The following is a 72,089-nucleotide window of genomic DNA, read 5'->3' on the forward strand; positions in this document are numbered from 1 at the left end:
ATTGATCTTTCCGTGTAAATTAATATTACACTAATTACATCTTGTAAGATGTTTTAAGCCCTCATTTATTATACTGCATGAAGGCAAAGTTCTTACAAAGAGGATTTGTCCCCACACCTTCAGGCCCCACAGAGCAACATTGGCTGCCATAATTTAAAAATGCACAAACAATTACTTGTGCAACCCTGCCCATTGCTCTTGTACAAACCATTGCATGAGAGCAGGGCTTGTTAGTCATCCTGGATGAATAACTTTGGGTTGTATGACATCCATAATTTCTAAGCTTGCAGACATATTAAGAAGATGAGGGGCCTATCAGCCTCTGTAGCTGAAACGCGTTAGTTCAATTCGCTTTTTTAGCTGACCCTCCAGCTATTATATGACCTTTTAACTCTATATCATAATAAAGAATAGTTTATTACTTTTATTTTCTGGATGGACCTTTTTTCTTCTATGTTAAGAAGCAGAATATGTTTTAAGTATTTCTAAATGGATATTTATATATATATATATATATATATATATATATATATATAAAACATGGAAGGGAACTGCACTCCAAGAACGGACCAGGTACACACCCTGTGACTCAGCAACATCCAGCCCTGGGTGCTAAATAGCACTCCAAAAAAGCAGTGATGTCACCAGAGCCACAGGCAGTTAACCCTAGTCCGGAATGGGTGCAAGAAACAAGGGGGATTACAAACAAAAAGTAATACAACACATAGAAACACCCAGCACTCACCAGCTAGCTCACAGCTAAGATAAAATCACAACTGGAAAGGTTAGTTACCGCATCTGGCCAAATGGGAAAGCTCAGGCACCACATCAAGGTCCTTTCCACTGCCTGAGTCCCTAACACAGCCACACCATCATGCAAGCTCACAAAGCCAAACAGACTGAGAACAAAAAAGGGGTGCACAAGTGGATGTAATCACCCAGAGAAAATACAAAACATGGAAGGGAACTGCACTCCAAGACCGGACTAGGTACACACCCTGTGACTCAGCAACATCCAGCCCTGGGTGCTAAATAGCACTCCAAAAAAGCTGTGTTGTCACCAGAGCCACAGGCAGTTAACCCTAGTCCGGAATGGGTGCAAGAAACAAGGGGGATTACAAACAAAAAGTAATACAACACATAGAAACACCCAGCACTCACCAGCTAGCTCACAGCTAAGATAAAATCACAACTGGAAAGGTTAGTTACCGCATCTGGCCAACTAGGGACTCAGGCAGTGGAAAGGACCTTGACGTGGTGCCTGGGCTTTCCCATTTGGCCAGATGCTGTAACTAACCTTTCAAGTTGTGATTTTATCTTAGCTGTGAGCTAGCTGGTGAGTGCTGGGTGTTTCTATGTGTTGTATTACTTTTTGTTTGTAATCCCCCTTGTTTCTTGCACCCATTCCAGACTAGGGTTAACTGCCTGTGGCTCTGGTGACATCACAGCTTTTTTGGAGTGCTATTTAGCACCCAGGGCTGGATGTTGTTGAGTTAGCTGGTGAGTGCTGGGTGTTTCTATGTGTTGTGTGTATATATATATATATATACATATATATATATATATATATATATATATATATATATATATATATATATATATATATATATATAAAGCAAAGTCCTGTGTAGGAATGCACACCATATATTTAGTAGCAGCTGCCAGGGTGCAATGTCAAAACAGTATGTACTATGCAAAAAAGGCAGCACTTACTGGTCATTTGTAAGTAAAATTTAGCTTTTAATGATACAAAAAGTTAAAATCTTGGGAAAACATGATGTTTCGATGCCTAACTGGCATCTTTTTCAAATGTCCCAAAAGGTAAATCCAAAGTGGTCACACCAGCTATGTGGTGTTCCCCATGAGAGCATGAAACTACTGGCTAAATGTGCTATATTTATACAAGTCATAGCTGACATCGAGGCTGTGTTCAGCTGTGGATAATCACTTGCAAATCTGACCAGCTGGTTCCGTTCCCACGCACAAGCTTTATACTTCATTGTGCTGTTAGTTGAGCAACTGCATGGCTAATTTGCATATGTGGGAGTGATCTGCACCGGAGTAGTGTCCAATGATCTTGCGATGTTTTCAGGTGTCATCATACACGCCCACTTGTCTCTGCTGTGAGCGAAACTTCCCCAAACAAAGGGATATTAGCCTGCGACTTATGAACTGCTTCTGGCACAACGATGCCGTATGTTTCACACAGGTTGGTGAGGGGTCACCTTTGTCAATCAACGTAGAAGCTGCATGTTCACCTTGGCGCATGATGTACTAAACATTGTACTGGGATGTAATATACATTCAAAAGTTGTAGTGAGGAGATCAAATGTCCCACCTATAGCGGGTACACCCTCACATTTATTCATAAAGCAACAGCTAATGCAGGAATATCAGGAAATATCGATGGGGTGTAATACACATTTGATCCATTCAAATCAGACAACACAAATGCCCCACTTGTAGCGGGTACATCCCCATTGGTTAATATGAAGCTCCCATGTAAGATTAGCAGAAAATGCTTGATAGAGCACACAATCCAGCAACATGTGGGGGGTGGTGATGTTAAATAAATCACATCTAATAACACATTAGCCAAGTAGCAAAGGAAGAGAAAAAATGTAGAGAAGAAAAAAACAAAAAAAAAACAAAAAAAACCCCATAAAAACATAGTAGAAGCTGGAACAATGAGCAAATTCAAAAAGTGTCCATTTTGTAATCCAATGATAGAAACATTTAATTCATTTGTATTCATACATTAGTGGATATTTTTTATCCAATGAACGGCCCAAAGTCCAATTTAATGTTTAATCCTTTAGGAGAGACGGTGTCCAACATGTAGATCCATCTGGACTCTAGTCTAAGTAACATATTGTTGCGGTCTCCCCCCCCCCTTTTTGGAATAGGTAGATGATCAATAATCATGCAGCGTAGACTGGAGATGCTATGTTTCTGTGTAGCAAAGTGTCGGGCAACTGGGAGATCAGATGTTCCATTCTTCAGTGCCTCCCTAATTGAGCATCTGTGATTCGCCATTCTATCTTTGAAAGGGGTGATCGTTTTCCCCACATAGACCAGAGAACAGGGGCAAATTTGGATATATATGACATATGAGCTGTTACAATTCAGACGGTAACGTATGGTATATCTTTTATTCTTGTGTGGATGTTGAAAAGAATCTCCAACTTGCATGGAATTGCAGTTAACACAATCACCGCATTTGTAGCACCCACTTTTTCGAAATTTTAACCACGTATCACCTTGATGGGTACTTTTGGGATCATTTTTTACCAATAGGTCCCTGATACTCCTCGCCCGTCTGTAAACCAGTCTTGGAGTGTTAGTTTTCCAGGATGCCAGGCTCTTGTCGGTCTCAAGTAAGTCCCATCTATTGTAAATGGAATCCCTTATGGCCTTATGTGATGGAGAGAATGTGGTGATGAAGTTTAACTTCTCGTCAGTCGTGTTTTTTCTTTCTTTATGTTTTAGAAGCGAATCTTGGTTACACCTGTGGAGTTTCTGTCTCGCCATATTAATATCCTTAATGTCATATAGCCTTTCCTACAATTTCTTACACATAGCATCCAATTGTTCACTGCAGATTTCTGGTTCGGAATTATTCCTGATTACTCGCGTGAGTTGGGAGGAGATAATGCCTAACTTTTGGTGTCGTGGGTGATAGCTAGATGCCAGCAGCAGCGACTTTCTGTCAGTGCTCTTAGTGTATAAAGATGTACCAAATCTAATGTGTTGTTCATTTCTGACTTTAAAAATATTTAAATCCCAAAAGTGTATTTGTTCATGATCACATTCCATTTTGAACCTAATAGGGCCTTTGATCTGATTCAGGTGTTCTACCCATAGTATCAAATCCTGTTCACTGCCACGCCAAATAAAAAACAAGTCATCTATGTATCTAGTGTACATCACTCCTCCCAACTCACGCGAAACTTTCATGTTTCAAATAGGGCATGTCATTTTAAAAAACTTTCCAATTTACTTTTATCACCAATATTGCTGTGTTCTCTTGGTATTCTTAGTTGAAAGCTAAACCTAGGAGGTTCATATGCTAATTTCTCAGACTTTGAAGGCCGCCTCTAATCTAAATGCATTTTGATCATTTTTCACCACTAGAGGACATTAGTTCATGTGTTTCATATAGATAACATTGCGCTTATGCACGTGAATTTACCATGGAGACAGCTCTGATTGGCTAAAATGCAAGTCTGTCAAAAGAACTGAAATAAGGGGGCAGTCTGCTGAGACTTAGAAAAAAGGTAATTACAGAGGTTAAACGTGTATAATTATAACTGTGTTGGTTATGCAAAACTGGGGAATTTGTAATTAAGGAATTATCTATCTTTTAAAATAACAAAAATTCTGGTGTTGACTGTCCCTTTAAATTAAATTAAAACTTACCTGTCAAATTAAAAAATCTAATTTTAAACTAACAATTAAACTATTATAATTATTAAACTAAAATTACAAACTACCAATTAATTAAAACTAAACTACACATTAAAAAATCCAAACACTACTCTAAAAATTACAAAAAGTATCTAATTACAAAAAACAACTAAATTACAAAATAAACAAACACTAAATAAAAAAAAATAACAAACAAATTATCAAAAAGAAAAAAGAATTACACGTTATCTAACAGCCCTATCAAAATAAAAAGCCCCCCCCCCCCAAAAAAAAAAAACCTAGCCTACAAAAAACTACCAATGGCTCTTAAAAGGGCCTTTTGTGGGACATTGCCCCAAAGATATCAGCTCTTTTACCTGTAAAAAAATACAAACACCCCCCCCCCAACAGTAAAAACCACCACCCAAACAACCCCCCTAAATAAAAAAACTATCTAAAATAACCTAAGCTACCCATTGCACTGAAAAGATTTCAATCAGCCAATAGGAATTAGAGCTGCTAAAATCCCATTGGCTGTTCCAATCAGCCAATAGGACTGAGCTCTCATTCTATTGGCTGATTGGAACAGCCAATAAAATGAGAACTCAATCCTATTGGTTGATTGGAACAGCCAATAGGATGAGAGCTCAATTTTTTGGGCTGATTGGAACAGCCAATAGGATTTTAGCAGCTCTAATTCCTATTGGCTGGTTGAAATCTTTCAGCTAATAAGAATGCAAGGGATGCCACCTTGGATTGTGTCACTTGCATTGAAGAATCAGTATACAGCGGCGACCGTATGAAGAGGATGCTTCGCGCTGGATGTCCTCAAGATGGACCCGCTCTGCACCAGCTGGATAAAGATCGAAGAGGCCGCCTGGATGAAGACTTCTTCCGCATGGATGATGACTTTGCCGGCTGGATGGATCAACAACTGTAAGTGGATTTTTTATTTTGTGTAATGTATATTTTTAGGGGGGGGGTTATTTTTTTGTAGCAAAAGAGCTGTTTAACTTAGGGCAATACCCTACAAAAGGCCCTTTTAAGGGCACTTGGTAGTTTGGGGGTTGGGGCTTGTATAGTGTTAGGGGGTGTTTGTATTTTTTTGGAGCAAAAGAACTGTTTATCTCAGGGCGATGCCCTACAAAAGGCCCTTTTAAGGGTCCTTGGTAGTTTGGGGGGTGGGGGTTTGCATAGTGTTAGGGGGTGTGGTTATGTTAGGGTTAGAGTTACATTACGTATAGGGATTAATAGTTTAATTTAGGTTGTTGCGATATGGGGGTGGCTGATGGTTTAGGGTTTAATAGGTTTATTTAGTGGTAGTGATGTGGGAGGCCAGAGGTTTAGGGGTTGATAGCTTAATTTAGGTGGTGACGATATCGTGAGCAGCACAATAGAGGTTAATAACTTTAATATCGTTACAGGGGTGTTGGGGTGCTGCGGAATAGAGATTCATAAATTTAGTATAGTGGCGGTGATATAGGGAGCGACAGATTAAGGGTTAATAATTTTAGTTAGGTGTTGGCGATATCGGGAGCGGCAGATTAGGGGTTAATAACTGTAAGTAGGTGTTGGGGATGTTGGGAACAGCAGATTAGGGGTATTTAGATGTAGGGTTTATGTTAGGGTTTAAACTGTAGTTTCTTTTTCTCCATAGATATCAATGGGGCTGCGTTACGGAGCTTTTGTTTCCGCGATTGCAGGTGTTAGAGTTTTTTTTTGCCGGCTCTCCCCATTGATGTCTATGGAGCACGTCAAACACAGCGCTTGTTTTGGGAGAGGTATGGAACTTAAAATCTCCATATCACCCGCACAAGCAGTGTTTTTTTAAACTTGTAATAGCAGCGCTATAGGGAATTAAATAACGCCACTTTTGTGGCGTTCCTTACTTTCCCTATAGCGCTCAAAACTCATAATCTAGGTGAATATTAGCAATGTCTACACTGTATTTCTGATCAATTTGAAGTTTTTTTAAGGGTGAAAAATGTGCTTTTCTTTTGAAAACAAGGAAATGTCTAAGTGACCCCAAACTATTGAACACCGGTGTAGATTCAAGCTACATCAAATGTAACTGAAGGCATTAATTCACTTTATTTACACTTTATTTACACACCTGAAACAAGAGCAAAAGTGCAACTCCGATTCAAGTGAAATGTATTCATAAAATAAGTGTAACAACATAAGATACACTTAAATTAAACATAAAAAATCAGAATGTATGTTTCTCGGTCATCATCTCCATTTCCTGATTTTCATTTGAAGAGTCCTGATTATGCCCAGTCTGTTGCTTCTGAGCTACTCCTCTTGGCAAACACCCAACACTAATGCCGATTTCAATAGACTTAAAAGTACACTGAACCCAAAATTTTTCTTTCGTGATTCAGATAGAGTATGAAATTTTAAGCAACTTTCTAATTTACTCCTATTATCAAATTTTCTTCATTCTCTTGTTATCTTTATTAGAAATGCAAGAATGTAAGTTTAGATGCCGGCCCATTTTTGGTGAACAACCTGGGTTATTCTTGTTGATTGGTGGATGAATTCATCCACCAATAAAAAAGTTCTGTCCAGAGTTCTGAACTAATAAAAAAGCTTAGATGCCTTCTTTTTCAAATAAAGATAACAAGAGAACGAAGAATAATTGATAAGATGAGTAAATTAGAAAGTTGCTTAAAATTGCTTTATCTCAATCATGAAAGAAAACCTTTGGGTTTCATCAGGGGCCATTCGGCCCTTGATAAATCGACCCCTTAGCCTCCTAATTAATTATCCCTCCTTGAATTTTGGTGAGGGAGGGGGGAGCTGCAGAGAGGAACTAAAAAGAGATAAGTGTCAGGTATAGGGGCTAAGAGTAGAAGGAGAAATTTCAGTCTTTCCTGAGAGGAGCAAAGTAGATTACAAATGTATTAAACTTTATTAATAATATATTTCTGATTATAATGATTCTAATGGATATTAAATGTACGATTCTTCAAAAAAAAGATTTAGAAATTAAACTGCTTGATTTTTATCAAATTAAATGAAAGTGCTTCATTTTAATCACGTACTGCATTCATGTAAGACTTCTGAATGGACAATAATATTATAAGTAATCATTTTTAATATACATATATTTTTCTAAATCATATTTTAAAATGTGAGATTTGTATTATATCTAAGACTAAAACAAAAAAAAACTTCTACAAAAATATAATTTTAAAAAATAAACATATAATGTAAATAAAGCATTTAAAAAAAATAAAAATATGAGCATTAATTACTTTGTCCAGCCTCTGTCAGTTGCGACCCCAGTTCACCCCCCAGCAAAGCAATAGCTTCATTTCTGGAGCTTGTGGGTGCCCCTTCTCTGTTTTGTGACCCAGAATATACAGGAGGCAGTTCTGTAGGAGGTGACCTTGTTGCAGGTGAAGAAGGGATAGTCAGACCCAGCAACCTGCATAAAGTCATCTCACAAGGTTTGAGGTGTGGTGGGTCATGATGCCTGAGCTTGCCCTCTTCTTCACCCACGAGCCCTCCCACTGTCACCAGACCACTCACCCATGAGAGTAACTTTATGCTGGATCCTTAACTTATCTTACAGTCTCTTATTGAACTGCAAGAAGGTCCTTGGGTTACCTGTCACCACATTAACAGCTGCAGTGACAAACTCCCAGATGTTTTCCCCTCACCAAACAGACAGGAGTAATTGGGCTCCAGTGTTGACAACAGTGCCTCATTTTCTTTGGTGGTGAATCTGGGCCCAACCATCTTCTTCAGTAGAATTTTTAGAACACTGACAAAGATGATACATGATAAGGTTTTTGTTTATTTGCAACACTTCTTCATTGTACAGAAAATAGTTTAAAATGGGCAATTGGCTGACATATTGCTATGTATATTTTTTGTAGCAATTTTCTTTTTAAAAAAACTAGATTTTGTTGTACAAGTTTAACTGAGAGATTCTTTGGAGGCATGACTTAAGATTGCATACACCTTTAAGGTTGCTAACAGGATGTAGTGATGTTTGTATAACATTACATGTTGACAGTCATTACACTATGGGGGATATTTATCAAAGCGTCAACCGAAAATACGCTTGAATTCCACGTTGTAATTGTTGCGAGATGGATCCAACCTAGTTATCAAAGCCTCAAGATCGAAAAAAGTTGAATTTTGTGACGTAACATATGATCCCACTGTCTCAATCCGATGCATATCGATGCAAGTTGAAACCCCGTTGAATTCTAGCAGAATTATGTTCATTCGCCCTCCTATTCGACACTATTCGAAGCTTTTAAAAAGTTTTAAAAAATTCAACATTTACACTCGCGTCTTTTCCTACGCAGCGTACCTAGTTTTCAATCCGTCACGCTTGAGGTTGCGGATGCCATAGAACTCAATGGGAGTTGGAAAACAGAAATCCTATATTTGATGCTGCAAGAGAATGAAGCATATCACCTAATAAAAGTCATTTACAAACTATTAAATTCAAAAATTGAACAATATTATTGCTGCAACATTTTTGTGCACTATATAGAGGTACATTTTTACATTTAAAAATAGAGATGCTTATTTTTACATTCTATTTGCACCATGTTTAGTGTTGTATATATGCTTATACAAATGTTACAAATACAAAGTTATTAAATAGCATTCCCTTCTGTCATGTTTTTCAATTGTCATACTCTACATTATTCTTTAATTCCCTCTTCCAATAAATTTTTGACTAAAGGATAGCAAGAGAATGAAAAGATTAAAAAAACACACAAAAAATAGCAAGAGATTGAAAACACTGCCCCAAAAAAATACAATATTTGAAAATAATAATTCAATTCCCACAAAGGATAGCAAGAGAAGGAAGCATATCACCTAATAAAAGTCAATTACAAACTATTAAATATGTATACACTTCCAAAATCTAACTATATTTAACATTTGGTGCACTATATAGAGATAATTTTTAAAATTGTAATATTTTTTGTTTTATTTTTTAAATCTATTTGCACCATGTTTAATGTTGCATATACTCTTATACAAATATTACAAACACAAAGTTATTAAATAGCATTCCCTTTCTGTCATGTTTTTCAGTGGTCATACTCTACATTATTATTTAATTCACTCTTAATAAAAAAAATTGAACAAAGGATATCAAAAGAATGAAAACTGGAAGAAAAAAAATGTCACACAAAGGATAGCAAAAGAATGAAAACAGTGCCCCAAAAAAATTCAATATTTGAAAATGATAATCGAATTCACACAAAAGTATAGCAAGAGAAGGAAAACAGTACCATTAAAAAATACATTGACATGATTTTAAAATGGCATTCTATGTTTTACATTTGCAACAGCTGTAATAAATGCAGGTGTAATAAATGCAGGTGTATTCTTTGTGCAATTCAATCAATTACTTATGCACAACACATTAGTATTTATTTAGGGATGAAATCTGTCCTCTGATTTTCTGTGTTTGCAGGGCAGCGTCGGGGAGGCTTAAAAGATCAGCCATTATATTTTAACTTCAAAACACATAATAGCACTGTTTTCATTCTGTTGCTATCCTTTGTTGGAAGTAGAATGCCATTTTAAAGTAATTTCTATGTATTTTGCATGTCATTGTTTTCCTTTGTGCTTGAAAAATACATTGAAATGAATGTAAAATGGCATATCATAATGTTAGACATTGTATTCTCTTTCTAACTTAGGTTTGGCAATGTTAATACACCACATTGTTCTTAAAATGTTATTTCAAAAACACAGTAATCACTGACCTTTTAAGTCTCCACAATGCTGCCATCCAAACATAGAAAATCTGAAATATGATTGCAACCATAGTTAAATACTCATGTGTTTTGCATAAGTTATTTAGTTTATTGCACAAACAATACACCTGCATTTATTACAGCTGCTGAACTCACCTTGATGATCTAATTCTAGACATTCATTTTGACACAACATTGTGCTCATCAAATGACGCAATAATACAGAAATTTGGTTAATCAGAATAAATTATTCAATCAATTTGCTCATAAAATGATGCAAGAATCATGAAATTCTGCAAGTCATTGGTTAGGTAATGTGTGGCTCATCTCTTATTCAATTGTTGAAATAATTCACAGCTGTAGAACTTTGCAGTATAAAAGGGTCTTTCAATCACTTCAATTCATTATTTTTTTGAGCATGGACATTCTAAATGCTTTACACTTTGTCCTGTTCTTAAGGAGATGCAGGGAAAGACGGGTGTTGATGGCTGCGGTTGTGCGACAAAGAAGACGCCTGCAGGTGCAAAGGGTGTTCCTGCCTAGGGTTGGTCTCCATGCCCTCAGTGACTGAGAGGTGATCCGTAGCTTTCAACTAAATAGGGCCTCTATTGAGAGGCTCTATGTCGAAATCAAGAACTCTCTCGAGTCACTCACTGCAAGGACTAGGGCAATCCCTGGGATGGTGAAATTACTATTGGTCTTCCTATTTCTTGGCAACTGGATCATTCCAGGCTGTGGCAGGTCTAGGCATAGGTATGAGCCAGGCAACCTTCTCACATCATCTGAAGGTTTTCCTGAATGCCTTGCACAAATGCCTACTCCATCATGTACACTTCCCAAATACCCCTGAGGAGTGGCATGCTGTCAAGCTCCAGTTCTATCATATGGCTGGATTGCCAAGAGTATTGGGGGCCATAGATTGCATGCATGTATTGGTGCAGCCTCCCATGGGTAGAGAGGAGCCATACCGGGGCAGGAAGCACAACCACTCACTGAATATCCAGGCCATCTGCGATGCCAGGTTGAGGATAATGAGAGTACGCTCTGGACTCCCTGGCTACAACCACGATTCCTTTGACCTCCGGAATTCAACCATCTACCATCACTTCCAGGAGGGACAAATGCCAGAGGGAATCCTGATAGGTAAATATCTCATATATACTCCAACATATGTATATGATATATTTTATTCATTCTGATTGCTAATGTCAATTATCTATTTTATTACGCAAGTGATTTTTTATATTTGTGTCTTCCGTGGCTGTTCACACCCGTCCACAACCCCAATGGAGTGGAAGAGGTGCGCTACAACACTGCACACATCGCCACCAGATCAGTGACTGAGGGCACCTTTGGCGTATTGAAGAGCCGTTTCCGTTGCTTGGACATCTCTGGTGGGGTTCTTCAATAGCCCTCTCCAAAGTCTCCTTAATTTTTTTTATTTGCTGTATGTTGCACAACATTGCCCTAACAATCCCTGATTGATCTGGAGAGCTTGGATAACCATGAGTATGGGGAACATCTAGCTCCATTAGAGGAGAATGATGCTAGGGGATTCCAAGCTCAAGCAGACTATATTCAGGCGGCTTTTGGGCAATAATGTTGACAGTGCAACATACAGTATTTATTTTATTCATATTTACTTTACAGTATATATTTTAATCCAAAAGATTATATATTTTGGATTATGTTTTTGCAAAATTTGTCATTTAAATATCGACAAAATTATATTCTATATCATTGTCTTTCCATTGATTAAAAGTAGTTAATTTTGTCAATCTTTGCAATTGCTCAATGTAAAGTTTATGAAAAACAGATGTTTAATAAAATATATTCAAATAAATATTTTTTGGCTGTACACTTGACTCTGTTTTTATTTTTAAAGTTATAGCAATAACAATTTTTAATATGTGTTTACCTTCTATCAATGTTTTTTCAAACTGCCCCCTTATTTCATTTCTTTAGCCACTCACTGTTAACTTCAGGGTAACTTACGGCTAGATTTAGGCCTAGATTTGGAGTTCGGCGGTAGAAGGGCTGTTAACGCTCCGCGGGCTTTTTTCTGGCCGCACCATAAATTTAACTCTGGTATCGAGAGTTCAAACAAATGCTGCGTTAGGCTCCAAAAAAGGAGCGTAGAGCATTTTTACCGCAAATGCAACTCTCGATACCAGAGTTGCTTACGGACGCGGCCAGCCTCAAAAACGTGCTCGTGCACGATTCTCCCATAGGAAACAATGGGACTGTTTGAGCTGAAAAAAACCTAACACCTGCAAAAAAGCAGCGTTCAGCTCCTAACGCAGCCCCATTGTTTCCTATGGGGAAACACTTCCTACGTCTGCACCTAACACTCTAACATGTACCCCGAGTCTAAACACCCCTACCCTTACACTTATTAACCCCTAATCTGCCGCTCCCGCTATCGCTGACCCCTGCATATTTTTTTTAACCCCTAATCTGCCGCTCCGTAAACCGCCGCAACCTACGTTATCCCTATGTACCCCTAATCTGCTGCCCTAACATCGCCGACCCCTATATTATATTTATTAACCCCTAATCTGCCCCCCTCAACGTCGCCGACACCTGCCTACACTTATTAACCCCTAATCTGCCGAGCGGACCTGAGCGCTACTATAATAAAGTTATTAACCCCTAATCCGCCTCACTAACCCTATCATAAATAGTATTAACCCCTAATCTGCCCTCCCTAACATCGCCGACACCTACCTTCAATTATTAACCCCTAATCTGCCGAGCGGACCTCACCGCTATTCTAATAAATGTATTAACCCCTAAAGCTAAGTCTAACCCTAACACTAACACCCCCCTAACTTAAATATAATTTACATCTAACGAAATAAATTAACTCTTATTAAATAACTTATTCCTATTTAAAGCTAAATACTTACCTGTAAAATAAATCCTAATATAGCTACAATATAAATTATAATTATATTATAGCTATTTTAGGATTAATATTTATTTTACAGGCAACTTTGTAATTATTTTAACCAGGTACAATAGCTATTAAATAGTTAAGAACTATTTAATAGTTACCTAGTTAAAATAATAACAAATTTACCTGTAAAATAAATCCTAACCTAAGATATAATTAAACCTAACACTACCCTATCAATAAATTAATTAAATAAACTACCTACAATTACCTACAATTAACCTAACACTACACTATCAATAAATTAATTAAACACAATTCCTACAAATAAATACAATTAAATAAACTAGCTAAAGTACAAAAAATAAAAAAGAACTAAGTTACAAAAAATAAAAAAATATTTACAAACATAAGAAAAATATTACAACAATTTTAAACTAATTACACCTACTCTAAGCCCCCTAATAAAATAACAAAGCCCCCCAAAATAAAAAATTCCCTACCCTATTCTAAATTTAAAAAGTTACAAGCTCTTTTACCTTACCCGCCCTGAACCGGGCCCTTTGCGGGGCATGCCCCAAGAATTTCAGCTCTTTTGCCTGTAAAAAAAAACATACAATACCCCCCCCCAACATTACAACCCACCACCCACATATCCCTAATCTAACCCAAACCCCCCTTAAAGAAACCTAACACTAAGCCCCTGAAGATCTTCCTACCTTGTCTTCACCATCCAGGTATCACCGATCCGTCCTGGCTCCAACATCTTCATCCAACCCAAGCGGGGGTTGGCGATCCATCATCCGGTGGCTGAAGAGGTCCAGAAGAGGCTCCAAAGTCTTCCTCCTATCCGGCAAGAAGAGGACATCCGGACCGGCAAACATCTTCTCCAAGCGGCATCTTCGATCTTCTTCCATCCAGTGCGGAGCGGGTCCATCTTGAAGCCGGCGACGCGGATCCATCCTCTTCTTCCGTTGTCTCCCGACTAATGACGGTTCCTTTAAGGGACGTCATCCAAGATGGCGTCCCTCAAATTCCGATTGGCTGATAGGATTCTATCAGCCAATCGGAATTAAGGTAGGAATTTTCTGATTGGCTGATGGAATCAGCCAATCAGAATCAAGTTCAATCCGATTGGCTGATCCAATCAGCCAATCAGATTGAGCTCGCATTCTATTGGCTGTTCCGATCAGCCAATAGAATGCAAGCTCAATCTGATTGGCTGATTGGATCAGCCAATCGGATTGAACTTGATTCTGATTGGCTGATTCCATCAGCCAATCAGAAAATTCCTACCTTAATTCCGATTGGCTGATAGAATCCTATCAGCCAATCGGAATTCGAGGGACGCCATCTTGGATGACGTCCCTTAAAGGAACCGTCATTAGTCGGGAGACAACGGAAGAAGAGGATGGATCCGCGTCGCCTGCTTCAAGATGGACCCGCTCCGCACCGGATGGAAGAAGATCGAAGATGCCGCTTGGAGAAGATGTTTGCCGGTCCGGATGTCCTCTTCTTGCCGGATAGGAGGAAGACTTTGGAGCCTCTTCTGGACCTCTTCAGCCACCGGATGATGGATCGCCAACCCCCGCTTGGGTTGGATGAAGATGTTGGAGCCAGGACGGATCGGTGATACCTGGATGGTGAAGACAAGGTAGGAAGATCTTCAGGGGCTTAGTGTTAGGTTTCTTTAAGGGGGGTTTGGGTTAGATTAGGGGTATGTGGGTGGTGGGTTGTAATGTTGGGGGGGGGGGTATTGTATGTTTTTTTACAGGCAAAAGAGCTGAAATTCTTGGGGCATGCCCCGCAAAGGGCCCTGTTCAGGGCTGGTAAGGTAAAAGAGCTTGTAACTTTTTTAATTTAGAATAGGGTAGGGAATTTTTTATTTTGGGGGGCTTTGTTATTTTATTAGGGGGCTTAGAGTAGGTGTAATTAGTTTAAAATTGTTGTAATATTTTTCTTATGTTTGTAAATATTTTTTTATTTTTTGTAACTTAGTTCTTTTTTATTTTTTGTACTTTAGCTAGTTTATTTAATTGTATTTATTTGTAGGAATTGTGTTTAATTAATTTATTGATAGTGTAGTGTTAGGTTAATTGTAGGTAATTGTAGGTAGTTTATTTAATTAATTTATTGATAGGGTAGTGTTAGGTTTAATTATATCTTAGGTTATGATTTATTTTACAGGTAAATTTGTTATTATTTTAACTAGGTAACTATTAAATAGTTCTTAACTATTTAATAGCTATTGTACCTGGTTAAAATAATTACAAAGTTGCCTGTAAAATAAATATTAATCCTAAAATAGCTATAATATAATTATAATTTATATTGTAGCTATATTAGGATTTATTTTACAGGTAAGTATTTAGCTTTAAATAGGAATAATTTATTTAATAAGAGTTAATTTATTTCGCTAGATGTAAATTATATTTAAGTTAGGGGGGTGTTAGTGTTAGGGTTAGACTTAGCTTTAGGGGTTAATCCATTTATTATAGTAGCGATGAGCTCCGGTCGTCAGATTAGGGGTTAATAATTGAAGGTAGGTGTCGGCGATGTTAGGGAGGGCAGATTAGGGGTTAATACTATTTATGATAGGGTTAGTGAGGCGGGTTAGGGGTTAATAACTTTATTATAGTAGCGGTGCGGTCCGCTCGGCAGATTAGGGGTTAATAAGTGTAGGCAGGGGGAGGCGACGTTGAGGGGGGCAGATTAGGGGTTAATAAATATAATATAGGGGTCGGCGGTGTTAGGGGCAGCAGATTAGGGGTACATAGGGATAACGTAGGTGGCGGCGCTTTGCGGTCGGCAGATTAGGGGTTAATTATTTTAAGTAGCTGGCGGCGACGTTGTGGGGGGCAGGTTAGGGGTTAATAAATGTAATACAGGGGTCGGCGGGGTTAGGGGCAGCAGATTAGGGGTACATAAGTATAACGTAGGTGGCGGTCGGCAGATTAGGGGTTAAAATATTTTAATCGAGTGGCGGCGATGTGGGGGGAGCTCGGTTTAGGGGTACATAGGTAGTTTATGGGTGTTAGTGTACTTTAGGGTACAGTAGTTAAGAGCTTTATGAACCGGCGTTAGCCAGAAAGCTCTTAACTCCTGCTATTTTCAGGCGGCTGGAGTTTTGTCGTTAGAGCTCTAACGCTCACTTCAGAAACGACTCTAAATACCGGCGTTAGGAAGATCCCATTGAAAAGATAGGATACGCAAATGGCGTAGGGGGATCTGCGGTATGGAAAAGTCGCGGCTGAAAAGTGAGCGTTAGACCCTTTAATCACTGACTCCAAATACCAGCGGGCGGCCAAAACCAGCGTTAGGAGCCTCTAACGCTGGTTTTGACGGCTACCGCCGAACTCCAAATCTAGGCCTTAGAGTTTTGTCGGTAACGACCAGAAAAGCTAACGCTGGCTTTTTTCTGGCCGCACCATAAAAATAACTCTGGTATTGAGAGTTCACAGAATGGCTGCGTTAGGCTCCAAAAAAGGAGCGTAGAGCATATTTAACGCAACTTCAACTCTCGATACCAGAGTTGCTTACGCAAGCGGCCAGCCTCAAAAACGTGCTCGTGCACGATTCCCCCATAGGAAACAATGGGGCTGTTTGAGCTGAAAAAAACCTAACACCTGCAAAAAAGCCGCGTTCAGCTCCTAACGCAGCCCCATTGTTTGCTATGCGGAAACACTTCCTACGTCTGCACCTAACACTCTAACATGTACCCCGAGTCTAAACACCCCTAACCTTACACTTATTAACCCCTAATCTGCCGCCCCCGCTATCGCTGACCCCTGTATATTATTTTTAACCCCTAATCTGCCGCTCCGTAAACCGCCGCTACTTACATTATCCCTATGTACCCCTAATCTGCTGCCCCTAACACCGCCGACCCCTATATTATATTTATTAACCCCTAATCTGCCCCCCACAACGTCGCCTCCACCTGCCTACACTTATTAACCCCTAATCTGCTGAGCGGACCGCACCGCTATCATAATAAGGTTATTAACCCCTAACCCGCCTCACTAACCCTATAATAAATAGTATTAACCCCTAATCTGCCCTCCCTAACATCGCCGACACCTAACTTCAATTATTAACCCCTAATCTGCCGACTGGAGCTCACCGCTATTCTAATAAATGTATTAACCCCTAAAGATAAGTCTAACCCTAACACTAACACCCCCCTAAATTAAATATAATTTTAATCTAACGAAATTAATTAACTCTTATTAAATAAATTATTCCTATTTAAATATAAATACTTACCTGCAAAATAAATCCTAATATAGCTACAATATAAATTATAATTATATTATAGCTATTTTAGGATTAATATTTATTTTACAGGTAACTTTGTATTTATTTTAACCAGGTACAATAGCTATTAAATAGTTAAGAACTATTTAATAGCTAAAATAGTTAAAATAATTACAAAATTACTTGTAAAATAAATCCTAACCTAAGTTACAATTAAACCTAACACTACACAATCAATAAATTAATTAAATAAAATACCTATAATTATCTACAATTAAACCTAACACTACACTATCAATAAATATATTAAATACAATACCTACAAATAACTACAATGAAATAAACTATCTAAAGTACAAAAAATAAAAAAGAACTAAGTTACAAAAAATAAAAAAGTATTTACAAACATAAGAAAAATATTACAACAATTTTAAACTAATTACACCTACTCTAAGCCCCCTAATAAAATAACAAAGCCCCCCAAAATAAAAAAATGCCCTACCCTATTCTAAATTACTAAAGTTCAAAGCTCTTTTACCTTACCAGCCCTGAACAGGGCCCTTTGCGGGGCATGCCCCAAGAAGTTCAGCTCTTTTGCCTGTAAAAAAAAACATACAATACCCCCCCCAACATTACAACCCACCACCCACATACCCCTAATCTAACCCAAACCCCCCTTAAATAAACCTAACACTAAGCCCCTGAAGATCTTCCTACCTTATCTTCACCATACCAGGTTCACCGATCGATCCAGAAGAGCTCCTCCGATGTCCTGATCCAAGCCCAAGCGGGGGGCTGAAGAGGTCCATGATCCGGCTGAAGTCATCATCCAAGCGGGGCAGAAGAGGTCTTCCATCCGATTGAAGTCTTCATCCAAGCGGGATCTTCTATCGTCATCCATCCGGAGCGGAGCGGCAGGATCCTGAAGACCTCCGACATGGAACATCCATCCTGGCCGACGACTTAACGACGAATGACGGTTCCTTTAAATGACGTCATCCAAGATGGCGTCCCTCGAATTCCGATTGGCTGATAGGATTCTATCAGCCAATCGGAATTAAGGTAGGAATATTCTGATTGGCTGATGGAATCAGCCAATCAGAATCAAGTTCAATCCGATTGGCTGATCCGATCCGGTGTTAGGGGCAGCAGATTAGGGGTACATAGCTATAATGTAGGTGGCGGCTCTTTGCGGTCGGCAGATTAGGGGTTAATAAGTGTAGGTAGCTGGCTGCGACGTTGTGGGGGACAGGTTAGGGGTTAATAAATATAATATAGGGGTCGGCGGTGTTAGGGGCAGCAGATTAGGGGTACATAAGTATAACGTAGGTGGCGGTCGGCAGATTAGGGGTTAAAAAAATTTAATTGAGTTGCGGCGATGTGGGGGGACCTCGGTTTAGGGGTACATAGGTAGTTTATGGGTGTTAGTGTACTTTAGAGCACAGTAGTTAAGAGCTTTATGAACCGGCGTTAGCCCAGAAAGCTCTTAACTACTGACTTTTTTCTGCTGCTGGAGTTTTGTCGTTAGAATTCTAACGCTCACTTCAGACACGACTCTAAATACCGGAGTTAGAAAAATCCCATTGAAAAGATAGGATACGCAATTTACGTAAGGGGATCTGCGGTATGGAAAAGTCGTGGCTGAAAAGTGAGCGTTAGACCCTTTTTTTAATGACTCCAAATACCGGAGGTAGCCTAAAACCAGCGTTAGGAGCCTCTAACGCTGGTTTTCACGGCTACCGCCAAACTCCAAATCTAGGCCTTAATGTGCATGAGCTCAATGTTATCTATATGAAACACATTAACTGATGACCGCTAAATTATTTCTAAATAGAGGAAGTCTTCAATGTCTAATAAATTTGCATATAAACTTCCTAGGCTTAGCTTTCAACTAAGAATACAAAAAGAACAAATTGAATTTTAAAATTAATATTTATTTTATAAAATTAATTTTATAAAATAAATGCACTGCAATGCACTACAGATTTCAAAATGAATACATCTGTATCTCTCTCTCTCTCTTGTAATCGCTCACTCTTTTGCACTCTCTCTCTCTTTTGAAATATTTAATTTTTTATAAATTTCTAAGAATAGAAGGTTTATTTAGCTGTGCAGCCTTCACTTCTTCACAGTTTGTTGGATTAAAAGCTTAAATTGTTTGGCAGTTTTAGGGGGGGACAGGTTTTTGAAGGAACGTTGACGAGGTACCCGTGCTTGTCCCATTTTTCAAAATGTGTTAACTAACCCTTTAATTATTGATTTTCATCTTAGTTGAGAGATTGTGATTGAGTTATGTACTTGCTCTGTGTATTACTTTAAAAATGTCTTGATGAATTTTCAATATTGTATTTGTGCACAGTACTGTCCGTGCTTAAAGGGACATTCAACACCCAATTTTGTTTCAATAAAAGATGTGTAATTCTTTTTATTACACATTCCCCAGTTTAGCATTACCAACAATGTTATATTGATATCTTGTTTACCTCTGTGATTAACTGTTTACCTCTGTGATTAACTGATTAATTAAAATAAAAAAACGTATTTTATTTTTTTAAATATACATTATTTGTAAATATTTTACATTATTACTATTAAATGTTGGAGTTTTACATTTATTTGTTGGTGTTCAGTGTCCCTTTATTTAAAAAGGTCATATATAAATGAAATATGATAATGAATACATTTACCCGATTTTAATACATTTTAAATGACTTGACTATCACATGGTAATTGTGACTCATTAAAGGGACAGTCTACACCAGATTTTTTATTGTTTTAAAAGATAGATAATCCCTTTATTACCCATTTCCCAGTTTTGCATAACTAACACAGTTATAATAATATACTTTTAACCTCTGTGATTATCTTGTATCTAAGCCTCTGCAAACTGCCCCTTTTTTTCAGTTCTTTTGACAGACTTGCAGTCTAGCCAATCAGTGCCTGCTCCCAGATAACTTCTTGTGCACGAGCACAGTGTTATCTATATGAAATACACGAACTAACACCCTCTAGTGGTGAAAAACTGTTAAAATACAATCTAAAAGAGGTGGGCTTCCAGGTCTAAGAAATTAGCATATGAACCTCCTAGGTTAAGCTTTCAACTAAGAATACCAAGAGAACAAAGCAAAATTGGTGATAAAGTAAATTGGAAAATTGTTTAAAATGACATGCTCTATCTGAATCATGAAAGTTTATTTTGGCCTAGACTGTCCCTTTAAATTAAAATTATGTACGCATTTAAACTTTTAATAGAAGTGATTTGTTTAGACCAAAGTCAAGACTACATAGTTTTTATTTAAAAAAATTAATTCAAAACATATACGTTGTATATTCAACCTTTAAGAAGCGGATAAAAGTATATCTTACACATGCATTGAATTTGATCATCAATCATTTGGAACATTTGTATTATGTGAATAAAGTAATATCAAACAAACACATATATTAATCTTCAAATTATTTTTATTCATAATTTGAAATTAACTCAAAATTCCAAATATTAGAAAAGAAAAATACATACATAATCACACAAAAAATAAAAAAAACAGAAATAATATAAATGAGCACAATAAAAACCGTATTTTTTCACTCTTTTTGGTGATGGAGACAGGGGGGAAATTTCTCCCTTGTTCCCCTTCTCCCAAACATTAAAAACAATTCTCTATTAAAAATACAGTTGTCTTTGTCTGCCCTCTCCCGACACTGGAGTTCTTCCTGCTCTACAGCTGCCCTGGCCCTATCTACCTCTAATCTCTCCCTCTCAAAATGTATTCTATCACTATCCCTCTGCCTTTCGTAAAAAAATCTATCCCTCTCTAATTCTAATCTTGCACTATCCTTCATCCATTCATATTTAAATCTTTCCTTCTCTAAATCTATTCTACCTTATTCTATTCTCAACCTTTCCCTCTCTAAATCTAATCTTTCCCCATCTACTATGATGCCCCTCTCTAATATCTGCCCCTGTTGCTTAACAGATAATCTTAATGCCCCATGCAACTCATGGTGATCATCCTGGTACTGCCTGGCCATATTTAACATTTGACAAATAGCCTCATCATCATTGATGGGAGGCAGTTCGTGGCCAGGATCAGCACGGCCATGAGCTGCTGGGGCATGAGCAACAGGTGCAGGAGGGGCACCAGGGTCCAGAGCAGCTGGGTCTTCTGGGTAAGGAGGGGTAGCACAGATGAGAGCCTCTATATCCGATGTCCCCTGGGAGATTTCCTGCTCCTGTTATTCTGTTAATTGGGTCTCTCCCAGGAACTCCTCCTCCTCCACAATGGCTCTCATCTGACAAACACAACCGTCGATCTCCTACAAAACATTATGTGCATGTTCCATATCTAAAGAAATTGGAATAAAAGAAAATATTAGAATCCCATGTAATGTAAACTGAAAGATTAAAGGCATATAAAAGTAAACAGATAGCTTCCATGATTCCTATCGTGATTCTGAATTTAAAAAACTGTATTTTAACATGAACGATTCTGATAGTTAATGTTATCTTAAAGGGATACTCCATCAAAGTTTGTAATACAAATGAATGCGTCTCACCTTTTTTGAAAATATATTTAATTGATGCTATTTAAATGTTTGAACAAAAGTGCTTATTATAAAAGCTATATCATTTTCAAAAGTTTATTTAAGTATTCACCGTGCACAAGCATTGACAAGCTGCACTGGTGAGTGGTGATGTGAGAAGCTTGAGTATTGACAATGCTGTTGCGCAGAGAATATCATTTTCTGAGCCACATGGATGTGCATGTTAAAACATAAATTAATAAAATTTAGATTTAGATTTTAGCAAAGAAAGATAGATATATCTATCTATCTCTGGTTCTATCTATCTATGCGATAATGCCAAAGTTTGTATAGGTTAAAGCAATATTCTATTCAAAATAGAAGGGTCATGATTGTGATAGAGCATGAAATTTGAATGAACTTTAGAAATAGATCAATTAACATTTTTCTCTGTTCTCTGTTAATATTGTTTGAAATGTAGGCTTAGATGTTCTTTGTTTTGTTAAGCACATCGGTAGAACTTGATGATTGTTATTGAAATGTAGGCAAACAATCATCAGGCAAAACACAGTTGATGATACAAACCTGTGATTCCTTCTAAGTTTAAATGGACATGAAACCCAAAAATGTTCAATTCCTTTTTATTTCTTTTAAAAAAAAATTACTTCTATTATCTAATTTGTTTCATTCTCTTGGTATGCTTTGTTGAATGAGCAGCAATGCACTACTGGTTGCTGACTGAACACATTGGTGAGTCAATGACAATCAGTATATATATTCAGCAACCAATCATCAGTTATAACCTAGGTTCTTTGCTACTCCTGAGCTTGCCAAGATAAACATTTCAGCAAAGGATGACAAGAGAATGAAGCACATTAAATAATCGAAGTAAATTTGAAAATTGATTAATATAGTATTCTCTATCTGAATCCACAAAGTAAAGGATTGTGTTTCTTGTCCCTTAATTTTTTTTTATCAAAAATAGATAATGATATGTATATATTAAATGCATGGTCTATGTAAATGAGGACTATCATCGTTTGACTATACTATTATTATAAATACTCTAAAATGACAGTTTTTATGAACCGTCAATGGAATTTAACATTCGTGTTTAGAATGTGATATTCTTCATTAATACAAAGTTAACTTTAACATGCTGTTATTAACAGTCCCGCTAATGTGAGTACACATAACATTAATGTTTGATCTTGTTTTTGTTACCTGAGGAGGAGATCAAAGATGTTGGAGGGTGTCCCAAAGCCCTTATGACCTCAGCTGAAAAAAATAAATGTGTATATACAGAGTTAAAAATCAAATTACAATCATACGAGTAAGAGCATTTTAATCAAACAAAATATAACATTAAAAAACATAACTGTAAAATGGCCAATGCTTGCTTCATCAGGGGTGCTGCACATTATGTCAGGATGTGTAGCGGCCAAGGAGAAACTGTGGCTGGATTCAGTATGGATACTGACGGACAATAGGAGTGTCTCATCCCTAGCAGTGGCAGCATCAGCAGCAACTGTACCTACAGCAGCAGCACTGGTAGATGCTTTAGAAAAAAAAAATAAACAAACATAAATACAAATATAATTTTACACCCTTATGTCAACTAAAGCAAACAAAAAAAAAATTATTAAAAAATAATTGCAACATGAAAAGCGCAAGTAATTAAACTTTAATTACCTGCCACTTCTTCAGTATCATAACCAACCAAATCCAGCCGAGCGCCATATTTGACCCCAGCTTCTCTATCAACTGAGACTCGTATGTAGACAACTCAGCTGTATATGGCACGCCACCCCCTGTAGAACGAGCAGCCTGTGTCTCCCTGGCCAACTTGGCCTTCAAGATTCTCTTGATAGTATAAGCAGGGATAGATGCGCCTCTATCCCTGCTTATACTTTTTAGATCTCCTCCTACTGGATGCTGATAGAGAGCTGCTTCCTTGTTCAGCCAGCTGGATTGCTGTTAAAACCCAGCCTGTGTCTACCGGTACAACTGAGTGCCTTCTCATATTGTGAGTACTTAGTGTTCACATACGTTTTGGTATACTAAAAATCTCCATTGATCTGCACCATTGGCGCCTCTTTCTTGTTGCTTTTTCTTAAAAGATTCTCTTGATGTCCGAGAATCTCTTCTTACAGTGCTCTACCGATTTGCCATGTGTGCCTTCGGCAGAGACACTGTCAGCTATAGCTCTCCAGCGAGGTCTGTTGGGCTTTGGAACCATATATACAATCATGCGCCTAGATTACGAGTTCTGCGTTAGCTTTAAAAAGCAGCGTTAGGGGGCCCTAATGCTGCTTTTTACCTAACACTGATATTAGGAGTCTGACAGGTACAGGCTCACCGCTCACTTTTTTCCCGCGTCTTGAGGCTACCACAAATCCCCTTACGTCAATTGGGTATCCTATCTTTTCTATGGGATTTGGCTAACGCTGGTATTACAAGTCTTGGAGAAAGTGAGCGGTAGAGCCTCCACCTTCAAGACTCCAAAAGCAAAAAAAAGTCAGTAGTTAAGAATTTTATGGGCTAACCCCGGAACATAAAGCTCTTAACTACAGTGCTAAAAGTACACTAACACCGATAAACTACCTATGAACCCCTAAACTGAGGCCCCCCCACATCGCAAACCCTATAATAAAAAATTTTAACCCCTAATCTTCCAACCGGACATCGCCGCCACCTACATTATCCCTATGAACCCCTAATCTGCTGTCCCTAACATCGCCGACACCTATATTAAATTTATTACCCCCTTATCTGCCCCCCCCAACGTCGCCGCCACCTACCTACACTTATATTAACCCCTAATCTGCTGACCGGACATCGTCGCCACTATAATAAATGTATTAACCCCTAAACCGCCGCACTCCCGCCTTGCAAACACTATAATAAATTTTATTAACCCTTAATCTGCCCTCCCTAACATCGCCGCAACCTACCTACAATTATTAACCCCTAATCTCCCACTCCAATGTCGCCGCTACTATAATAAAGTTATTAACCCCTAAACCTAAGTCTAACCCTAACACCCTCCTAAATTAAATATAATTTAAATATAACAAACTAAAATTACTATCATTAAATAAATAAATCCTATTTAAAAATAAATACTTACCTATAAAATAAACCCTAATATAGCTACAATATAATTAATAATTACATTGTAGCTATTTTAGGGTTTATATTTATTTTACAGGCAACTTTGTATTTATTTTAACTAGGTACAATAGCTATTAAATAGTTAATAACTATTTAATAGCTACCTAATTAAAATAATTACAAAATTACCTGTAAAATAAATCCTAACCTAAGTTACAAATACACCTAACCCTGCACTATCAATAAATTAATTAAATAAATTAACTACAATTTTCTAAACTCAAATAAAATTAAATAAACTAACCTATAGTACAAAAAAACACTAAATTACAATAAATAAAAAAAATATTACAATAATTTTAATCTAATTACACCTAATCTAAGACCCCTAATAAAATAGAAAAGCCCCCCAAAATAATAAAATTTCCCTACCCTATACTAAATTACAAAAGTAATCAGCTCTATTACCAGCCCTTAAAAGAGCTTTTTGCGGGGCATTCAGACCGGCAGAAGTCTTCATCCTATCCGGGCAGAAGAGGACATCCAGACCGACAGAAGTCTTCATCCTATCCGGGCAGAAGAGGATATCTGGACCGGCAGACATCTTCATCCAGGCGGCATTTTCTATCTTCATCCTCCCGGAGTGGAGCCATCTTCTATCCAGCCTCGGAACCATCCTCTTCTTCCGACGGACTAATGACGAATGAAGGTTCCTTTAAATGACGTCATCCAAAATGGCGTCCCTCAAATTCCGATTGGCTGATAGGATTCTATCAGCCAATTGGAATTAAGGTACGAAAAATCTGATTGGTTAATGCTATCAGCCAATCAGATTGAAATTCAATCCGATTGGCTGATTGGATGAGCCAATAGAATGCAAGGTCAATTCTATTGGCTCATCCAATCAGCCAATTGGATTGAACTTCAATCTGATTTACTGATATCATCAACCAATCAGATTCTTACTACCTTAATTCCGATTGGCTGATAGAATCCTATCAGCCAATCGGAATTCGAGGGGCGCCATCTTGGATGACGTCATTTAAAGGACCCTTCATACGTCGTTAGTCCATCGGAAGAAGAGGATGGCTCCGTGTCGGCTGGATAGAAGATGGCTCTGCTCCGGAAGGATGAAGATAGAAGATGCCGTCTGGATGAAGATGTCTGCCGGTCCGGATGTCCTCTTCTGCCTGGATAGGATGAAGACTTCTGCCGGTCCGGATGTCCTCTTCTGTTCCATCGGTGGCCGGCTGGCTGAACACAGCTCAAGGTAGGGTGATCTTCAGGGGGGGTAGTGTTAGGTTTTTTAAGGGGGGATCGGGTGGTTTTAGAGTAGGGGTGTGTGGGTGGTGGTTTGTAATGTTGGGGGGGATTGTATTATTTTTTACAGGTAAAAGAGCTGATTACTTTTGGGCAATGCCCCGCAAAAAGCCCTTTTAGGGGCTGGTAATAGAGCTGATTACTTTTGTAATTTAGTATAGGGTAGGGAAATTGTATTATTTTGGGGGGCTTTTTTATTTTATTTGGAGGCTTAGATTAGGTGCAATTAGATTAAAATTATTGTAATATTTTTTTTATTTTTTGTAATTTAGTGTTTGTTTTTTTAACTATAGGTTAGTTTATTTAATTGTATTTGAGTTTAGAAAATTGTAGTTAATTTATTTAATTTATTGATAGTGTAGTGTTAGGTGTATTTGTAACTTAGGTTAGGATTTATTTTACAGGTAATTTTGTAATTATTTTAACTAGGTAGCTATTAAATAGTTATTAACTATTTAATAGCTATTGTACCTAGTTAAAATAAATACAAAGTTGCCTGTAAAATAAATATAAACCCTAGAATAGCTACAATGTAATTGTTAATTATATTGTAGCTATATTAGGGTTTATTTTATAGGTAAGTATTTATTTTTAAATAGGATTTATTTATTTAATGATAGTAATTTTAGTTTGTTATATTTAAATTATATTTAACTTAGGGGGGTGTTAAGGTCAGGGTTAGACGTAGGTTTAGGGGTTAATAACTTTATTATAGTAGCGGCGACGTTGGGGGCGGGAGATTAGAGGTTAATTATTGTAGGTAGGTGACGGCGATGTTATGGAGGGCAGATTAGGGGGTTAATAAAATTTATTATAGTGTTTGCGAGGCGGGAGTGCGGCGGTTTAGGGGTTAATACATTTACTATAGTGGCGGCGATGTCCGGTCGGCAGATTAGGGATTAATAAGTGTTGGTAGGTGGCGGCGACATGGGGGGGGGCAGATTAGGGGGTAATAAATATAATGTAGGTGTCAGCGATGTTAGAGACAGCAGATTAGAGGTTCATAGCTATAATGTAGGTTGCGGCGGTGTCTGGAGCAGTTTTTTTTTCAGCCAGCTCAGCCCCATTGTATCCTATGGGGAAATTGTGCAATAGCACGTTTTGCCAGCTTACCGCTACCTTAGGCAACGCTGGTATTGAGAGTTGAAGGGAAGCTAAATTTGCTCAACGCTCCCTTTTCTGAGGCTAACGCAGCCACTCAGACAACTCGTAATACCAGCATTGGCTTAAGGGTGCGCTGGAAAAAAATGCTCGTTAGCACCCCGGGTCTTTACTGACAAAACTCGTAATCTAGGCGATAGTTTTCTAAAACCAGGGTAACTAAAACTCTATTTTGCTCAAAAGAAAATTAAATATTTCACCCGGACTTAGTCTTTCCGGATGCCATTTCCAAAGAACAACAGTAAAATACACCAAAGTCACAATAAAACTAAGAAAAAACAGAATCACAAAAAGACGTACAGTTCTCATCAAAGCTTTGTAGGACTTAATAGACTCCATTTTCATTCCCCTTTTATAGTTAGTCAATACGTGGACAATCAGCCGTTAACAATTATACAATCATCAACTAAAAAGTGTTACAGTATTAGCTTCATTGACCATTATTCAATTCTTTTAGTACATGCTATTAATAATGCCGACATTATTGACGAATATAATATTAAATGTTCAGGTAAGTTCTAAAGGTTAGTTCTAAAATTAAATTGTTTGTTAAATTTAATCAATATTGTTATATAATCAATAGTGATGTCGCGAATAGTTCGCCGGCGAATAGTTCCCGCCGAACATAGCTTGTTCGCGTTCGCCGCAGCGGGCAAACATATGCGATGTTCGATCCACCCCCTATTCATCATCATTGAGTAAACTTTGACCCTGTACCTCACAGTCTGCAGACACATTCCAGCCAATCAGCAGCAGACCCCCCCTCCCAGACCCTCCCATCTCCTGGACAGCAGCCATTTTAGATTCATTCGGAAGCTGCATTCTTAGTGAGAGGAGGGACAGTGTAGCTGCTGCTGATTTAATAGAGAAATTGATAGCTAGGCTAGTGTATTCAGTGTCCACTACAGTCCTGAAGGACTCATCTGATCTCTGCTGTAAGGACAGCACCCCAAAAAGCCCTTTTTAGGGCTAGAACATCAGTCTGATTTTTTTTTTTCCTGTGTAATCTAATTGCAGTTGCATGCCTGCCAGCGTGTGTGTCAGGCTCACAGCGTATACTGTGCCCACTTGCCCAGTGCCACCACTCATATCTGGTGTGGCAGGTGGTGGGGGTTGGTCTGTGGGGGGGGGGGAAAGCTACACTACAGAAAAAAAAAACCAGAAAAAACTATTTTTTTTGCAAACTGGGTACTGGCAGACAGCTGCCAGTACCCAAGATGGCCACCAATAAGGCAGATGGGGAGGGTTAGAGAGCTGTTTTGGGGGGATCAGGGAGGTTGGGGCTAAGGGGGGATGCTACACCACAGCATAAGTAAATATGCTAAAAAAATTATTATTATTTTTTTAAAAACCTTTTATTTTAGTACTGGCAGAATTTCTGCCAGTACTTAAGATGGCGGGACAATTGTGGGGTGGGGGAGGGAAGGGAGCAGTTTGGGAGGGATCAGGGGGTCTGATGTGTCAGGTGGGAGGCTGATCTCTACACTAAAGCTAAAATTAACCCTGCAAGCTCCCTACAAACTACCTAATTAACCCCTTCAATGCTAGCCATAATACATGTGTGATGCGCAGCAGCATTTAGCGGCCTTCTAATTACCAGAAAGCAACGCCAAAGTCATATATGTCTGCTATTTCTGAACAAAGGGGATCCCAGAGAAGCATTTACAACCATTTGTGCCATAATTGCACAAGCTGTTTGTAAATAATTTCAGTGAGAAACCAAAGGTTTGTGAAAAAGTGAACATTTTTTTTTTATTTGACGTAATTTGGCGGTGAAATGGTGGCATGAAATATACCAAAATAGGCCTAGATCAATACTTTGGGTTGTCTACTACACTACACTTAAGCTAAAATTAACTCTACAAGCTCCCTACATGCTCCCTAATTAACCCCTTCACTGCTGGGCATAAAACACGTGTGGTGCGCAGTGGCAATTAGCAGCCTTCTAGTTAACAAAAAGCAACGCCAAAGCCATATAATTCTGCTATTTCTGAACAAAGGGGATCCCAGAGAAGCATTTACAACCATTTATGCCATAATTGCATAAGTTGTTTGTAAATAATGTCTGTGAGAAACCTAAAGTTTGTGAAAAAGTGAACATTTTTTTTTTATTTGATCGCATTTGGCGGTGAAATGGTGGCATGAAATATACCAAAATGGGCCTAGATCAATACTTTGGGATATCTTCTAAAAAATATATATACATGTCAAGGGATATTCAGGTATTCCTGACAGATATCAGGGTTCCAATGTAACTAGCACTCATTTTGAAAAAAAGTGGTTTTGAAATAGCAAAGTGATTCTTGTATTTATTTCCCTATAACTTGCAAAAAAAGCAAAGAACATGTTAACATTGGGTATTTCTAAACTCAGGACAAAATTTAGAAACTATTTAGATGTTGTACCCGCTGCGGGAGTTTGGTCTGTCACTGTGAAGCGGGCGTAACCCTTACACTACCTGATCGATACAACATCATACCTGATGTTTTAAAGCACGTTATTCCAAACAATTTAGGAATGTTAGGTGATTTATGCCCTTTATGGATTAAAACCAGACTCTGCATCAACTATGTAATTTTCCATGGGAGTTTTGCCATGGATCCCCCTCCGGCATGCCACAGTCCAGGTGTTAGTCCCCTTGAAACAACTTTTCCATCACTATTGTGGCCAGAAAGAGTCCCGGTGGGTTTTAAAATTCCCCTGCCTATTGAAGCCTATGGCGGTTCGCCTGGTTCGGCAGTTTGCGAACATTTGCGGAAGTTTGCGTTCGCCGTTAGCGAACCGAAAATTTTATGTTCGCGACATCACTAATAATCAATAATTTTTATGAAATTCGTTAAAATTGATTCAATACACTTATGTAAGTAAATATACATTCATATTTGTTTTATTGAGGATTTATTAGCAAGTGCGAAAAAAAAGATGTTTTAGGATATAGTTTTCATAACTCAGTCATTGGTGACGCATATTGTATAATATGTTTACATTTTCAATGTGGATTACACAGCAATTGTCATAAACAAATGATTAATCTAATCCGCCAATCAGATATTAATAATTTGCTTCCACTGTCAATAACCAATCAGATTGCTCTCTAATTGGTATAGTTGTGTCGCACTTAAAAATTATGTTATATACATTTTTGGAGTTCAAGATGGCGCAAACTCCAGTTTTTAGTTACGGGGAGTTGTTGATCCTGGTGTATGGGATGGACCGATATAGGAGGTGTGAGAGGCATCGCTTATGAGGATAGGGACTGCATCATCTATAAGATGATGTGGTGCATGAGAAGGGTGTCAGGCATAAGGAGGTCACGTCGGAGGTTTTCAGACCTTCAGAGACACGATAACGAGCAATACCGGAACTTCCAATCGCTCATTAGAGCCTGTAAATATCACTTCTTATATTGTTTATTGTAATTATAAATTATGTATATTTCAATGACGCAGAAAAAAATAATTTAATTTCATGATAGAGTATTGAATTTTAATTGACTTTGTAATGTTATCCTATTATTTTATTTCATTCCGTGAATATGTTTATTTGAAAATCAAAGAATTTTAGTTTTGTTGCAGGCCCATTTTAATTTAAAACATGGGTTGTTTTTAATGATTGTTGGCTCTATGGCAGCCACCAATTTTATGTCAGCCCCCAATAAAACAGTTCTGTACAGGGTCATTAAAAAAAACTGTCTGCCTCCTTAGCTTATATATATTATTTTTTAAATAAAGACAGCCATATAAAGAAGAAAAATGGATAATATGAGTAAATATGGTTGATTACAAATTCATACTCTATAAGAATCCTTTCAAAAACATAAAATAAAGTTTATTTCCAAAAATAAACGTCATCAGCATAACAGTGGTGTCAAAAAAATGTAAATTACATCAATACAAAATATCTGTGTACCTCCAGTGATCCAAAAAACCGCCCCGCAGATAAGGGCGGAGCCATTGTCCTTTTGGACTATATAGAGGACATCCTGCAACAGTTAGGTGATACTGACACATATACCATTCTATCTAGTGACCCTACAGGCAGATATAAAAAAGAATTGGATCAAACCCTTAAATTAGGGTATGAACAAGGATATCTAAATGAGCAATTGCACGAATTCTGCGTAACTGAACACCCAAAGGTCCCCATACTATACACCACACCCAAAATTCATAAAACCATGCAACGACCACCGGGGCGACCAATTGTGTCAGCGGTACAGTCTATGACGCAACCAGTGGCACAACTCATTGATATTCTGCTGCAACCAACAGTGAAAAAAATCACCTCTTATATCGCTGACACAAATGATCTCATACGTAAATTGAGGGATGTTGCTGTGGAGACTGGGGACATCCTGGTGACCCTGGATGTCAACAGTCTCTACACCATCATCCCCCACGACAAGGAACAAGCTACAGTTAGGAAACACCTCATTGAGGACACAGAATATGAGGGACCCCCGATTGAATACCTTATGACATTGATGGAATTTTGTCTCACTCATAACTACTTTCATTTTGAGACTAAATATTATCTGCAGATATCTGGCACGGCGATGGGGTCTAATATGGCCACATCGTATGCTAATATCTACATGTCTGATTTTGAGAAAACATTCCTTTGGAATAGAGACACATCATCTATAATATTCTATGTAAGATACATAGATGATGTCTTTCTTATCTGGCGGGGGGGACAACACAAATTACTTGAATGGTTTGAACAAATAAATCACACAGCCACACTGGTGAGGTTTAAAATCACATATAGTGAAGTAGAAATACATTTTTTGGACCTTAATGTCTACATTCAAAATGGAACATTAAGTACCACGCTCTATCACAAACCCACGGATAGGATCTCCATTCTATGTGCAAATAGTTGCCACCCACCAGCCCTACTCAAAGGGATTATCAAATCACAAATGATACGAGTAATACGTAATAATTCCAGTAAACCTACAGGGGTCTCCCAACTTCAATACATGAGGGACAAGTTCATACAGCGGGGGTACAAGAAAAGGATAATAGATGAAATCCTACAAGAAGTACTACCGTACACACAAGAGACTCTCATATATAAAGAAGACATAACCCAACCAACAAATAGGCTCATTATGGCTACTACCTTCTCACCCAACACCACTGAGGCTAGCTACTGAGAAGACATTGGCCAGTGGTCCAATCAGATCCCAAACTAAGGTTCGCACACAATCTTACACCAATGATTGCCTACCGAAGGGGTACCAACCTAAGAGACCTCTTAGTAAAATCGGACCCCAAAAGATGCTACTTGAACAAAGTGAACGTCAACATTAAAGGCTCATATCGGTGCCTAGGCTGTACCACATGTAATGGCCTGATAACCACCAAAACATTCCACCACCCACACACTAATCGAGTGTACCATATCAAGCATTCCTTATCATGTAATACAACGCATGTAATCTATCGACTGTTTTGCCCATGTGCCCGGTTCTACATTGGAAAAACCAGTGGCACATTACGAGAAAGGATGGCCAACCATAGGCAGGCAATACATGTGGCACTTGATACAGGGGAGTCTGACCAGCCTGTAGCCAGACACTGTGCACAAAGGCTACACCAGGTATCCAGTATAAGGTACATCCTGATTGATCACATCCCCCAGCTGGAAAGAGGAGGAGACCGCAACAAAGCCCTACTCAGGAGAGTGGCGGAGTGGATGTACAGATTAGGAACGATACATCCTGGAGGACTCAACTCGGCACCAGACTTTAAGGCTCTGATATAGGTAGGAGATACAAACTAGGGTACGCCACTAAGGTACAGTGCTCCACATCACGGGGGGATAGGGATACAGACCCCATGGGGGGTAGTATCCTCTTTCATACTCCGCTGATATGAATGAGGGATGACATGGAAGTGACTCCCACCATTCATTGGATAAGACACACACCGGGCAAGTTACCAATATAATTACCCTCCTGAACCTATGCACACAGCAGCCAACATGAAAGGAACTATATAGCAGATATGGACACTATATGATTCTGAGATGAATGGAGGGAATCACACAACAGCCTAAGGAACAAAGGAATTGAGTGGAAATTAAGACCCTACACACGGGGATCCAGAGGCAAAGCCAACCCTAAGACTTGAGAATGTTGAGAATTCGCACACAAATGGCCATAAGGGTGGCAAGCGTATAAGGACAATAAGAACTGTCTAGAATATATCATCCAGTTACTAGCCGGATGGCATACACTAATACAAGATCTAAGTATCAATATCAGATTAAAATTGTTATATGCAGGTAGCATATTAGCTAAAATGTACCATTTTGTTTAGTTTTAAGTATATGTTTTATAGAAGTCTTATCTCTGGGTACTAATGAAGAATATGTTTAGACCAATTAGATGAAACCAGATTTTGGACGCATATATGGTAAATCTGTGTCACTTCCGGTATCCGTTTATGTAATTTCCGATTGATGCACCTCCACCATATTAGTGGCTTCGTTGGATCTTCCATATTTGTAGTTCTATATTTATGCTATGTTTGTTCTCCATAGGTAGTAACATTAAGGACAAAAGACAGCAACTATGAAACTATACCGTAACAATTTAACACAAAGATTTCGACTAACATTTATATTAACCAATGTTTAAAATTTAAAAAAGCTGATATTTCAAATATGTTAAAGGGACACTGAACCCAATTTTTTTCTTTTGTGATTCAGATAGAGCATGATATTTTAAGCAACTTTTTAATTTACTCCTATTATCAATTTTTCTTCGTTTTCTTGCTATCTTTATTTGAAAAAGAATGCATCTAAGCTTTTTTTTTTTTGTTCAACTCTGGACAGCACTTTTTTATTGGTGGATGAATTTATCCACCAATCAGCAAGAACAACCCAAGTTATTCACCAGAAATGGGCCGGCATCTAAACTTACATTCTTGCATTTCAAATAAAGATACCAAGAGAATGAAGAAAATATGATAATAGGAGTAAATTAGAAAGTTGCTTAAAATGTCATACTCTATCTGAATCACGAAAGAAAAAATTTGGGTTCAGTGTCCCTTTAAGGTACAACAAAAAAAATTCACCTAGATTACAAGTTTTGCGCTAGACAGGATGTGAAACGAACGCAACAAAAGTTGAGTTATTTCACCCTCCATAGCGCTGCTATTACGAGTTACTATAAAGTCTCCTTGTGCGTGCGATATGGTGGCATTAAGCTCCATACCGCACAAAATCCAAGTGCTGCTTTGACGTGCTCGTGCACGCTTTACCCCATAGACATCAATTGGGAGAAGGTGTTAGAAAAAAAACCTAACACCCTATTTGAACAGCCAATAGGATTTCAGTAGCTCTCGTCCTATTGACTGTTTTTAACAGCCAATAGGATTTCAGAAGCTCTCATCCTATCGGCTGATTTGAATTTGAAGAATCAAATCAGCCAATAGGAATGCAAGGTACGCCATTTTGAAACAGCTACCTTGCATTCAACTTCAGTGTACGGCGGCAACCATATGAAAAGGAGTCTTCCTCACCACCTGGATAAAGACCTCACCACCAGAATGGAGAGGGATGTCCGGACTTCAGAAACCATGAGTACATCTTCTGGGGTTAGTGTTAGTTTTTTTTTTTTATTATTTGGGGGGGGGTTTAGATTAAGGCTTTGGGCTTTGAAAAATAGCTAAATGCCCTTTAAAGGGCAATGCAAAAGAGCTAAATGCCTTTTTAAGGGCAATGCCCATACAAATGCCCCTTTAGGGGCAATGGGTAGCTTAGGTTTTTTTTAGAGTTAGGTTTTTCATTTTGGGGGGTTGGTTGGGTGGTGGGTTTTACTGTTGGGGGACTTAGTATTTTTTTACATGTAAAAGAGCGGATTTCTTTAGGGCAATGCCCTACAAAAGGCCCATTTAAGGACTGTTGGTAGTTTATTGCAGGCTAGGGGGTGTTTTTATTTTGGTGGGGCTTTTTTATTTTTATAGGGCTATTGATTAGGTGTAACTGTTTTTATTTTTGATAATATTATTTAATTTTTTTGTAATCTTAGTGTTTTTATTTTTCATGATTTTAGTGTTAATTATTTTTGGTAAACTTAGATTTTTTAAATTTTTTGTAGGATTTGTTTTTTTTATTTGTAATTTAGATTTTTTTTCGTAGTGTTAGGTTTTTTTTTTTAAATTTGTAATTTAGATATTTTAATTGGCAGTATTTTTAATGTTATTAGAATAGTTATGTTAGGTTAATTTATAGTTTAAAGTTAGGGTTATTTTTATTTCACAGGTAATTTTTTATTTATTTAAATATAGTTATATTATAATTTTATTTTAAAGTTAGGGAGGTGTTAGGTTTAGGGGATAATAGTTTAATATAGTGATTTGTAATGTTGGGGTCCGGCGGTTTAGGGGTTAATAGGTTTATTTAGTGGCGGAGATATGGGAGGCCAGAGGTTTAGGGGGTTTATAACTTTATTTAGTGGCGGCGATGTTGGGGAGCGGCGGAATAGGGGTTAATATATTTAAATAGTGTTGACAATGTGGGCGGGCAGCAGAATAGGGGTTAATAAATGTATTGAATAGTCGTGATGTGAGTGGGTGGCAGATTAGGGGTTAATAGGCTTAATTTAGTGACTGCGATGTGGGAGGGTGGTGGTTTAGGGGTTAATAGGTAGTTTATGGGTGTTAGTGTACTTTGTAACAGTTTACTTATGAGTTTTGTGAAACCTTTTTATTACACAAAATCCATAAATACTGCTCTCAGATGGCGGTATGGATCATGTCGGTATAGGCTGTAACACAAGCATTTTAGTCTCACCACACAACCTGTAAAACCGGGGCTATGGAAATCCCACGCAAAAATTTCATTTTTTTTAGTGCAGGATTGACGTTGCGTTACAGGCTAAAATACTTGCGGTATAACTATACCGACACGACTCCCAATAGTGCGTTACTGCTTTTACACTGAAATTGCCATTTTTTTCCAGCCTTAAAAGCCGCAACGCAAAACTTGTAATCTAGGTGTATGTCATTTGTTTGTGCAGTAAAAAATATGCACCACGTTTTTATCGTACTAACCATAATAAAGATATATATATATACATAGTGGAAATATACATACAATAAAAAAATCTAAAATAGACATAATGAGAAAAATATATACATATACAGGGAGTGCAGAATTATTAGGCAAATGAGTATTTTGACCACATCATCCTCTTTATGCATGTTGTCTTACTCCAAGCTGTATAGGCTCGAAAGCCTACTACCAATTAAGCATATTAGGTGATGTGCATCTCTGTAATGAGAAGGGGTGTGGCCTAATGACATCAACACCCTATATCAGGTGTGCATAATTATTAGGCAACTTCCTTTCCTTTGGCAAAATGGGTCAAAAGAAGGACTTGACAGGCTCAGAAAAGTAAAAAATAGTGAGATATCTTGCAGAGGGATGCAGCACTCTTAAAATTGCAAAGCTTCTGAAGCGTGATCATCGAACAATCAAGCGTTTCATTCAAAATAGTCAACATGGTCGCAAGAAGCGTGTGGAAAAACCAAGGTGCAAAATAACTGCCCATGAACTGAGAAAAGTCAAGCGTGCAGCTGCCAAGATGCCACTTGCCACCAGTTTGGCCATATTTCAGAGCTGCAACATCACTGGAGTGCCCAAAAGCACAAGGTGTGCAATACTCAGAGACATAGCCAAGGTAAAAAGGCTGAAAGACGACCACCACTGAACAAGACACACAAGCTGAAACGTCAAGACTGGGCAAAGAAATATCTCAAGACTGATTTTTCTAAGGTTTTATGGACTGATGAAATGAGAGTGAGTCTTGATGGGCCAGATGAATGGGCCCGTGGCTGGATTGGTAAAGGGCAGAGAGCTCCAGTCCGACTCAGACGCCAGCAAGGTGGAGGTGGAGTACTGGTTTGGGCTGGTATCATCAAAGATGAGCTTGTGGGGCCTTTTCGGGTTGAGGATGGAGTCAAGCTCAACTCCCAGTCCTACTGCCAGTTTCTGGAAGACACCTTCTTCAAGCAGTGGTACAGGAAGAAGTCTGCATCCTTCAAGAAAAACATGATTTTCATGCAGGACAATGCTCCATCACACGCGTCCAAGTACTCCACAGTGTGGCTGGCAAGAAAGGGTATAAAAGAAGAAAATCTAATGACATGGCCTCCTTGTTCACCTGATCTGAACCCCATTGAGAACCTGTGGTCCATCATCAAATGTGAGATTTACAAGGAGGGAAAACAGTACACCTCTCTGAACAGTGTCTGGGAGGCTGTGGTTGCTGCTGCACGCAATGTTGATGGTGAACAGATCAAAACACTGACAGAATCCATGGATGGCAGGCTTTTGATTGTCCTTGCAAAGAAAGATGGCTATATTGGTCACTGATTTGTTTTTGTTTTGTTTTTGAATGTCAGAAATGTATATTTGTGAATGTTGAGATGTTATATTGGTTTCACTGGTAAAAATAAATAATTGAAATGGGTATATATATGTTTTTTGTTAAGTTGCCTAATAATTATGCACAGTAATAGTCACCTGCACACACAGATATCCCCCTAAAATAGCTATAACTAAAAACAAACTAAAAACTACTTCCAAAACTATTCAGCTTTGATATTAATGAGTTTTTTGGGTTCATTGAGAACATGGTTGTTGTTCAATAATAAAATTAATCCTCAAAAATACAACTTGCCTAATAATTCTGCACTCCCTGTACACATGCACATAAATATACACATATACATATAGGGGAAATATATATCTTTGGGGATCTGGTTATTTATATTTAACCATCCAAATTAATTATCCAAAATAGAAAATTTAAAAATCCCTATTTAAACCATTGGGGGATAAGACTATTCATTTGAAAATCTACTTCATCTCCAGTTTATGAAGTGTATTCAATACATCCTCCACTCGGCAGGATGGAACTACCTTAGCTATTTCTATAAAGTCTAACTCACTGGAATTACAATAATGTTTTTTTTCTTAAAATGGAGTTGATGTTTTTTTAAAACCTTTATATATATTCTATATGGTCAGCAACTCTCACCCTTAGGTCGTGTGGTACATCCAATATACTGAAAACCACACTGAAACGGTAACTTAACTACACTGTGTATTACATGTGATAATTTGTCTAATACAGTGTTGTTTATGGTTAGCATGAGAATGAACCATTCTCTGTTTTATTTTTTTCGACACCTAACTACATCCACTGCACATACCACATTTGAAAAAGCCTTAAAGGGACACTAAACCCACATTTTTTCTTTCGCGATTCAGATAAAGCATGCAATTTTAAGCAACTTTCCAATTTACTCCTATTATCAATTTTTCTTTGTTCTCTTGCTATCTTTATTTGAAAAAGAAGGCATCTAAGCTAAGGAGCCAGACAATTTTTGGTTCCGACCCTGGACAACATTTGTTTGTTTTTTTGGTTCAGAACTCTGGACAGCACTTTTTTTTATTGGTGGATGAATTTATACACCAATCAGCAAGTACAACCTAGGTTGTGAACCAAAAATGGGCCGGCTTCTAAACTTACAGTCTTGCTTTTCAAATAAAGATAGCAAGAGAATGAAGAAAAATGTATAATAGGAGTGAAATAGAAAGTTGCTTAAAACTGCATTATCTATCTGAATCAGGAAAGAAAAAAATTGGGTTCAGTGTCCCTTTAAAGATTTATATTACTTAGCCAGGTTTCTCTGTTGATCTCATCCTTAAAGGGACACTGAACCCAATTTTTTTCTTTTGTGATTCAGATAGAGCATGACATTTTAAGAAACTTTCTAATTTACTCCTATTAACAAATTTTCTTCATTCTCTTGGTATCTTTATTTGAAATAAAAAAAATGTAAGTTTAGATGCCGGCCCATTTTTGGTGAACAACCTGGGTTGTTCTTGCTGATTGGTGTATAAATTCATCCACCAGAAAAAAAGTGCTGTCCAGAGTACTGAACCAAAAAAAAAAAAAAAAAAAAAAAAAAAAAAAAAAAACTTAGATGCCTTCTTTTTCAAATAAAGATAGCAAGAGAACGAAGAAAAATGGATAATAGGAGTAAATTAGAAAGTTACTTAAAATTGCATGGTGTATCTGTATCATGAAATAAAACATTTGGGTTCAGTGTCCTTTTAATGTAACTAGTAGTTAAAGGAGCACTCAATGCAGTAGAATTACATCATTACATCACAAGTAAATAAGAGACAATGGCCTCTATTTATCAAGCTGTCAACCGCAAATACGCTGGAATTCCGCAGCATATTTGTGGTGAGCCTGATTCGCCATAGTTATCAAAGGCTAGAGACCGGCAAAAGTAGAATTTTGTGACGTAACATACGATCCGCCGGACTCAGTCCAACACAGATCAATGGTTGCGTCACTACAGATGTTCCGAATGCAAGTTCGGCACAATCTGACTACTTTTGGAAGTTATCAAGATCCTACAAGGTACGCTCGGCACTTTTCTGGCCCAGCGTACCTGGTTTTCAATCCGCCACTCTGGAGGCGGCGGATGCCTTAGGAATCAATGGGAGTCTGACAGCAGCGAAAGCTTATGTTCGCTGCTGCCCGATATCCCATTGATTCCTATGGGAAATGTCTACACCTAACACCCTAACATGTACCCTGAGTCTAAACACCCCTAATCTGCCCCCCCTACACTGCTGCCACCTACTTTATACTTATTAACCCCTAAACCGCTGCTCCCGGAGCCCACCACCACTCTAATAAACTTATTAACCCCTAAACTGCTGCTCCCGGACCCTGCCACAACTAAAAAAAGTTATTAACCCCTAAACTGCCACTCCCGGACTCCGCCGCAACTAAATAAAGTTATTAACCCCTAAACCGCCGCTCCCGGACCCCGCCGCCACCTACATTATATTTATTAACACCTAATCTGCCCCCCTACACTATATTAATTTTATTAACCCCTAAATCTAACCCTAACACCCCCCTTACTTAAATATAATTTAAATTAATCTAAATAAATTTACTAATATTAACTAAATTATTCCTATTTAAAACTAAATACTTACCTATAAAATAAACCCTAAGATAGCTACAATATAATTAATAATTACATTGTAGCTATTTTAGTTTTTTTTTTAATTTTACAGGCAACTTTGTATTTATTTTAATTAGGTACAATAGTTATTAAATAGTTGTTAACTATTTATTAACTACCTAGTTAAAATAAATACAAAAGTACCTGTAAAATAAATCCTAACCTAAGTTACAATTACACCTAACACTTAATTAAATAAATTAAATTAATTAACTACAATTACCTACAATTAAATACAATTAAATAAACTAAAGTACAAAAAAAAACATTAAATTACAGAAAATAAAAAAAATTACAAGAATTTTAAACTAATTACACCTAATCTAAGCCCCTAATAAAATAAAAAAGCCCACCAAAATAATAAAATTCCCTACCCTACACTAAATTACAAATAGCCCTTAAAAGGGCTTTTTGCAGGGCATTGCCCCAAAGTAATCAGCTCTTTTGCATGTAATAAAAGAAATACAACCCCCCAACATTAAAACCCACCACCCACACACCTAACCCTACTCTAAAACCCACTCAAACCCCCCTTAAAAAAACCTAACACTAACCCCCTAAAGATCACCCTACCTTGAGCCGTCTTCACCTAGCCGGGCACAAGTGGACCTCTAGAGGGGCAGAAGTCTTCATCTGATCCGGGCAGAAGAGGACCTCCAGACGGGCAGAAGGCTTCATCCAGATGGCATCTTCTATCTTCATCCATCCAGAGCGGAGCGGGTCCATCTTCAATCCATCCGACGTGGAGCATCCTCTTCCTTTAAATTACGTCATCCAATATGACGTCCCTTGAATTCCGATTGGCTGATAGGATTCTATCAACCAATCAGAATTAAGGATGCCAATAGAATGTGAGCTCAATCCTATTGGCTGATTGGATCAGCCAATAGGATTGAACTTCAATCCTATTGGCTGATTGCATCAGCCAATAGGATTTTTCCTACCTTAATTCCGATTGGCTGATAGAATCCTATCAGCCAATCGGAATTCAAGGGACGCCATCTTGGATGACTTCATTTAAAGGAACCTTCATTCTTCGTTAGGACGTCAATGGAAGAGGATGCCCTGCGTCGGATGGAATGAAGATGGACCCGCTCAGCTCCGGATGGATGAAGATAGAAGATGCCGCCTGGATGAAACCTTCTGCTCATCTGGAGGTCCTCTTCTGCTCGGATCGGATGAAGACTTCTGCCCCTCTGGAGGTCCACTTGTGCCCGGCTGGGTGAAGATGGCTCGAGGTAGGGTGATCTTCAGGGGGTTAGTGTTAGGTTTTTTAAGGGGGGTTTGGGTGGGTTTTAGAGTAGGGTTGGGTGTGTAGTTGGTGGGTTTTAATGTTGGGGGGTTGTATTTCTTTTTTTACAGGTAAAAGAGCTGATTACTTTTAAGGGCTATTTGTAATTTAGTGTAGAGTAGGGAATTTTATTATTTTGGGGGGCTTTTTTATTTTATTAGGGGGCTTAGATTAGGTGTAATTAGTTTAAAATTGTTGTAATATTTTTTAGTTTCTGTAATTTAGTGTTTTGGTTTTTTTTGTACTAGTTTATTTATTTAATTGTATTTAATTGTAGGTAATTGTAGTTATTTAATTTAATGTATTTAATTGTAGTGTTAGGTGTAATTGTAACTTAGGTTAGGTTTTATTTTACAGGTCAATTTGTATTTATTTTAGCTAGGTAGTTATTAAATAGTTAATTACTATTGTACCTAGATAAAATAAATACAAAGTTGCCTGTAAAATAAAAATAAACCCTAAACTAGCTACAATGTAACTATTAGTTATATTGTAGCTATCTTAGGGTTTATTTTATAAGTAAGTATTTAGTTTTAAATAGGAATTATTTATTTAATTAGAGTTATTTTATTTAGATGTATTTAAATTATATTTAAGTTAGTGGGTGTTAGGGTTAGACTTAGGTTTAGGACTTAATAACTTTATTATAGTGGCTCCGGTGTAGGGGGGGCAGGTTAGGGGTTAATAAATATAATCTAGGTGGCAGTGGGCTCCGGGGGCGGCGGCTTAGGGGTTAAACAATTTATTTAGTTGTGGCGGGGTCCGGGATCAGCAGGATAGGGGTTAATAACTTTATGTAGGTGGCGGCAGTATAGGGGGCGGCAGATTAGGGGTTAATAGGTATAATGTAGGTGGCGGTGGGCTCCGGGATTGGCGGTTTAGAGGTTAAACACTTTATTTAGTTGCGGCAGGGTCCGGGAGTGGGAGTTTAGGGGTTAATAACTTTATTTAGTTGCGGGGGGCTCCGGGAGCGGCGGTTTAGGGGTTAATAACTTTATTTAGTTGCGGGGGGCTCCGGGAGCGGCGGTTTAGGGGTTAATAACTTTATTTAGTTGTGGCGGGGTCCGGGAGCGGTGGCTTAGGGGGTAAACAGTATAGTATAGTGTGGGTGCTTAGTGACAGTATAGCAAGAAAGCTGTGAATAAGCCGAAGAGCAGCGAGATCGATGACTGTTAGTTAAAAACAGTCCGCTGCTCATTGCACTGTACTTGGTGCGCGGCTTTTTGACTGCTTTCTTGATAACTTTGGCGAACGTATTCAGGCGATGTTAGGCGATCTTAGGCGAGCGTATTGGGGCCGTCGAATGCAGGTAAGTGGACAGCTTGATAAATAGAGGCCAATGGCTTAACACCTACTCTGAATTTCAAATAATTAGTAGATTTTTTTCAGACAAATTTATTTTTTCACCAATTTGCCAGCTCCTTGTACCATGTGGCAGACATCAGCCAATCACAGACTAGTATACGTATATTCTGTAAGCTTGTGCACATGCTCTGTAGGATCTGGTCCCCAGAAAGCGTGAGTACTAAAATACTGCAAAATTTGATAACTGAAGTAAATTGGAAAGTGTTTTAAAAGTGCATGCTTTTTCTGAATTATAAACATTTATTTTGACTTGAGTGTCCCTTTAAAATATGTCCTTCAAATTAGGTAATTTGCTAAATACAATCCATGGCCTTTCTCTCAATATACACTTTAACATTGGGTCTCTTTTCAGGATATCCCACTGTTGTTCAATTATCTTTTTTATGTGTAGACTTTCTGCACTATTATTTAATATTATTTTCCCAAAGGGTTCATCTTTATCTGTTCATCTTTTAATTTATACTATATAAAATATTATCTTTATCCATTTTACCTACCTCATCCATTACCTGATTAATTTCTCCTTCCTTATATTTTTGTCAATAAATCGAGGTTTTATTATATTTGATTGTTCTTTATAATCCACAAACAACTAGGTACATTGATGGGACCGTTAGGTGTTTACTATAGGTACTGATATTGTCTCAAATTAGAGACTAATGTATTATCTTGTACCTTTCACCGCTTGTACCCAGCTATACCTAAAAGGAGTGTTTTATGCATTATGATAAATTGTTGTAATCATCTTACCAAAGGTCTGGCTGGTTGTGGGCCTATCATAACAACGCTGATAAACGATAGAGCTTGTTAAAAGCTCAGAAATACATAAGCAATTCCAGTATTGAGTGTTTGGGGGAATTGCACTATTTTCTTCTCTTTCCTTTTTGAGGTGCTTGAAAAACTCAAATGACTTTAAATTATAAAGGAGAGAATAACATCCTGGGACAGTGTATCCTGCATATATTACATTCTTTATTTTATATATTATTAGAACTCATAATCACAATAATTGTATTATTTGAAATTGTTTGTGATTGACACATCTCATGTTACATTGTGTTTATAATTTACTAGTTGATAAGCCTGCACATAGGGCAGTCTATGTGTGAAAAATGTAACCCCCCAAGATACAAAAATAAAAAAATAAAAATACAGAAAAGAAACAACACTATCCAAAATAAAAAAAAAATTAAACCTAATCACTATGAAAATAAAAAAGCCCCCCAAAATAAAAACACCCCCTAATCTAAGAATAAACTACCAATAGCCCTTAAAATCAGCTCTTTTACATTAAATAATAAACAAAGTAATAAACAGTAAAACAGTGTGCGGCGGACCCACCAAACTCCCCAAAATAAAAAAAAACCTAACACTAATAAACCTAAACTACGCATTACCCCTAAATGGGCATTTGTATGGGCATTGCCCTTAAAAGAGCATTCAGCTCTTTTGCAAATTGCCCAATAAACCCTAATCTATAAAACAACCCCCCTCCCCCCAAAAAAAAATCTAACACTAAAGCCCCAAATAGGTACTCACTGTTTCAGAATTCCGGTGGAGAAGGTCTTCTTCCAGACGGGTCCATCATCTTCATCCACAGCGAAGGCGACATGGAGCGGAGGTCCAGAGTGGTCTTCCTAGATGTGGCGATCCTTGGCAGTGGTCATCTGTGGTGGCATCGGCGGTCCTTGGTGGCATGGAGGCTCGTCTTCATTCGATGTACGTCGTATACTGAATATTGAATGCAAGGTACCGCAATCAATTTGGGGTACCTTGCATTCCTATTGGCTGTTCAAATCAACCAATAAGATTTCAGTAGCTCTCATCCTATTGGCTGATTTTGAAAATTTCATTCAATAGGAATGCAAGGTACCCCAATAAATATGGGGTACCTTGAATTCATTCTTCAGTGTGCAGCGGATGATCACATGAAGAGGAACCTCCACGCCTTCGCTGAAGACCGCAGCTGAGGAGCGCCGCCACCGAGGATCACCACATTTGGGAAGACCCCTCCGGACCTCCGCTCCATGCCTCCTTCACTTCGCCCACGTCTGGGAAGACTGCCACATCTGGGAAGACCACTCCAGACTTCCGCTCCGTGCCGCCTTCGCTGTGAATAAAGATGATGGACCCGCCTGGAAGAAGACCTTCTCTGTCGGACTTCTGAAACCGTGAGTACCTACTTGGGGTTTAAGTGTTAGGTTTTTTTTAGGGGGGGGATTTGTTTTTTTAGATTAGGGTTTATTGGGCAATTGCAAAAGAGCTGAATGCCCTTTTAAGGGCAGTAAAAGAGATGAATGCCCTTTTAAGAGCAATGCCCACAAGGAGCAATGGGTAGTTTAGGTTTATTAGTGTTAGGTTTTTTTTATTTTGGGGGGTTTGATGGGTGGGGAGTTTTACTGTTAGGGGGGACTTTGTTTGTTTTTAATGTAAAAGAGCTGATTTCTTTAGGGCAATGCCCTGCAAAAAAGCACTTTTAAGGGCTATTGGTAGTAAAAAAAAAATATTTTGGATAGTGTTGTTTATTATTTTTTGTAATGTTAGCCTTTTTTATTTTCTGCAATTTTAGATTAATGCAATGTAATTGTATTTATGTAACTAAGGGGTTAATTTAGGGGGTGTTAGGTTAGGGGGCTTAGTCATTAAATTAGTTTAATGCATTGTGGGGGGTTGGCGGGTTTGGGGTTAATAGATGTATTAGGTAGCTTGCGGGCAGTTAGTTTATTTTTTTCTTAATAGTTCGTACGGGCTGTTAGGTTTTTTTATTACTTATCACAGAAGGTTAGGTTTTTTTTTTCATTGCGGATGGTTAGATTTTTTTTTTAATATTTATTGCGGGCATTTTTTGTTGTTGTAATGCTCCATTTGCCTTCGCTGCATCCCGGTGGATTTAAAAAATGGCAGGGTGGTGAAAGAATCCACCGCAGGTGGATTCTTTCACCACCCTTCCATTTTCAGAATCCACCTGCATGCAGGTGAATTATTTTGCTGTGCACGCAGCCAACATTTTGTTGGCTGCCTTGCGCTGCCAACATTCCTTTGAGGATGCGTTCGCAACTGCCGACGGCAACGGACGCGTTACAAACTCAATTATAGTATAGATGTGATTCTTACAGTAAATAAAGTTATCTGCAAAGCAATGTTCCATGTATGTATGTATTTATGTGTGTGTAAAAAGATAATATATATATATATATATATATATATATATAAATTAATTTTAGCTGTAGTGTAGAGATTACCCTCCCACCTAACGCCTCCCATCCCCTGATCCCTATCTGATACCTCCCAAACAGCTCTCTTCCCTCCCTCACCCCCACTGGTCGCCACCATCTTAGGTACTTGCAGACAGTCTGCCAGTATGCAGTTTGGTTTTTGTATTATATATATATATATATATATATATATATATATTTTTTTTTTTTATTCTTTTTTTGCAGTGTAGTGATCCTCCTTAACCATCCGACCTCCCTGATCCCCCCAAATAGCTTTCTAATTCTCCCCCTCCCACTAATGATGGTCATCTTTAGTTCTTGTAGCTGTCTGCCAGTATCTTATATATACCTATATTATTTTTTTTTATTTTTTTTATTTTTATTATTATTATTATTATTTATTATTTTTTATTTATCTTTAGTGTAGTGATCCACCCCACCCCCATGGCGATCATTAATTATGCCCCTTCACCCCCCATTCCACCTTTTTTTTTTTTTCTATAGTGTAGCTCCCCATACCTTCCTCTCCATTTATTTTTCCCCCTCATTCCTCCCCCCTCCACCTTTGGCTGCCCAACAGCCTCCTGCTTTGCCTTTATATGGAACTGGAGCACTGATCGTGCTCTGGCTCCATATGCAGACAAATGCCAGGAGCTCAGGAACTCCAGCTGGAGCTTCCTGCAGCTCAGATGTGTGTATATATATATATATATATATATATATATATATACATGTTATGTAGTACAATGAGCTTCATACCGCATGACCTATATACATTAGGTCAAGGGGTTAAACATGTTTACAATTCACTTCTATTATCAATGTTGCTTCATTTTCAGCATTTATTGAAGGAGCAGAAATGTGCTACTGTGAGCTAGCTGAACACAAAGGTAAGCAAATGATAAGAGGTATATATTACAGCCACCAATCAGCAACTAGCTCCCAGCTCCGGAGCCTACCTAGGTATTCTGTTCAACAAAGTATACCAAGAGAACAAAGCAAATTAGATAATAGAAGTAAATTGGAAACTTGTTTAAGCTTGTATGTTCTATCTGAATCATGCAAGAATTTGTTTTCTCCTTTTAATTGGCCTTAGCAAAGGGGATAATAGGCTTTTAAAATGGTATTTCCATGGATTGCAAAACAATGCAATTTTTTCTTTTACTAAGAAAATGGCATTTAAAAGTTGTTGTACAATTGCTGAAATATAATATTTATTAAAAAAAAAAAAACAGTTTTCGGTCCCTTTAAGTCTCCAAAAACAAAAACATCCACCAAAAAAGAAAAAAAAAACCTCATAATTTCCTCTCCTTAAAGGTGCCATTGTTTCCTTCAGAAATAATACATGATTTATCTGCATAACATCAGCATATCTTGGAATTAAATCTGCATTCAATAGTTTACTAATTAGTTTTTGTCTTCCATTCAATGTTTTATCATCCATCGTATAATCTATTCAGATTGTTTATCATCCTTCGGAACATAAGTCAAGGCCTTGTTGAAATATAGATAAACTTCAACTACAACTTTCGCACTTGATACAAACATTACTTACCCAATAAACAATCAGATTTGATAGACCTTATCTCTGAATGCCACACACACATAATAAATCTATACTGATTGGGATCTTAAATGTTGCTGCATTTTAGATACTCAGCAATTATTTCTTTAAACAGTTTCCATTATCTACTGATGCTGGGCTCACTGACCTTTAATTACCTCTAGCATCCGTTCCTCCTTTATATTGGTACCAGACATATACTAACCAGGCAAAATTTCAGAACTCAAGTACTGTAGATCGTAAATGAAGGAAATCAAGTCATTCCATTTAATAAATAGTTTTGTGCTGTGATTATTTTTTAAAGTGTCTTCAGAGGTGTATTTTGTTTTAGACAAGTGAAAGAAGAATGCAAAAAATCCACTTATTTTACTGTATTCATTGTATTTGTTTCAAAACATAAATTGAGTGGGCACTTTAGCAATTAAGGCCAGATTAAAAGTGGAGCTTGAGGGTTAACTCTGCTAGAAGTATGCTTTTTGCGTTTGTTTGCGCTCGTGTTGAAAGTAAACTGTTTTCACTTGTGCGCTAACCCAACAAACTTCAAATTTTGCGCGCATGATAACCTATTCCCTATAGAAATCAATGGAGCAAAAAAAGTCGGGAAAAAAATGATCACTCTACTTGCACGCAAACCCGATCAGATATTCTCAAGTGTACTAATCCAACATGAAAATATAAATATTTCACATTCCAATTCTTCACATAGAATATATTCTATTAATTTATAAATACATATCTCTACATATATCTGCTGTTGTTTTTGCACAAATATATATATGTATACCTATATATAGATGATTATATAAAGGTATAGATATATGCATATATATATATATATAAGGATATCTATTTATAAAGAACATATTCTGCTATGGGAAAGAAATGGGATAAATAAAACAATATGCAAATTTCAAATCATTCAAAATTCCATAAAGGATATGTCCATATAATATAGTGTTCCAACGGTCTTGATACCTCAAAGAAACAAAATGTATATCATACAATTATACTGGTAGGCAAACAGTATATTCCATGATAAGCTGGTTCATGATTATTTATTAAAAACATAAAAAATACAATAAAAACACCAAATACACAGATATAAATACAATATGTCAGGGACCTAATCAGGAACAGTTCACATACACTGTCCGGAGTTGTCCTGTACCATTGATGGAGGCAGATAGAAAGCAGTATAGATTGTGCCTCAACAGCCTCTATCTCCAAACAATGAGGCTTTACCCTACACCTAAAGTCACTGGCAAGTAATGGCATAGCACATGGGTTACGTGTAAAATTCCGGCATACATTTCCCATATTCTGGCAGCTTTTTTTCTAGGAATGTTGTGTGCATGTCTCGTATCGGCTTTTATATTCACTAAGAGGAAGATGGCAAAATCCATTATAAAGGATCGCCATCTTTATTACTGCAAAAAATAATCCAATAATTTATTTGAAACTTTGTGCAATAAAATATATACACATATATACATTAAAAAAGGTACAGGCATATACTAAAGAACTGTACATATTGTACACATCTACATTTTATAAAAAAAATGTAATATATGTGTGTATATATTTTATTGCTATCCCTGAAATTATCCACAGATTTATCCTTGACATTGTTTTATATAGATATTCTATTGGTGATATGTATTTTGGGGGCTTACTACATTAATAATGGTTTGCCCCAAGTTCTACCTATACAATGAAATTAATTTATCAGAAACTAAGATGATGTATGAACATAGTTTCAGAGGACTTGCCCTAAGTTTTGAATACACTATGGGATTTTTTCAGTAATAAAGATGGCAATCCTTTATAATGGATTTTGCCAATTTCCTCTTAGTGGATATAAAAGCCACTACGAGATATGCTCAAACAGTCCTAGAAAAAGCCATTAAAATACGGTGAAACGTACGTTGGAATTTTACACGTAACCCACGTGATATGCCATTACTTACCAGTGACGTCAGGGGTGGGGTTAAGCCTCACCGTTGGGAGATAGCGGCTGTTAAGGTGGAATCTAAAACACTTTCTATACGCTTTCATCCATGGTACTGGCTGGGAACATCAATTACCCTCATATTGTTAAATCAGACACTTTGTGATCATTGATTTTTAACAAAAAAATGAAATACTACATCTGTAGAGCATAGAAGTGGGAATCAGGCCCGGACTGGCCATCGGGCACAGCGGGCATTTGCCTGGTGGGCCGCTGGTCCCCTTAGTCCCGCCCACCTTTTAATTATAAACCACACTGACACTCTCTACTTTGCTGATGTTCCCTCTAACCCTTTCATTGGTCCCACACAACTGTCAATCAAGGCAGCGCATCAAAAGGGGCCTTGATCATCCTGGAGGAGCCCTCTGCGCGACAAAAGTCAGTGGCACATTTGCGGTAGCGCCTGCATGCACAGTGGCAGCATCCTGGAGTCTGTGTAAAGGAGTGGTGAGTGAAAGTTTAAGCAGGAGATTCTATAATAAAATTGTGATTAACACACTTGGGACTTGGGAGCTTATTATGCACTGTGCAGCAGCAGTACTAAAGACCCCCAACCAGGGCCATTTTTAGGGGCGGGCTGCAGGCAAACCGGACTGTAGTAGCATTAGGATCAAAACTTATGTCTGTCACTGTGTCTGACCACGCAGTGCAGGGAGAGGGCCATAAAACCGGCATCCTGAAACAGGGCAATTTGCAAAACAAACTTCTATCGCAGGCTGCCTTCTCTGTGCTGAAAGCCCAACCCCCGCTACTGTCTTCACTGCTGTGTTCGGCAGGGGAGTTAGCTGAGCTAAATAATACTAAAAAGGCAGTATTTTTTCCAACAACTGTGTTGGAAAAAAATACTGCCTTTTTAGTTTGATTTAGCTCAGCTAACTCCCCTGCCGAACACAGCAGTGAAAACAGTAGCGGGGGTTGGGCTTTCAGCACAGAGAAGGCAGCCTGCGATAGAAGTTTGTTTTGCAAATTGCCCTGTTTCAGGATGCCGGTTTTATGGCCCTCTCCCTGCACTGAGTGGTCAGACACGCTTACAGTGACATGTAATGCTCAAAATGTTGGATCTCCAGGCCAGGGAGTCTCTGCTGCTACTATCAGACTGCTTCCTGAGATAGTGAGTAATATGTGGGGCTTACTAGATGTGATCGTTTTTGGGGGGGATCAGATGCAACCAACTGCACCACCAAGCAAAAGAAAATATGAAAGTTCAAATAAAGTTGCTCCCTTCTGAAATAAAGCAAGCATATATATACAAAAGTTGATCCCCTGTGAAATAAAGTGTGTGTGTATATATATATATATATATATATATATATGAATTTGAGCTATTTTTGTGCTGTATATTTAATTTGTTTTAAAACTGAAAATTGCTCTGTAAAAGGCAGTTAGAGGTTATAAATCAGTCCCTATCTCTAAGGAACTGATCAAGTTAGTGATAAACACTTTTTTTTCCCCTTTCTTGATTTTTAACTCCTGAATGCCTGTGCACATAATTCATACAATGATGCACATATTTACAGTACATGAATTCTGCACACAGTTGCAAACAAGATGGTTTGTAGAAATTAGTTTTTTTCCTATGATAATGTTATCAGCCAAGACAAAATTTAAGTTTATTTTTTTTTTGCTATAGACAACATTTAAAAGTAGGCTTGTGAGGTTTATGTGCATTGGGTTTAACATGAGGTTAAAAGCATATGATACACACACACACACAAACACACACTTATATGTATGTGTATATATGTTTTTCCATATGTTTAAGTCCATGTTATCCCCAATATTATACTATGCATGTATAATTAGTGTCTATCTACATGTATTTATGTTGGGGTTTTTTTTCTGTCCCATAAATGTGTGTGTATAAGTTAAATGTGCATGTTTTGTGCGTGTCTTGTGTGCCTGCATGTATGTGAATGCTGCGTGTGTTGTGTGCCTGCATGTATGTGAATGCTGCGTGTGTTGTGTGCCTGCATGTATGTGAATGCTTTGTGTGTTGTGTGCCTGCATGTATGTGAATGCTGCGTGTGTTGTGTGCCTGCATGTATGTGAATGCTGTGTGTGTTGTGTGCCTGCATGTATGTGAATGCTGCGTGTGTTGTGTGCCTGCATGTATGTGAATGCTGTGTAGTACTGTATTTGTATGTTGTGTGGCGGCATGTATGTAAATGGTGGTGGTGGTGGGGGGGGGGGGGGAGTGGGCCTTTTTGCCCTAAAATGCCCAGGCCTTTTTTTGGTCCCAGTCCAGCCCTGGTGGGAATGCATCATCACCAATCTATCTATCTATCTATCTATCTATCTATCTATCTATCTATCTATCTATCTATCTATCCTTTCAACTGTCAGTTTATCTACTTGTCTAATTTAGCAGTTGATTCCAATCCTTTAGAAAAGCTTATGAAATGATTTGCAACAGCAAAACACCATTAAAGTTTATGGAGATTTTTCTAGATAAATTATTTGATAAGTTTTTTTTAAATATATTTATAATCAATTGTGATCAATCCCTTACTATTTTAGCCATGTTTTTTCTGTGTTATCTAACTCTATTTAACTTAATTGGGTTTATTGTCAAATGCAATTAATTAGATAACTAAAATGATAATATAAGCAATACCATATCTGCATTTCTTTAAAGGAACAGTCTACTTTATTTTTGTATTGTTTAAAAAGATAGATAAGGCCTTTACTACCAATTCTGCAGCTTTGCAGAACCAACATTGTTATATCAATATACTTAATAACCTCTAAGTTCGCCTGTTTCTAAGCCCCTGCAGGCCTCCTCTTATCTGAGTGTTTTTTATTAGTTTTTTAAATCTTGCACTACAGTCAGACAGTGCTAGTGGAGAATGATAATTGTTATAAAAAACCAGCACTGAATGGCTAAAATGCAAGATTGTAAAAAGCACTGAGTTAAAGGGCCTTCTCTAAAGGCTTAGATATAGTTAATCATAGAGATAAACGTGTATTAATATAACAGTGTTGGTTATGCAACACTAGGCAATGGGTAATAAAATGGATTAACTATCTTTTTTAAACAATAAATATTTTCAAGCAATGGTTAACAAAAGGTATTATATATCTTTTTAAACAAAAACAATTTTAAAGTAAACTGCCCCTTTAAGTTATTAGTCCCAGAAGTTGTTTGACAAAAAGTAGCCTGTATCCTGTTCCATACTTTCAAAACTTTTCTAAATCACTGAGAAAATGTCAAAATTCATTCATAAGAACATTGAAGCTTTTTGTTTTTGGCATAACTGATTTACTGTTGAAAGTGACAATTCTTGAATAATATAGATTGTATTTCCTGTATTTTGCATGTCTATACAACAGCAGCTGTAGATTATGTAGTGTATTTCATGCAAATGTATCCCAAAGCACATATTTTGGAAATATTTGTGATAATACCAACATCTGAATTTTTATTTATGTTTTGTGAAAAAATATACTGTACTCAATTTTTATGTAAATATTTTATGTTATGACACTAATGTTGCTGGGCTTTAATAATATATATTCAGGTACGCTAGTACAATACAACGGAATGTTTGTTCAACACTAGCAGCTTTAGAAGGTTTCAGTAGCTTCTGTAAAATATATATATTTTTTATAACCATTTGTGCTAAAAAGAGGGTATTAATTCTTAAACATAATAATCCAGATGCTGGAAATTATTTATTTATATCTTGCCCTGTAACAACATATATTGCCGTATACAATATTACTTTATTAGTATATTGTATTCTAATAATTAGTCCCATCATGGTCCCTGCTAAAGAATAAGGTGGAACATTACAGATACTTTATAAAGGTAAGGAAAATTTATTCCCATATACAAATTAAGGGCCAGATTATGAGTGGAGCGCAAAATAGCTCTTTTGCAGGGAGGTGAAATGCGTACGGTTTTCAAGTTCTTTTTAACCCTGTGAGTGCCAGTGATAGTTTGAGCCACTGAGTGAGTAAGTTGGAGCCTTTTGGTAAGCTTTGCCCTCATTGAAATTACAGAGACTAGAATACTTTTTGCAGTGTCTCTTGTAGAGCCCAAATCTTTAACAAAGTAAGCCCTGGACGTGTACCCTACAAGGGAGGGGCATTAGACCCCTGCCTAGATAAATAGTGATACGTGGAATAGGTTTTGGAGGTGGTGTTAGGTGTAGTCTGGAAAGGAGTATAAATTGGGTGGGAGTGTTTAAAAAAGAGAGCCAAAAGCAGTGAGAAGGACGTGTCAAAAGAAGCTTGCTTTTCCTCACATTTACATTTTTTGGCAATAGCGGCTATCCAGGACCTGATGGAGGCAGTGACGGCCTTGGCTCAAGCCAGAGGTGCAGACTAAGTATTGGAGCAGTTGAGGGCGGTTGGAGCGGCTCCTTCAGCATCCCAGGAAACTGCCTGGAGAAGCAGGACACTACGGCCTCCTGGTAACAGACTGGTCAGGAGGGCCAGACCACTGGAGCGGCTCAGTCCGTCCAGAGCTAAGTGACTGATCCAGGGCTAGGGGTCCTAGTCTGAGGAGGAGGAGTGGCAGGAGGGTTTCCCCTGTGGACCTGTGGCACAAACTAACGGGCCCTTGACGCCGGTAAGGCCTTTAAGGGCAGAAGAGCCGGCTTCAGTGAGCGAGGCCACAATGGGAGGCGGAGCCGGTGATGTCATCACCCGACGATCAGGTGGAAGGCAGGGGCAGATGCCGAAGTAGCGGAGGCCGTCTGCAGGTGTGGCGGCAGTTGTAGGTAAAAAGGGTGTGTGGATGGGGGCCGGGGGACGTTGCGAGGGGCAGTGTGGCAGTGTGATCATAGAGTGAACAGGTGCGGGGGCGCAGGAGATGCTGGCCCTGATGGGGAGATGTGGCCTTAGATTGGTGGGCATTATCAGGGGCAGCTGGGCAACAGCAGAGTGGGAGCGGTTGTAGGGTACAGGCGGAGTGATTTGAGGAAATTGGGTCAGTGGCCTACAGTATAAGAAGGAAGGAGTATGTGGGGGTGTTAAGTTTTAAAAATATATATATATATGATAATGGGGGGGTCAAAAAATAAATAAAGATGCAAATAAAAGGCAGGCATTGCATATTCCCCCTTTGGGAATGGGGTACTTTTTAGTGATTGGGGCATGGTTCTCGGATTAGGGGAAGAGTTATAGAATGGAGCAAGGGGAGTAGGGTGTTTGAACTTGGAGCTTTTTTGCAGTTTAGTTGTGTGGGGGCATAATTATAAAAATATAAATACAAATAAATACATAATAATGCATTACTAAACATTGTAGTGTTAGGATGGAATGATGGTATTTCTTGAGCTAGCGCAAAAAAAAAATGTATACGATGAGTAGGAGGAATTTAGGAGGCTTGAAGCTTGTTTTGTGGGGAGGGGGACGGGTTGTATAGTATAGTGGTATTCTCATGCTAATGTGGCTTTGTGGTGTTGTATTGTCCCCCCCCCAAGAAACCATAGAGACCAGTAACGGCGGGCCTGCCAGGCAGGAGACGCCACCGCAGGAGCCTGACTTTAATTATATGGACATGGACACAATATTCTTGGGGGACTCATACAATGAGTTAGAGGAGGAGCTGCGCAGTGGAACAGAGGAGCCCGGACCAGTGGCAGCAGAACAGGTAGGAGACATGAGGGTTTTGGAGAAACTGTTACAAATTATGTCGCCTGGTACTGCTGGGGGTGGAAAGGAGAGGAGGGGTCCTGGGCAGGTGGTTGAGAGGAGGCAGCGGCCTGTGGATACTGGGGTCAGGACAGGTATGGGGCAGTCTAGTGGGACTGGCCCTGAATGTATGCTTTCTTCACAGGTGGGAGAGGATCACGGCTGCAGACATGGTGCCCAGAGATATGAGGGGACTGGAGTTTACAGGCGGCAGGGGAGATCCTGCTCCCCAGTGGATGGCAGGAGAGGACGGACTGCACCGGCTTAACCGACATGGGGAAGATTGGATAGATCACCCAGGGGAAGAAGCAAGCCAGAAAGGTGATGGGCTCAGACGAGGACATGATCACCAGGTCAGAGGATGGAAGATACTGGAAGATCGGCGAGAAGATCGGAAGAGAGAATAAGGGGATCGGAAGTGGGAGAGCACAGGAACAGAGATGACAACACATCGGGCCCTGCTACGGCACCCAACTGCACAGGTGAGGTATCTGTGAATGCATTGGGTACCTCTTTGAATACTTATGTTGGGAATGTAAGTGGGGGTGAATTTGGTGCTGTTAAAAGGTTTGAAAGACCTGGTAGCTCAGGTGGAGAGGCAATGTGGGAAAGGGGCTGGGGGATTACAGGAAGGGATTGGGGTGGCTGTGGTATGGGTTCAGCAGGTGGGGCCCCAAGGTGCAGGGGTTGGGACAGCAGGGGCTGCGGCAGGGGGAACCAGGGTCGGCACCATAAAGGTGGCAGAGGTGGCATTGAGCAGACCTTGCCTGTGCACAATTGGGCTGTTGGGCATTCATCTGACCCAAGAGAAGATTTTGAAACAGGAGTTTTTGGAGATTTTTTTGTTACTCCTGTTGGAAAAGTTTGTGGAGATCTAGGATGATCCAAAAGGGGAGCAAGGTAAGAAAGAAGAAGAGTAACGCAAGAAGAGGTACAGAAAGCTCCCACAAACCTTTGGTAACTGGTCTAGGGCCTTTTGTATACTAGCCAGTGTAACCACAGAGAAGTTCCCGGAGCAGGGCTCCACTTTATTTTGTTATTTTGATGAGATTTCAGCAGCATACTGTCATATGGGGCATAGTGACGGTATGAGGAACAGTTTCGTATATAGTAGTGAGGCCGGACATGAAGTGGGATGACCGTGACATGGGTATATGGTTGGAAATGATGACACACAGAGGGCAGTCCTTTCGAGGGGCTAGTGGGACGAGCCCAGAAGGGGCTGGAGCAAACGTAGCAGTGGCACTCAGGAAAGGGCTATGCTTTCAGTTCAATGATGGGCAATTTGATGGGTCATGTAAGTACAAGCATGCAGTTTTTGATCGGCAAGCACAACTTTGTGTGCAAAATCATCCCAGTTGGGAGAGTTTTCATGAGAAAACTGTCTTTGGCAACGGCGGGAGTAAAAGAGCCATCTCATCAAATTCAAATAAGGAAGGAGCTCAAATTGAATTTGAGGATTTGAAGGTGTGGAGGAGTTTTTTGGGAATTCAATGGGAGGGCACTGGTTCAGGAGGTGTATGTATTGGACTCTGACATTCATTTGTTTACAGATGCAGCAGGAGCTGTTGGTTTTGGGGCTTACTTACAGGGAAAATGGTGTGTGGGTCAGTGGCCTGATGTGTGGGTGGAAAAAGGGTTAACAAAGAATTTGGTGTATTTATCTGATAAAAGGGTAACCTTTCATTCTGACAACATGGGTGTGGTGTTGGCACTTAATCGTTTGTCTGTTTCGTCTTTGCCTGTGGTTCATTTGTTGCATTTGTTTGTCCTGAAGTGTTTTTGCAATGCAATGTTTTATTTAGGGAAGTCCATGTGCCAGGCAAAGACAACGCAAGTGCTGATGCTTTTTCCCGTTTACAGTGGGACCAATTTTGTTGCCTGGCTCCAGAGGTGGAGGCAGTTGGGGAGAAGTGTCCGGAAGATCTCTGGAGGCTGGCATTCTCAGCAGGATGAGTATGGTAAAGGGAGCGTTAGCTCTGGGGACGTGGAAGGGCAGTGTGAGGTTAATTCATCTGAAGACAGAACTAGGGCAATGTTGGACTAGATGCAGGAGTGGCAGCAAGTAGGGATTTTAAAATCAATAGTGTGAAGGAGGTTAGCAGCCTTAGCATTTCTTTTCCAGTTAATGGGGTGGGAGGATGTGTCAAAAAATGTTATGGTCATATTGGCGGCCAGAAGTCTGTGTAGGGGAAAGTTTTTGGCAGATGGCTGTTTTTTTCAGTATTGCAGAGGATTGTGGAAAACTTCCTAAGGTTTGTAATTCTATTTATGACTCTGTGTTATTCAGGGCAGCCTTTGTAGTAGCCTTTTTTGGGGCCTTTAGAGTGTTGGAGCTAGTTGGAAAAAATAAGTCGGATAAGGGGGGACTTTAAATGTCCGATGTGGTGGTATGTGGGGACAATTTATCCATATGGTTGAAAAGGTCAAAGACATACCAAAAGGGTAAAGGTATTCAAGTAAGTTTGAGAGCAATGTGTCCTGTGAAGGTGCTAAGAAATATGTGGGGCAAAGACCTTCAGTTGAGGGCCCATTCGCTTATGCATAAAGACGGGACGTCACTGTCACAATTTCAATTTCAGGCTGTATTTAAGAAGTGTTTGAATTTGTTGGGGTTGGCTCCAGGGGAATTTGGGACACATTCTTTTAGGATAGGGGCTGCTACAGAGGTCCATTCTTTAGTGGTGGGGATTTATGGCATTAAGAAGATTGGGAGGTGGGTTTCTAATAGATATGTGTTGTACATTAGGCCAACATTGATTTAGTTTGTTGTTTGTGTTTTGTTTATGCAGGTCCAGTTCAGTGTTGGCTGATGGGTCATTCAAACAAATACTGGGCTAGGAAGGTGGCGGCAGTGAAAGAACTTGGGGTACAACTGGAGTTTTCTCCTGAAGCAGTCGGCAAACGCTGGTTTGGAATCAGAGGCATGAGGTGGGATCAATTGTTAATAAAAATGCTGGAGTATGCTAGGCTGTTTTGACCGCCTGATATATTGTTAATTCATGTTGAGGGGAATGATCTGGGTTTTAGATCTCAGAAAGACTTGGAAGAGGCAATGAAGAGGGACGTTAGGAGGTTTTTGGAACTGTTCCCACAGTTGGTGATATTGTGGTCAGAGATTGAGTCTAGAGTGTCTTGGAGGGGGCATGAGATACCAAGAAACTGGATGCATCTCAAAGGAAAGTGAATAGGATGACGAGTAGTTTTATAAAAGGGGGGTTGGTGGGCTGTCATTACAGCACATGGAATTCGAGGGTGATTCAGGGAGATGTTTTTTCCTTCGAGATGGGGTCCATTTAAATGATGTTGGACTGCATTTATGTAATTTTACTTGGAGTTGGTTTGCGTGGCTCACGGTAGGCCTTGAATGTGGCAGAGTGCTTGCCTGCTGGAATAGCAGTTTTAATGGGTACCTTCTGGATTAAGGAGAGAGAAGTAGGTGGGTAATTATTTAGATTTTGGATTTTAGTAAACTGTGGCTGCTATGGGAGCAAGCTCTTGTTTGGGTTTTAAGTGTTTGGTTATTTATCACTTGTTATGTGTTTTTTTATGAATAAAAATCTGCGGCCTTTGTACCCCAGATATGGTGTCATGTTTTTATTATAAGTAACTACCTAGTGGAAGGGTCAAGTAAGCCCTGGACATGTACCCTACAATGGAGGGGTGTATGACCCTTGCCTAGGTGAATAGTGATAGGTGGAATGGGTTTTGGAGGTGGTGTTAGGTGTGGTCTGGAAAGGAGTATAAATTGGGTGTGGGTGGTTAAGAAAGAGCGCCAAAAGTAGTGAGAAGTACGTGTGAGAAGAATCTCCCTCCCGCCTGCCCAGTTATAGCGGGTTTAGTGGTTTGTCACAGCTATAGGTGGCGGAGTGCTTGGCTGGTGGAATAGCAGTTTTAATAGGTACCTCCTGGATTAACGGGAGAGAAGAAGGTGGGTAATTATTTAGATGTTGAAAAACTGTGGCTGCTATGGGGGCAAGCTCCTGTTTGGTTATTTATCACTTGTAATGTGTTTATTATAAATAAAAAGCTGCGGCCTTTGTACCCCAGATATGGTGTCATGTTTTTATTATAAGTAACTACCTAGTGGAAGGTCAAATAAACACCTCTGCTACCTTGCATATGTAGTGCATATGAATGTATATTAAATTATTTTTTTTTATAGCATACATTATATATAATATGCCATAAATTTTCATTTTTAATTGATAAAAAATAAATGAAAATTACTTAGTAATTAAACAACTAATATATTATCTCTATTTTTAGAAAAAAAGCAAGACAGAACAAATAATTTGTCTAAAAAAGGGTCTCATGTCCTCTCCAAAATACATACCAGTTTTTCTTTTTATTAATACTGGGTTCATGTAGATTGATAAAAACAGAAAGTCATAATAACAAAAAGTGTACAACAGATATGTTTTTTATCTTGAAGAAGAAGAAAAAAAAGAATATTCTGCTCTCCCCCTCACAATTCTCCCTTCCACTTTGGAGTTAGTTTTATAAACAATTAAAATAAAAACTTCCTATAAACATTATTAGCACTCAAGCAGAATATACAGGGAGTGCAGAATTATTAGGCAAGTTGTATTTTTGAGGATTAATTTTATTATTGAGCAACAACCATGTTCTCAATGAACACAAGAAACTCATTAATATCAAAGCTGAATATTTTTGGAAGTAGTTTTTAGTTTGTTTTTAGTTTAAGCTATTTTAGGGGGATATCTGTGTGTGCAGGTGACTATTACTGTGCATAATTATTAGGCAACTTAACAAAAAACAAATATATACCCATTTCAATTATTTATTTTTACCAGTGAAACCAATATAACATCTCAACATTCACAAATATACATTTCTGACATTCAAAAACAAAACAAAAACAAATCAGTGACCAATATAGCCACCTTTCTTTGCAAGGACACTCAAAAGCCTGCCATCCATGGATTCTGTCAGTGTTTTGATCTGTTCACCATCAACATTGCGTGCAGCAGCAACCACAGCCTCCCAGACACTGTTCAGAGAGGTGTACTGTTTTCCCTCCTTGTAAATCTCACATTTGATGATGGACCACAGGTTCTCAATGGGGTTCAGATCAGGTGAACAAGGAGGCCATGTCATTAGATTTTCTTCTTTTATACCCTTTCTTGCCAGCCACGCTGTGGAGTACTTGGACGCGTGTGATGGAGCATTGTCCTGCATGAAAATCATGTTTTTCTTGAAGGATGCAGACTTCTTCCTGTAACACTGCTTGAAGAAGGTGTCTTCCAGAAACTGGCAGTAGGACTGGGAGTTGAGCTTGACTCCATCCTCAACCCGAAAAGGCCCCACAAGCTCATCTTTGATGATACCAGCCCAAACCAGTACTCCACCTCCACCTTGCTGGCGTCTGAGTCGGACTGGAGCTCTCTGACCTTTACCAATCCAGCCACGGGCCCATCCATCTGGCCCATCAAGACTCACTCTCATTTCATCAGTTCATAAAACCTTAGAAAAATCAGTCTTGAGATATTTCTTGGCCCAGTCTTGACGTTTCAGCTTGTGTGTCTTGTTCAGTGGTGGTCGTCTTTCAGCCATTCTTACCTTGGCCATGTCTCTGAGTATTGCACACCTTGTGCTTTTGGGCACTCCAGTGATGTTGCAGCTCTGAAATATGGCCAAACTGGTGGCAAGTGGCATCTTGGCAGCTGCACGCTTGACTTTTCTCAGTTCATGGGCAGTTATTTTGCGCCTTGGTTTTTCCACACGCTTCTTGCAACCCTGTTGACTATTTTGAATGAAACACTTGATTGTTCGATGATCATGCTTCAGAAGCTTTGCAATTTTAAGAGTGCTGCATCCCTCTGCAAGATATCTCACTATTTTTGACTTTTCTGAGCCTGTCAAGTCCTTCTTTTGACCCATTTTGCCAAAGGAAAGGAAGTTGTCTAATAATTATGCACACCTGATATATAGTGTTGATGTCATTAGACCACACCCCTTCTCATTACAGAGATGCACATCACCTAATATGCTTAATTGGTAGTAGGCTTTCGAGCCTATACAGCTTGGAGTAAGACAACATGCATAAAGAGGATGATGTGGTCAAAATACTCATTTGCCTAATAATTCTGCACTCCCTGTATGCTTAGCAGTATGACAATAAAACATAAAGATTCCTTATATGGGGAGGGAAACCTTCTGCAATTTACGTAATATATACTTGGTGCTCTAAATAGCTTTTTCCAGTTAAGAACAAAATTACAATACAATTTTTCTCTCACACATCCTCCCCTATCTGAGCTCTCAAATTTGCTTACCTTGTAAATCAGCAAACTTCTCAAGCCCTGTTAGGGCTAGATTTATTATGCAAATTGTGCAATTCATCCAGCAGCGATACTCACAGGTTAGAGCTTCAAGGAGTCACTACAAAACTCCCCAACAATAGTAGAACAAAGTGAAATGAAGCTCTCCAACATGCCAAAGTTTCAATACTTTATTTGAGAGAGTGCAGAGTCAAACAGCCACAACGTTTCGGGGAGCCATGCCCCTTAATCATGTGGTAAGTGATAGTACAGGTACACCTGTTTAAATAGCTCACCTTGGGATTTTAACCCTTACAATCTTGTAATTTACATGCTATAAATGCAACAGCACCCTCTGCTGGTGAAAAATAGGTAGACCATGTACAAAAATTAAAAACAAAATAGCTATGAAGACCCTATAACAGAACCACATCTACACATACAAAAACACTGCAATTTAATCAATACAATTTATTTTCAGAACATTAAGCAACATGACTTAAGATTAGTACTGCAGAATATATGAACACAAGAGCAACACCAGCTCAATAAAACACAGACCAGTCTATCTCTCTATTAAGCCCCCTAGGTTCCAGGGTATCCAACTTGAAAATCCAATAGGATTCACGTTGTTTCAAAAGGACATCCCTATTACCACCCCTACGGGGGACCTTAATCTGTTCGATCACCTGGAACCTAAGCTGGCTAATATGGTGTTCCATGGCTAAAAAATGGTAAGCCACTGGTGCAGTGAGTACCTTGCACCTGATGTTGCTCTTGTGTTCAGTAATTCAATCCCGTACCCTAGACTTATTATGCCCCTACGGCAGCAAGTTCTGACAAGAACTTGCTCGCCGCGATTTATCAAGCAGCGGTCACCAGACCGCTGCTTCCCTAAACTCTTCGCCACATCTATACTGGCGAAATTCAATCTCCTCGGTCGAGTCCGACCGAGGAGATTGACAGCTCCTGCCCGCGCGTGATTGGTTATGCGCGGACAGGGGGCGGGATTGCACACGAGCGCAAAATTGCGCTTGTGTGCAATGTTAATTACCTACGGGTAATTTCGCCCCGCCACAGGCGAGCTGAGGCGTACAGGGGCACGTATACGTGCCCCTGTATGCCTCAGCTATGATAAATCTAGCCCTTAGTGTGAAGGAGCATTGAGAGTAGAAGGGAGGAGCTAACCTTTACCCTTCTGATAGCAGGCAAGGTAAAGTTTGTGTTTGTAGTGATCAGAGCAGAAAGAATTGCTTTTGCAAGTATGCAGGTTGCAGCGCTGCTCATCTATGTGCTGCTTGCTTTCTCAATATACTCCTTTACAAAGTGCAGCACACAGATGAGAAGCCCCGCAACTTGCATACATGCAAATGTTGCTACCATACCTATGTTAGCTGTGTGCAGCTGCTGGTGTGTGATGGTGGATGCTAGTACTTGTTGAGGCATTGGCTAAGCAGCATGAGTCCCATACTCCACCAGTATACATTAAAGGCTATCTGCTTGTACTGATTGCTCGCTATGGTGCACACTTTTTTGATGTCTATACGGTGTAAACTACTTTTTTTTAAAAATAAAATCTTTGCCACCACCTAGAGGTTAACCCACCGGTTTGCTTGGAGGATTCGTGACAGACTCACTGAAGTGTCGCCCCCTGCCAAGTGGACCTAGGTCCATGGGACCCACTTGGTCCCATGGTTAAGCTGGCCCTGAGCACAGTCGCGATATCCATTGAAAGTGTGTGTTTACATTTATGTATATATATATATATATATATATATATATATATATATATATATATATATATATATATATATATATTATATATATATATATACAGGGAGTGCAGAATTATTAGGCAAGTTGTATTTTTGAGGATTAATTTTATTATTGAACAACAACCATGTTCTCATTGAACCCAAAAAACTCATTAATATCAAAGCTGAATAGTTTTGGAAGTAGTTTTTAGTTTGTTTTTAGTTATAGCTATTTTAGGGGGATATCTGTGTGTGCAGGTGACTATTACTGTGCATAATTATTAGGCAACTTAACAAAAAACAAATATATACCCATTTCAATTATTTATTTTTACCAGTGAAACCAATATAACATCTCAACATTCACAAATATACATTTCTGACATTCAAAAACAAAACAAAAACAAATCAGTGACCAATATAGCCATCTTTCTTTGCAAGGACACTCAAAAGCCTGCCATCCATGGATTCTGTCAGTGTTTTGATCTGTTCACCATCAACATTGCGTGCAGCAGCAACCACAGCCTCCCAGACACTGTTCAGAGAGGTGTACTGTTTTCCCTCCTTGTAAATCTCACATTTGATGATGGACCACAGGTTCTCAATGGGGTTCAGATCAGGTGAACAAGGAGGCCATGTCATTAGATTTTCTTCTTTTATACCCTTTCTTGCCAGCCACACTGTGGAGTACTTGGACGCGTGTGATGGAGCATTGTCCTGCATGAAAATCATGTTTTTCTTGAAGGATGCAGAATTCTTCCTGTACCACTGCTTGAAGAAGGTGTCTTCCAGAAACTGGCAGTAGGACTGGGAGTTGAGCTTGACTCCATCCTCAACCCGAAAAGGCCCCACAAGCTCATCTTTGATGATACCAGCCCAAACCAGTATTCCACCTCCACCTTGCTGGCGTCTGAGTCGGACTGGAGCTCTCTGCCCTTTACCAATCCAGCCACGGGCCCATCCATCTGGCCCATCAAGACTCACTCTCATTTCATCAGTCCATAAAACCTTAGAAAAATCAGTCTTGGCCCAGTCTTGACGTTTCAGCTTGTGTGTCTTGTTCAGTGGTGGTCGTCTTTCAGCCTTTCTTACCTTGGCCATGTCTCTGAGTATTGCACACCTTGTGCTTTTGGGCACTCCAGTGATGTTGCAGCTCTGAAATTTGGCCAAACTGGTGGCAAGTGGCATCTTGGCAGCTGCACGCTTGACTTTTCTCAGTTCATGGGCAGTTATTTTGCGCCTTGGTTTTTCCACACGCTTCTTGCGACCCTGTTGACTATTTTGAATGAAACGCTTGATTGTTCGATGATCACGCTTCAGAAGTTTTGCAATTTTAAGAGTGCTGCATCCCTCTGCAAAATATCTCACTATTTTTTACTTTTCTGAGCCTGTCAAGTCCTTCTTTTGACCCATTTTGCCAAAGGAAAGGAAGTTGCCTAATAATTATGCACACCTGATATAGGGTGTTGATGTCATTAGACCACACCCCTTCTCATTACAGAGATGCACATCACCTAATATGCTTAATTGGTAGTAGGCTTTCGAGCCTATACAGCTTGGAGTAAGACAACATGCATAAAGAGGATGATGTGGTCAAAATACTCATTTGCCTAATAATTCTGCACTCCCTGTATATATATATATATATATAAATATATATATATATATATATATATATATATATATATATTTATATATAAATAAGTTTATTTTTGAAATGTATAAAATGTATTTAAAAGGGATATGGTATATGTCCATTGACTTGCAAAGTCAGGGCAAAATGCAAGAGATATGGACTGGGCCCAGGAATGTTTTTGCGCCTCACATGTAGTCTGGCCCTTTATAGGAAATTACATTCTGGGTTTAATTTCTTTTAACAGAGGAACACAAGAAGTGGGTGTTTGCAAATCCTTACTAGAGTTTAATACTAGATGCCATTAACCTCTTCTGCCATACAGACGTAGGTACTACATCATACAGTACTTTGCCCAGCACACTTTGGTGATGGTCCTGGCAATATTTGAAGACCAGCCCATCCTGGGTCTCATTTAAAATTCAAAGTAAGCGTGATTGTATTTGTTTATTATTATGTATTTGTTTATTATTATATATTTGTTTATTATTATGTATTTGTTTATTATTATATATTTGTTTATTATTATGTATTTGTTATTATTATGTATTTGTTTATTATTATATATTTGTTTATTATTATGTATTTGTTTATTATTATATATTTGTTTATTATTATGTATTTGTTATTATTGTGTATTTGTTTATTATTATATATTTGTTTATTATTATTATGTATTTGTTTATTATTATATATTTGTTTATTATTATGTATTTGTTTATTATTATATATTTGTTTATTATTATTATGTATTTGTTTATTATTATATATTTGTTTATTATTATGTATTTGTTTATTATTATATATTTGTTTATTATTATGTATTTGTTATTATTGTGTATTTGTTTATTATTATATATTTGTTTATTATTATTATGTATTTGTTTATTATTATATATTTGTTTATTATTATGTATTTGTTTATTATTATATATTTGTTTATTATTATGTATTTGTTTATTATTATATATTTGTTTATTATTATGTATTTGTTATTATTGTGTATTTGTTTATTATTATATATTTGTTTATTATTATTATGTATTTGTTTATTATTATATATTTGTTTATTATTATGTATTTGTTTATTATGTATTTGTTGATTATACAATTGTACTGTATGTATTGGTCTTTTAAATTTCTATCTTAGGAATGGTTTCTTGTAATTGTTTTACTTCACAGAATGAGCTTCATTATACTTCTTAATAAAATGCAAACATAATGTTTGTTATGAAAATAAATGTTACACATCAAATTAATTCAAAAGATAGAATTCCCATAGGATGTGTGAATTAATAATTATTTACTTAAAGGTTAACAGATGCATGGGATAAATGTATCAGTATAGTAGGTGAGTAGAGAGAAATACATTTTTTGAAATCTAAACTTTATAGGATAAACAAAAGTGAATATTACAATAATATAAAAACCCAGAAATTAGAAAGGTCAAAGGGTAGATAGATTATGTTATCCAATTGGTTTAACCTGTCTCATCAATTGTATGATTCCTTTGCTTAATATGATCTATAAAATATTACCAGGAGAGGTAGTAAACATTAATATATAATTGTGTCTTAGAGATTCAATTAAAAAAAAAAAATCAATCAATTATGTAGCACAATGAAAATGTATTATTTCTTAAAAATGAATTTCTCAATAAATCTTTACAGTACTAAAGATTTATATATTATTCTTCTATACATTATTTTCTATAGTTGGACATATATTCAGAAAGGTATGTTAAATTACTTAGCCAATTTGTTGCTGGTATGAAATTATAATAAGCTTTCCATCACCTGTCATGATACTCACTGTTGCGTTACCTCTTAAAGTGATGGTGCAAAATAGAACTGGCCTTCTAACTTTCTGTGAGTGAGATTTAAGTGAGAAAACAATAAAAAATACTCTTGATATGGTTTTAAAGATAATCTCATGTTATCAATCTATTATATATTTAACATTATAAATTTTAGGTAAAAAATAAATCCTGTTTCAGTCTCAGGAACAATAAAGATATCAACATTGATATTACAGCAGAATGGAACTATACATATATGTATTTGATGCATTTACAGTCTATGTTTGTCTCAATATTTTGCTAATTTGTAATATTAAGTTTATTTTTTCCATCGAGCATAGCATGACATCATCAGTTACATCACCCATGAAATCAATAACTAGTGTGGCCTCACCCTAAGGTGAGAGGGAATATATACAGTATATATATATATATCTGTCTCATAATCTGCACCATCTAAACCCACTCTCCCTTGCAATGCAACTACCTTCTCATTCTCCCACCTCATATGCAATCTCCTTCTCATACTCTCATCTCCATTTCCCCCACATAATATTCCTTTATTTCTCACTCCCTCTTGTTCATCCTATCAGCAATCTTTCCCTCCCACTAACACTCATGCACCAGCTTCTTTTCATCCCTCCCTCATTAAACAAAGCCTCCTCAACCTTTCTTCCCACCTCCTTGGTATCCACTATCCTTCTCACCATCTCACACTGCCTTCTCTTCACAGTCTGCTTTACACCCTCTTATTGTTCTCTCCCTCAGACACAGTGCCCTCCTCACCCTGCTGTCTCTTACACACAGTCTCATCCTTATTCTCTCAAGTCTCCTTCTTTACACACAGCTCTGCTCATCCTCTTAGCTCACTGTACCTCACATACCAGCCCTTACTCACCCTCTCATTCACCCTCTCCCTTGCACACAACCTCCTCCTTCTCTCATCCTCACATACAGCTACTGCTCACCCTGTCAACCCTCACTAACAAATTTTTCTAGTGGCATCACCTATACTGTTACAAAAGTTATCTCTGAGTGTTTTTGTTTTTTTTATTGTATTTATATTGCTCCACAAACTTGAATACATATACAATATAACACACACATATACATAATTTTTACTAGTGATGTCAAAGATGATGTCATTGATGATGTAATGTGTGATTTCATCAGTGATGTCATTGATAATATCATGCAAAGCTCCTATGGGGAGTAGGGGCAGCTTAAGTTAGGAATTTCCTTGCATTTAAAAGATTTAGAGAAATCCTAAACTCTGGCTTTAAATGGACATGAAATCCAATTTTTTTCTTTCATGATTTAGATAGAGCATTAAATAGTAAATACATTTGTAATTAATTGACTTATATTATTTAACTTGTCTACTTCTTTAGTATCCTTTCTTGAAAAACATACCTAGGAAGTCTTAGGAGCTGCTGATTGCTGACTGCACATATATGCTTTTTAAAATTGGCTCCCCCAACTAGTTCCCAGTAATGCATTGATGCTCCTTCAAAAAAGGATACCAAGATAATTAAGCAAATTTATATAATATAAATAAATTGGAAAGTTGTTTAAAATGGTATGCTCTATCTTAAACATGAAAGAAACATGATGGGTTTCATGTCCCTTTAACATCATTTTTTGCCAATCAATGTCCTTTTTTTTTACACTAAGAAAGTAAAGCAAATATAATATAATCTGCATATACATTTTAGAAAACAAAATGATTGTTTAAGACAAAAAGAAACCAAGCAAATATAAGTATTTTCTATTTTTATTTCATTCCTTTTAAAATGTAAGTAAATAACAAAAACTTGTATTCAGCAGTAATATATTTTATTATACTACATTATATTATACATTATAATATTATATTATACAGTATTATATCATATTATATTATTTTATGGATGTGGGTTTGTAGGACGATTGTAAATAATGCATAGTATGAAAACATTAGGCTGTGTCAGTCAATGGAAATTTAAACGGACACTCAGGTCAAAATTAAGCTTTCATGATTTAGATAGAGCATGCAATTTTAAACTACTTTCTAATTTACTTCCATTAACAAAAGGTGCACAGTCTTTTTATATTTACACTTTATGAGTCACCAGCTCCTACTGAGCATGTGCAAGAATTCACAGAATATACTCATATACATTTGTGGCTGTCACATGATGCAGTGGGAATGGAGTAGTCCTAACTTTGAAATTTGTCAGAAACAAATCTACTACTCATTTGAAGTTCAGACATAGGGGTAGATATACCAATGTCTGTCCGACATGATACGCTGTAGCGTATCATGTCCGACAGACATCGCTGAATGCCGACAGCATACACTGTCGGCATTTATCATTACAAAAGCAGTTCACTAGAACTGCTTGTGCAATGCTGCCCCCTGCAGATTTGCCGCTAATCGTCCGCTAGCAGGAGGTGTCAATCAGCCCGATCGTATAGGATCTGGCACATTGAACACCGCAGCCTGAGAGGCAGCACACAAGTTATGGAGCAGTGGTCATTCGGCCCTTGTTAAATCAACCCCTGCAGTGTCTTTCTATCATGCATATTTTGATTTTGCAAATCTACTGTATTTACTGGTTCTTTAATGTGCATATATGCATCTTTTTATTTAAAGGAACTCTAAAGTAAACTTTGAACTTTCATGATTAAAATACAGCACATTATTTTAAACATATTTTCCAATTCAATTCTATTATCAAAATGTACCCAATATTTTTTTGTTATATGAACACTTAATGAAGGGAAAGTTCCTACTGAGCATGTGCAAGAATTCCCAGTATATACATATATTTATTTTGTGATTGAATGATGACTGTCACGTGATGCAGAGGATAGTTTATGGTACAAGTTTTATTTATAAGGGTTCAAAGATATATGGTACATGGCTATGTATTTGACTGCAAGGGGACATGATATATATATAATATATATATATATATATATATATATATATATATATATATATATATATATACATAGGAAGGTATATATGTCCCTTTCTAGTGGGATCTAGTAAGAAGACATTAGTGTTATCAGACTTTAGTTAATTGCTTTATATCTATATCTATCTATCTATCTATCTATCTATCTATCTATCTATCTATCTATCTATCTCTATATATATATATATATACAGTATCTCACAAAAGTGAGTACACCCCTCACATTTTTATAAATATTTTATTATATCTTTTTATGTGATAACACTAAAAAAATTACACTTTACTACAATGTAAAGTAGTAAATGTACAGCCTGTATAACAGTGTAAATTTGCTTTCCCCTCAAAATAACTCAACACACAGCCATTAATGTCTAAACCATTGGCAACAAAAGTGAGTATACCCCTGCCATTGGCAACAAAAGTGAGTACACCCCTGGAAATTGGGCCCAAAGTGTCAATATTTTATGTGGTCGCCATTATTTTCAAGCACTTCCTTAACCTTCTTGGGCATGGAGTTAATCAGGGCTTTACAGGTTGCCACTGGAGTCCTCTTCCACTCCTCCATGGCAACATCATGGAGCTGGTGGATTTTAGAGACCTTGCGCTCCCCCCACCTTCTGTTTGAGGATGCCTCACAGATGCTCAATAGTGTTTAGGTCTGGAGACATGCTTGGTCAGTCCATCACCTTTACCCTCAGCTTCTTTAGCAAGGCAGTAGTCGTCTTGGAGGTGTGTTTGGGGTCGTTATCATATTGGAATACTGCCCTGCGGCCCAGTCTCCAAAGGGAGGGAATCATGCTCTTCTTCAGTATGTCACAGTACATGTTGTTATTCATGGTTCCCACAATGAACTGTAGCTCCCCAGTGCTGGTAGCACTCATGCAGGCCCAGCCCATGACACTCCCATCACCATGCTTGACTGTAGGCCAGACACACTTGTCTTTGTACTCCTCACCTGGTTTCCGCCACATATGCTTGACACCATCTGAACCAAATAAGTTTATCTTGGTCTCATCGGACCACAGGACATGGTTCCAGTAATCCATGTCCTTAATTTGCTTGTCTTCAGCAAACTGTTTGCAGGCTTTTTTGTGCATCATCTTTAGAAGAAGCTTCTTTCTGGGATGACAGCCATGCAGACCATTTTGATGCAGTGTGCGGCGTATGGTTTGAGCACTGACAGGCTGACCCCCCACCAATTTAACCTCTGAAGCAATGCTGGCAGCACTCATACGTCTATTTCCCAAAGACAACCTCTGGATATGATGCTGAGCACATGCACTCAACTTCTTTGATCAACCATGGCAAGGCCTGTTCTGAGTGGAACCTGTCCTGTGAAACTGCTGTATGGTCTTGCCCACCGTGCTGCAGCTCAGTTTCAGGGTCTTTGCAATCTTCTTATAAACGAAATGAGGAAGAAGGAAAGCTGAGTCCAGGTGTCAGGAAAAAGTTTAATTGCAAGATAGGCTTTCTGGATGCAAGGTAAGCTCCAATCTTACGCGTTTCGTGCATGGGCACATGTGCTTCATCAGAGATATCGGTCTCTGCTGTTCAGGATCCATATAAAGGGGTGAGTGACCTATCAGGACAGGTATAGTCCTTTACTCTTCAGGTGGGAAAATTACCAGCAGGTGTATGGTTTAATGGTCACCCACTACTGTGTTTACATCGATCCTGTGCAGCAGAAGACTGGGAAGAACAGATAGATAATGATTAAATGGTTTTAAAAATAGAGCTTGATTGTACATAATGTTTCAAACATATATATATAAATCTCAGTTGGTGTAGTACTGAATAGAGTCACAAAGGCGTATGCCTGTCTAAGTGCTTATTGTATAATTTGCTTTGGTTGTAGTTTCTATATTTTCACATTTAGAAATAAGCACATATTGAAGTTAAACAGTTAGGCCGTATTTTAAAGTCCCGTAATTTGGCAAAGCCCTTTATAGGGAGATTTAGACTTGTAGGGATAATATGTGGCCTAACTGGGACAAAAATTGACAATAGCCTTTAATGTGACTTACAGTACTGCTCCAAACATCATCATGCATAAAAATGATTAATAATTAATAACATTC

Source organism: Bombina bombina, chromosome 6 (assembly GCF_027579735.1).
Source record: "Bombina bombina isolate aBomBom1 chromosome 6, aBomBom1.pri, whole genome shotgun sequence".
Taxonomy (NCBI): domain Eukaryota; kingdom Metazoa; phylum Chordata; class Amphibia; order Anura; family Bombinatoridae; genus Bombina; species Bombina bombina.